The following is a 72089-nucleotide window of genomic DNA, read 5'->3' as shown; positions in this document are numbered from 1 at the left end:
ATGCCACATACACTCCACACAATACCACTCAGTGCCACATAATTATATGCTACATAATTACACAGCGCTATACACAACATACACTCCAAATACCACTCAGAGCCACATATTTACAGGCCACATAATTACACTGCAGTCAATGCAACATTTCACTCCAATTACCACTCAGTGCCACATAAGTACATGCCACATGATTACTCTGCTCTCAATGCGACATACCCTCCAAATACCACTCAGTGCCACATAGTTACACACCACATAATTACACTGCACTCAATGCAACATACACTCCAAATACCACTCAGTTCCAGATAATTACACACCACATAATTACACTCTACAGAATGCAACGCACACTCCACACAATACCACTCAGTGCAACATAATTACACACCACATAATTACGCTGCTCTCAATGCAACATACACTCCAAATACCACTGAGTTCCACATAATTACACACCACATAACTACACTCACATTCAATGCAACATACCCTCCAAATACCACTCAGTGCCACATAGTTACGCGCCATATAATTACACTGCACTCAATGCAACATACACTCCAAATACCACTGAGTTCCACATAATTACACACCACATAACTACACTCACACTCAATGCAACATACACTCCAAATACCACTCAGTGCCACATAATTATATGCTACATAATTACAATGCACTCAATGCCACATACACTCCACCCAATACCACTCAGTGCCACATAATTATATGCTACATAATTACACAGCGCTTTTCTCAACATACACTCCAAATACCACTCAGTGCTACATAATTATGCACCACATAATTACACTGCACTCAATGCAACATACACTCCAAATACCACTCAGTGCCACAAAGGTACACGCCACATAATTACACTGCACTCAAAGCAACATACACTACAAATACCTCTCAGTGCCACATAATTATGCACCACATAATTACACTGCACTCAATGCAACATACACTCCAAATACCACTCAGTGCCACATAATTATATGCTACATAATTACAAAGCACTCAATGCAACATACACTCCAAACAATACCACTCAGTGCCACATAATTACACGCCACATATTTACACTGAACTCAATGCAACATACAATCCAAATACCACTCAGTGCCACATAATTACACGCCACATAATCACACTGCACTCAATGCAACATACACTCCAAATACCACTCAGTGCCACATAGGTACATGCCAGATAATTACACTGCACTCAAAGCAACATACACTTGAAATACCTCTCAGTTCCACATAATTACGCGCCACTTGATTACACTGCACTCAATGCAAAATACACTCCAAATACTACTCAGTGCAACATATTAAAATGCGCTCAATGCAACATTCACTCCAAATACCACTCAGTGCCACATAATTACACTCCACATAATGACACTGCACTCAATGCAACATACACTCCAAATACCACTCAGTGCCACATAATTACACTGCACTTAATGCAACATACACTCCAAATACCACTCAGTGTAACATAATGTCTGATAGATACATCTGCCGTGTGGATTCCTCACCTGAAACAATCTCCACACAATACTACTCAGTGCCACATAATTATATGCTACATAATTAGACTGTACTCAATGCAACATGAACTCCAAACAATACCACTCATTGCCACATAATTACACACCACTCAATTACACTCTACTGAATACAACATACACTCCACACAATACCACTCAGTGCCACCTAATTATATGATACATAATTACACTGCGCTCAACGCAACATACACTCCAAATACCACTCAGTGCCACATAGGTACACGCCACATAATTACACTGCACTCAAAGCAACATACACTTCAAATACCTCTCAGTGCCACATATTTACACTGCACTTAATGCAACATACACTCCAAATACCACTCAGTGTAACATAATTACACGCCACATAATTACGCTCTTCTAAATGAAACACACTCCACACAATACCACTCAGTGCCACATAGATATGTGCTGCATAATTACACTGTACTCAATGCAACATAAACGCTAAACAATACCACTCACTGCCACATAATTACACGCCACACAATTACACTCTACTAAATACAACATACAATCCACACAATGCCACTCAGTGCCACATAATTATATGATACATAATTACACTGTGCTCAATGGAACATACACTCCAAATACCACTCAGTGCCACATATTTACACTGCACTCAATACAACATACACTCCAAATACCATTCAGTGGCACATAATTACACGCCACGTAATTACACTGCACTCAATGCAACATACACTCCAAATACCACTCAGTGCCACATAGTTACATGCCTCATAATTACACTGCACTCAATGCAACATACCCTCCTAATACCACTCAGTGCCACATAATTACATATCACATAATTACACTGCAGTCAATGCAACATACCCTCCAAATACCACTCAGTGCCACATAATTACAAGCCACATAATTACACTGCATACAATGCAACATACCCTCCAAATACCGCTCAGTACCACATAGTTACACACCACATAATTACCCTGCACGCAATGCAACATACCCTCCAAATACCGCTCAGTGCCACATAGTTACACACCACATAATTACACTGCACTCAATGCAACATACACTCCAAATACCACTCAGTGCCACATAGGTACACGCCACATAATTACACTGCACTCAAAGCAACATACACTTCAAATACCTCTCAGTGCCACATATTTACACTGCACTTAATGCAACATACACACCAAATACCACTCAGTATAACATAATTACACGCCACATAATTACGCTCTTCTGAATGAAACACACTCCACACAATACCACTCAGTGCCACATAAATATGTGCTGCATAATTACACTGTACTCAATGCAACATAAACTCTAAACAATACCACTCATTGCCACATAATTACACGCCACACAATTACACTCGGCTAAATACACCATACAATCCACACAATGCCACTCAGTGCCACATAGTTATATGATACATAATTACACTGCGCTCAATGGAACATACACTCCAAATACCACTCAGTGCTACATATTACACTGCACTCAATACAACATACAATCCAAATACCATTCAGTGCCACATAATTACACGCCACGTAATTACACTGCACTCAATGCAACATACACTCCAAATACCACTCAGTGCCATATAGTTACATGCCACATAATTACACTGCACTCAATGCAACATATCCTCCAAATACTACTCAGTGCCACATAATTACATATCACATAATTACACTGCACTCAATGCTACATACCCTCTATATACCACTCAGTGCCACATAGTTACACGCCACATAATTACACTGCACTCAATGCAACATACACTCCAAATACCGCTCAGTGCTGCATAATTATATGCCACATAATTACACTGCACTCAATGCAGCATACACTCCAAATACCACTCAGTGCCACATAATTACACACCACATAATTACACTCTACAGAATGCAACACACACTCCACACAATACCACTCAGTGCAACATAATTACATACCACATAATTAAGCTGCTCTCAATGCCACATACACTCCAAATACCACTCAGTGCCACATAATTATGCCACATAATTACACTTCACTCAATGCAACATACACTCCAAATACCATTCAGTGCCACATAATTACACGCCACGTAATTACACTGCACTCAATGCAACATACACTCCAAATACCACTCAGTGCCATATAGTTACATGCCACATAATTACACTACACTCATTGCAACATACACTCCAAATACTACTCAGTGCCACATAATTACACACCACATAATTACACTGCACTCAATGCAACATACACTCCAAATACCGCTCAGTGCTGCATAATTATATGCCACATAATTACACTGCACTCAATGCAGCATACACTCCAAATACCACTCAGTGCCACATAATTACACACCACATAATTACACTCTACAGAATGCAACACACACTCCACACAATACCACTCAGTGCAACATAATTACATACCACATAATTAAGCTGCTCTCAATGCCACATACACTCCAAATACCACTCAGTGCCACATAATTATGCCACATAATTACACTTCACTCAATGCAACATACACTCCAAATACCACTCAGTGCCACATAATTGCACACCACATAATTACACTGCACTCAATGCAACATACATTCCAAACAATACCACTCAGTGCCACATAATTATATGCTACATAATTACACTGTACTCAATGCAACATACACTCCAAACAATACCACTCAGTGCCACATAATTACACACCAGTTAATTTAACTCTACTGAATACAACATACACTCCACAAAATACCGCTCAGTGCCACATAATTATATGATACATAATTACACTGCGCTCAACGTAACATACACTCCAAATACCACTCAGTGCCACATAATTACATGCCACATAATCACCCTGCACTCAATGCAACATACACTCCAAATACCACTCAGTGCCAGATAGTTACACGCCACATAATCATGCTGCACTCAATGCAACCTACACTCCAAATACCACTCAGTGCCGCATAATTACATGCCACATAATTACACTGCACTCAATGCAACATACACTCCAAATACCACTCAATGCCACATAATTACACGCCACATAATTACACTCTTCTGAATGAAACACACTCCACACAATACCACTCAGTGCCACATAATTATATGCTACATAATTACACTGTACTCAATGCAACATACACTCCAAACAATACCACTCAGTGACACATAATTACATGCCACACAATTACACTCTACTAAATACAACATACACTCCACACAATACCACTCAGTGCCACATAATTATATGATACATAATTACACTGTGCTCACTGCAACATACACTCCAAATACCTCTCAGTGCCACATAATTACATGACACGTAATTACACTCTACTGAATGCAACACATAGTCAACACAATTCCACTCTGTGCCACATAATTATATGCTACATAATTACACTGCACTCAATGCAACTTACACTCCAAATGCCACTCAGTGCCACATAATTACACGCCACATAATTACACTGCACTCAATGCAACATACACTCCAAACAAAACCACTCAGTGCCACATTATTATATGCTACATAATTACACTGTACTCAATGCAACATACACTTCAAATACCACTCAGTGCCATATAGTTACATGCCACATAATTACACTGCACTCAATGCAACATACCCTCCAAATACTACTCAATGCCACATAATTACATATCACATAATTACACTGCACTCAATGCAACATACCCTCTATATACCACTCAGTGCCACATACACGCCACATAATTACACTGCACTCAATGCAACATACACTCAAAATACCACTCAGTGCCACATAATTACACTACACTCATTGCAACATACACTCCAAATACTACTCAGTGCCACATAATTACACACCACATAATTACACTGCACTCAATGCAACATACGCTCCAAATACCGCTCAGTGCTGCATAATTATATGCCACATTATTACACTGCACTCAATGCAGCATACACTCCAAATACCACTCAGTGCCACATAATTACACACCACATAATTACACTCTACAGAATGCAACACACACTCCACACAATACCACTCAGTGCAACATAATTACATACCACATAATTAAGCTGCTCTCAATGCCACATACACTCCAAATACCACTCAGTGCCACATAATTATGCCACATAATTACACTTCACTCAATGCAACATACACTCCAAATACCACTCAGTGCCACATAATTGCACACCACATAATTACACTGCACTCAATGCAACATACACTCCAAACAATACCACTCAGTGCCACATAATTATATGCTACATAATTACACCGTACTCAATGCAACATACACTCCAAACAATACCACTCAGTGCCACATAATTACACACCAGTTAATTATACTCTACTGAATACAACATACACTCCACAAAATACCGCTCAGTGCCACATAATTATATGATACATAATTACACTGCGCTCAACGTAACATACACCCCAAATACCACTCAGTGCCACATAATTACACGCCACATAATCACCCTGCACTCAATGCAACATACACTCCAAATACCACTCAGTGCCAGATAGTTACACGCCACATAATCATGCTGCACTCAATGCAACCTACACTCCAAATACCACTCAGTGCCGCATAATTACATGCCACATAATTACACTGCACTCGATGCAACATACACTCCAAATACCACTCAATGCCACATAATTACACGCCACATAATTACACTCTTCTGAATGAAACACACTCCACACAATACCACTCAGTGCCACATAATTATATGCTACATAATTACACTGTACTCAATGCAACATACACTCCAAACAATACCACTCAGTGACACATAATTACATGCCACACAATTACACTCTACTAAATACAACATACACTCCACACAATACCACTCAGTGCCACATAATTATATGATACATAATTACACTGTGCTCACTGCAACATACACTCCACATACCTCTCAGTGCCACATAATTACATGACACGTAATTACACTCTACTGAATGCAACACATAGTCAACACAATTCCACTCTGTGCCACATACTTATATGCTACATAATTACACTGCACTCAATGCAACTTACACTCCAAATGCCACTCAGTGCCACATAATTACACGCCACATAATTACACTCTACAGAATGCAACACACACTCCACACAATACCACTCAGTGCAACATAATTACATACCACATAATTAAGCTGCTCTCAATGCCACATACACTCCAAATACCACTCAGTGCCACATAATTATGCCACATAATTACACTTCACTCAATGCAACATACACTCCAAATACCACTCAGTGCCACATAATTGCACACCACATAATTACACTGCACTCAATGCAACATACACTCCAAACAATACCACTCAGTGCCACATAATTATATGCTACATAATTACACCGTACTCAATGCAACATACACTCCAAACAATACCACTCAGTGCCACATAATTACTCACCAGTTAATTATACTCTAATGAATACAACATACACTCCACAAAATACCGCTCAGTGCCACATAATTATATGATACATAATTACACTGCGCTCAACGTAACATACACCCCAAATACCACTCAGTGCCACATAATTACACGCCACATAATCACCCTGCACTCAATGCAACATACACTCCAAATACCACTCAGTGCCAGATAGTTACACGCCACATAATCATGCTGCACTCAATGCAACCTACACTCCAAATACCACTCAGTGCCGCATAATTACATGCCACATAATTACACTGCACTCGATGCAACATACACTCCAAATACCACTCAATGCCACATAATTACACGCCACATAATTACACTCTTCTGAATGAAACACACTCCACACAATACCACTCAGTGCCACATAATTATATGCTACATAATTACACTGTACTCAATGCAACATACACTCCAAACAATACCACTCAGTGACACATAATTACATGCCACACAATTACACTCTACTAAATACAACATACACTCCACACAATACCACTCAGTGCCACATAATTATATGATACATAATTACACTGTGCTCACTGCAACATACACTCCAAATACCTCTCAGTGCCACATAATTACATGACACGTAATTACACTCTACTGAATGCAACACATAGTCAACACAATTCCACTCTGTGCCACATAATTATATGCTACATAATTACACTGCACTCAATGCAACTTACACTCCAAATGCCACTCAGTGCCACATAATTACACGCCACATAATTACACTGCACTCAATGCAACATACACTCCAAACAAAACCACTCAGTGCCACATTATTATATGCTACATAATTACACTGTACTCAATGCAACATACACTCCAAACAATACCACTCAGTGCCACATATTACACTCCACATAATTACACTCATCTGAATGAAACACACTCCACACAATACCACTCAGTGCCACATAATTATATGCTACATAATTACATTGTACTCAATGCAACATACACTCCAAACAATACCAGTCATTGCCACATAATTACACGCCACACAATTACACTCTACTAAATACAACATACAATCCACACAATACCACTCAGTGCCACATAATTATATGATACATAATTACACAGCGCTCAATGGAACATACACTTCAAATACCACTCAGTGCCACATAATAACACTGCACTCAATACAACATACACTCCAAATACCATTCAGTGTCACATAATTACACGCCACGTAATTACACTGCACTCAATGCAAAATACACTCCAAATACCACTCAGTGCCACATAGATACATGTCACATAATTACACTGCACTCAATGCAACATACTCTCCAAATACCACTCAGTGCCACATAGTTACACACCACATAATTACACTGCACTCAATGCAACATACACTCCAAATACCACTAATTGCCACATATTATATGCTACATAATTACAATGCACTCAATGCCACATACACTCCACACAATACCACTCAGTGCCACATAATTATATGCTACATAATTACACAGCGCTATACACAACATACACTCCAAATACCACTCAGAGCCACATATTTACAGGCCACATAATTACACTGCAGTCAATGCAACATTTCACTCCAATTACCACTCAGTGCCACATAAGTACATGCCACATGATTACTCTGCTCTCAATGCGACATACCCTCCAAATACCACTCAGTGCCACATAGTTACACACCACATAATTACACTGCACTCAATGCAACATACACTCCAAATACCACTCAGTTCCAGATAATTACACACCACATAATTACACTCTACAGAATGCAACGCACACTCCACACAATACCACTCAGTGCAACATAATTACACACCACATAATTACGCTGCTCTCAATGCAACATACACTCCAAATACCACTGAGTTCCACATAATTACACACCACATAACTACACTCACACTCAATGCAACATACACTCCAAATACCACTCAGTGCCACATAATTATATGCTACATAATTACAATGCACTCAATGCCACATACACTCCACCCAATACCACTCAGTGCCACATAATTATATGCTACATAATTACACAGCGCTTTTCTCAACATACACTCCAAATACCACTCAGTGCTACATAATTATGCACCACATAATTACACTGCACTCAATGCAACATACACTCCAAATACCACTCAGTGCCACAAAGGTACACGCCACATAATTACACTGCACTCAAAGCAACATACACTACAAATACCTCTCAGTGCCACATAATTATGCACCACATAATTACAATGCACTCAATGCAACATACACTCCAAATACCACTCAGTGCCACATAATTATATGCTACATAATTACAAAGCACTCAATGCAACATACACTCCAAACAATACCACTCAGTGCCACATAATTACACGCCACATATTTACACTGAACTCAATGCAACATACAATCCAAATACCACTCAGTGCCACATAATTACACGCCACATAATCACACTGCACTCAATGCAACATACACTCCAAATACCACTCAGTGCCACATAGGTACATGCCAGATAATTACACTGCACTCAAAGCAACATACACTTGAAATACCTCTCAGTTCCACATAATTACGCGCCACTTGATTACACTGCACTCAATGCAAAATACACTCCAAATACTACTCAGTGCAACATATTAAAATGCGCTCAATGCAACATTCACTCCAAATACCACTCAGTGCCACATAATTACACTCCACATAATGACACTGCACTCAATGCAACATACACTCCAAATACCACTCAGTGCCACATAATTACACTGCACTTAATGCAACATACACTCCAAATACCACTCAGTGTAACATAATGTCTGATAGATACATCTGCCGTGTGGATTCCTCACCTGAAACAATCTCCACACAATACTACTCAGTGCCACATAATTATATGCTACATAATTAGACTGTACTCAATGCAACATGAACTCCAAACAATACCACTCATTGCCACATAATTACACACCACTCAATTACACTCTACTGAATACAACATACACTCCACACAATACCACTCAGTGCCACCTAATTATATGATACATAATTACACTGCGCTCAACGCAACATACACTCCAAATACCACTCAGTGCCACATAGGTACACGCCACATAATTACACTGCACTCAAAGCAACATACACTTCAAATACCTCTCAGTGCCACATATTTACACTGCACTTAATGCAACATACACTCCAAATACCACTCAGTGTAACATAATTACACGCCACATAATTACGCTCTTCTAAATGAAACACACTCCACACAATACCACTCAGTGCCACATAGATATGTGCTGCATAATTACACTGTACTCAATGCAACATAAACGCTAAACAATACCACTCACTGCCACATAATTACACGCCACACAATTACACTCTACTAAATACAACATACAATCCACACAATGCCACTCAGTGCCACATAATTATATGATACATAATTACACTGTGCTCAATGGAACATACACTCCAAATACCACTCAGTGCCACATATTTACACTGCACTCAATACAACATACACTCCAAATACCATTCAGTGGCACATAATTACACGCCACGTAATTACACTGCACTCAATGCAACATACACTCCAAATACCACTCAGTGCCACATAGTTACATGCCTCATAATTACACTGCACTCAATGCAACATACCCTCCTAATACCACTCAGTGCCACATAATTACATATCACATAATTACACTGCAGTCAATGCAACATACCCTCCAAATACCACTCAGTGCCACATAATTACAAGCCACATAATTACACTGCATACAATGCAACATACCCTCCAAATACCGCTCAGTACCACATAGTTACACACCACATAATTACCCTGCACGCAATGCAACATACCCTCCAAATACCGCTCAGTGCCACATAGTTACACACCACATAATTACACTGCACTCAATGCAACATACACTCCAAATACCACTCAGTGCCACATAGGTACACGCCACATAATTACACTGCACTCAAAGCAACATACACTTCAAATACCTCTCAGTGCCACATATTTACACTGCACTTAATGCAACATACACACCAAATACCACTCAGTATAACATAATTACACGCCACATAATTACGCTCTTCTGAATGAAACACACTCCACACAATACCACTCAGTGCCACATAAATATGTGCTGCATAATTACACTGTACTCAATGCAACATAAACTCTAAACAATACCACTCATTGCCACATAATTACACGCCACACAATTACACTCGGCTAAATACACCATACAATCCACACAATGCCACTCAGTGCCACATAGTTATATGATACATAATTACACTGCGCTCAATGGAACATACACTCCAAATACCACTCAGTGCTACATATTACACTGCACTCAATACAACATACAATCCAAATACCATTCAGTGCCACATAATTACACGCCACGTAATTACACTGCACTCAATGCAACATACACTCCAAATACCACTCAGTGCCATATAGTTACATGCCACATAATTACACTGCACTCAATGCAACATACCCTCCAAATACTACTCAGTGCCACATAATTACATATCACATAATTACACTGCACTCAATGCTACATACCCTCTATATACCACTCAGTGCCACATAGTTACACGCCACATAATTACACTGCACTCAATGCAACATACACTCCAAATACCGCTCAGTGCTGCATAATTATATGCCACATAATTACACTGCACTCAATGCAGCATACACTCCAAATACCACTCAGTGCCACATAATTACACACCACATAATTACACTCTACAGAATGCAACACACACTCCACACAATACCACTCAGTGCAACATAATTACATACCACATAATTAAGCTGCTCTCAATGCCACATACACTCCAAATACCACTCAGTGCCACATAATTATGCCACATAATTACACTTCACTCAATGCAACATACACTCCAAATACCATTCAGTGCCACATAATTACACGCCACGTAATTACACTGCACTCAATGCAACATACACTCCAAATACCACTCAGTGCCATATAGTTACATGCCACATAATTACACTACACTCATTGCAACATACACTCCAAATACTACTCAGTGCCACATAATTACACACCACATAATTACACTGCACTCAATGCAACATACACTCCAAATACCGCTCAGTGCTGCATAATTATATGCCACATAATTACACTGCACTCAATGCAGCATACACTCCAAATACCACTCAGTGCCACATAATTACACACCACATAATTACACTCTACAGAATGCAACACACACTCCACACAATACCACTCAGTGCAACATAATTACATACCACATAATTAAGCTGCTCTCAATGCCACATACACTCCAAATACCACTCAGTGCCACATAATTATGCCACATAATTACACTTCACTCAATGCAACATACACTCCAAATACCACTCAGTGCCACATAATTGCACACCACATAATTACACTGCACTCAATGCAACATACATTCCAAACAATACCACTCAGTGCCACATAATTATATGCTACATAATTACACTGTACTCAATGCAACATACACTCCAAACAATACCACTCAGTGCCACATAATTACACACCAGTTAATTTAACTCTACTGAATACAACATACACTCCACAAAATACCGCTCAGTGCCACATAATTATATGATACATAATTACACTGCGCTCAACGTAACATACACTCCAAATACCACTCAGTGCCACATAATTACATGCCACATAATCACCCTGCACTCAATGCAACATACACTCCAAATACCACTCAGTGCCAGATAGTTACACGCCACATAATCATGCTGCACTCAATGCAACCTACACTCCAAATACCACTCAGTGCCGCATAATTACATGCCACATAATTACACTGCACTCGATGCAACATACACTCCAAATACCACTCAATGCCACATAATTACACGCCACATAATTACACTCTTCTGAATGAAACACACTCCACACAATACCACTCAGTGCCACATAATTATATGCTACATAATTACACTGTACTCAATGCAACATACACTCCAAACAATACCACTCAGTGACACATAATTACATGCCACACAATTACACTCTACTAAATACAACATACACTCCACACAATACCACTCAGTGCCACATAATTATATGATACATAATTACACTGTGCTCACTGCAACATACACTCCAAATACCTCTCAGTGCCACATAATTACATGACACGTAATTACACTCTACTGAATGCAACACATAGTCAACACAATTCCACTCTGTGCCACATAATTATATGCTACATAATTACACTGCACTCAATGCAACTTACACTCCAAATGCCACTCAGTGCCACATAATTACACGCCACATAATTACACTGCACTCAATGCAACATACACTCCAAACAAAACCACTCAGTGCCACATTATTATATGCTACATAATTACACTGTACTCAATGCAACATACACTTCAAATACCACTCAGTGCCATATAGTTACATGCCACATAATTACACTGCACTCAATGCAACATACCCTCCAAATACTACTCAGTGCCACATAATTACATATCACATAATTACACTGCACTCAATGCAACATACCCTCTATATACCACTCAGTGCCACATACACGCCACATAATTACACTGCACTCAATGCAACATACACTCAAAATACCACTCAGTGCCACATAATTACACTACACTCATTGCAACATACACTCCAAATACTACTCAGTGCCACATAATTACACACCACATAATTACACTGCACTCAATGCAACATACGCTCCAAATACCGCTCAGTGCTGCATAATTATATGCCACATTATTACACTGCACTCAATGCAGCATACACTCCAAATACCACTCAGTGCCACATAATTACACACCACATAATTACACCCTACAGAATGCAACACACACTCCACACAATACCACTCAGTGCAACATAATTACATACCACATAATTAAGCTGCTCTCAATGCCACATACACTCCAAATACCACTCAGTGCCACATAATTATGCCACATAATTACACTTCACTCAATGCAACATACACTCCAAATACCACTCAGTGCCACATAATTGCACACCACATAATTACACTGCACTCAATGCAACATACACTCCAAACAATACCACTCAGTGCCACATAATTACACACCAGTTAATTATACTCTACTGAATACAACATACACTCCACAAAATACCGCTCAGTGCCACATAATTATATGATACATAATTACACTGCGCTCAACGTAACATACACCCCAAATACCACTCAGTGCCACATAATTACACGCCACATAATCACCCTGCACTCAATGCAACATACACTCCAAATACCACTCAGTGCCAGATAGTTACACGCCACATAATCATGCTGCACTCAATGCAACCTACACTCCAAATACCACTCAGTGCCGCATAATTACATGCCACATAATTACACTGCACTCGATGCAACATACACTCTAAATACCACTCAATGCCACATAATTACACGCCACATAATTACACTCTTCTGAATGAAACACACTCCACACAATACCACTCAGTGCCACATAATTATATGCTACATAATTACACTGTACTCAATGCAACATACACTCCAAACAATACCACTCAGTGACACATAATTACATGCCACACAATTACACTCTACTAAATACAACATACACTCCACACAATACCACTCAGTGCCACATAATTATATGATACATAATTACACTGTGCTCACTGCAACATACACTCCACATACCTCTCAGTGCCACATAATTACATGACACGTAATTACACTCTACTGAATGCAACACATAGTCAACACAATTCCACTCTGTGCCACATACTTATATGCTACATAATTACACTGCACTCAATGCAACTTACACTCCAAATGCCACTCAGTGCCACATAATTACACTCTACAGAATGCAACACACACTCCACACAATACCACTCAGTGCAACATAATTACATACCACATAATTAAGCTGCTCTCAATGCCACATACACTCCAAATACCACTCAGTGCCACATAATTACACGCCACGTAATTACACTGCACTCAATGCAACATACAATCCAAATACCCCTCTGTGCCACATAAGTACACGCCACATAATCACACTGCACTCAATGCAACATACACTCCAAATACCACTCAGTGCCACATAGGTACATGCCAGATAATTACACTGCACTCAAAGCAACATACACTTGAAATACCTCTCAGTTCCACATAATTACGCGCCACTTGATTACACTGCACTCAATGCAAAATACACTCCAAATACTACTCAGTGCAACATAATTACACTGCGCTCAATGCAACATTCACTCCAAATACCACTCAGTGCCACATAATTACACTCCACATAATGACACTGCACTCAATGCAACATACACTCCAAATACCACTCAGTGCCACATAATTACACTGCACTTAATGCAACATACACTCCAAATACCACTCAGTGTAACATAATGTCTGATAGATACATCTGCCGTGTGGATTCCTCACCTTAAACAATCTCCACACAATACTACTCAGTGCCACATAATTATATGCTACATAATTAGACTGTACTCAATGCAACATGAACTCCAAACAATACCACTCATTGCCACATAATTACACACCACTCAATTACACTCTACTGAATACAACATACACTCCACACAATACCACTCAGTGCCACATAATTATATGATACATAATTACACTGCGCTCAACGCAACATACACTCCAAATAGCACTCTGTGCCACATAATTACACGCCACATAATTACTTTGCACTCAATGCAACATACACTCCAAATACCTCTCAGTTCCTCATAATTACGCGCCACTTGATTACACTGCACTCAATGCAACATAGACTCCAAATACTACTCAGTGCGACATAATTACACTGCGCTCAATGCAACATTCACTCCAAATACCACTCAGTGCCTCATAATTACACTCCACATAATTACACTGCACTCAATGCAACATACACTGCAAATACCACTCAGTGCCACATAGGTACACGCCACATAATTACACTGCACTCAAAGCAACATACACTTCAAATACCTCTCAGTTCCTTATAATTACGCGCCACTTGATTACACTGCACTCAATGCAACATACACTTCAAATACTACTCAGTGCGACATAATTACACTGCGCTCAATGCAAGATTCACTCCAAATACCACTCAGTGCCACATAATTACACGCCACATAATTACACTGCACTCAATGCAACATACACTCCAAATACCACTCAGTGCCACATAATTACAAGCCACATAATTACACTGCACGCAATGCAAATTACCCTTCAAATACCGCTCAGTGCTGCATAGTACACACCACATAATTACACTGCACTCAATGCAACATACACTCCAAATACCACTCAGTGCCACATAATTACACACCACATAAGTACACTCTATGGAATGCAACACACACTCGACACAATACCACTCAGTGCAACATTATTACATGCCACATAATTACGCTGCTCTCAAAGCAACATACACTCCAAATTCCACTCAGTGCCACATAATTACGTGCCACATAATTACACTTCACTCAATGCAACATACACTCCAAATACCACTCAGTGCCACATACTTACACGCCACATAATTACACTGCACTCAATGCAACATACACTCCAAACAATACCACTCAGTGCCACATAATTATATGCTACATAATTACACTGTCCTCAATGCAACATACACTCCAAACAATACCACTCAGCGTGGAGAAGTGTGGCTCAATGGTTAGAGCAGGCAGACCTTGATGCAGAGCTCTGGCCAGGGACCAGGGTTCGATTCCTGCCCTGGCGGGTCTCGGGCTCATTAATTCCCCTGACCGGATATTCTCGCCTCAGTGCCTGTTCTGATCATGGGTCCCACGCTGCAACTCTGGGCATTAGCTTGCTTAGTCTCCACAACGGCCCCCACAACGCGAGGGATGCCTGGTCTGCACCATGGGGGTGCCCAGGAGTGGACACTTCACAGGGAAAGCCAGGAAGGGTTCCCTTGCGGTATTCGTACAAGCACCGGGAAACCCACTGCGGGTAGCTGTGCGCTATACAAGTACAAAAACATCACATCACATCACATAATTACACACCAGTTAATTATACTCTACTGAATACAACATACACTCCACAAAATACCGCTCAGTGTCACATAATTACATATCACATAATTACACTGCAGTCAATGCAACATACCCTCCAAATACCACTCAGTGCCACATAATTACACGCCACATAATTACACTGCACACAATGCAACATACCCTCCAAATACCGCTCAGTGCCACATAGTTACACACCACATAATTACCCTGCACGCAATGCAACATACCCTCCAAATACCGCTCAGTGCCACATAGTTACACACCACATATTTACACTGCACTCAATGCAACATACACTCCAAATACCACTCAGTGCCACATAGGTACACGCCACATAATTACACTGCACTCAAAGCAACATACACTTCAAATACCTCTCAGTGCCACATATTTACACTGCACTTAATGCAACATACACTCCAAATACCACTCAGTATAACATAATTACATGCCACATAATTACGCTCTTCTGAATGAAACACACTCCACACAATACCACTCAGTGCCACATAAATATGTGCTGCATAATTACACTGTACTCAATGCAACATAAACTCTAAACAATACCACTCATTGCCACATAATTACACGCCACACAATTACACTCGGCTAAATACACCATACAATCCACACAATGCCACTCAGTGCCACATAGTTATATGATACATAATTACACTGCGCTCAATGGAACATACACTCCAAATACCACTCAGTGCCACATATTACACTGCACTCAATACAACATACAATCCAAATACCATTCAGTGCCACATAATTACACGCCACGTAATCACACTGCACTCAATGCAACATACACTCAAAATACCACTCAGTGCCACATAATTACACTACACTCATTGCAACATACACTCCAAATACTACTCAGTGCCACATAATTACACACCACATAATTACACTGCACTCAATGCAACATACACTCCAAATACCACTGAGTTCCACATAATTACACACCACATAACTACACTCACACTCAATGCAACATACACTCCAAATACCACTCAGTGCCACATAATTATATGCTACATAATTACAATGCACTCAATGCCACATACACTCCACACAATACCACTCAGTGCCACATAATTATATGCTACATAATTACACAGCGCTTTTCACAACATACACTCCAAATACCACTCAGTGCCACAAAGGTACACGCCACATAATTACACTGCACTCAAAGCAACATACACTACAAATACCTCTCAGTGCCACATAATTATGCACCACATAATTACACTGCACTCAATGCAACATACACTCCAAATACCACTCAGTGCCACATAATTATATGCTACATAATTACACTGTACTCTGTGCAACGTACACTCCAAACAATACCACTCAGTGCCACATAATTACACACCACTCAATTACACTCTACTGAATACAACATACACTCCACACAATACCACTCAGTGCCACATAATTATATGCTACATAATTACACGGCGCTTTTCACAACATACACTCCAAATACCACTCAATGCTACATAATTATGCACCACATAATTACACTGCACTCAATGCAACATACACTCCAAATACCACTCAGTGCCACAAAGGTACACGCCACATAATTACACTGCACTCAAAGCAACATACACTACAAATACCTCTAAGTGCCACATAATTATGCACCACATAATTACACTGCACTCAATGCAACATACACTCCAAATACCACTCAGTGCCACATAATTATATGCTACATAATTACAAAGCAGTCAATGCAACATACACTCCAAACAATACCACTCAGTGCCACATAATTACACACCACACATATACACTCTACTGAATACAACATACACTCCACACAATACCACTCAGTGCCACATAATTACACGCCACATATTTACACTGAACTCAATGCAACATACAATCCAAATACCACTCAGTGCCACATAATTACACGCCACATAATCACACTGCACTCAATGCAACATACACTCCAAATACCACTCAGTGCCACATAGGTACATGCCACATAATTACACTGCATTCAAAGCAACATACACTTGAAATACCTCTCAGTTCCACATAATTACGCGCCACTTGATTACACTGCACTCAATGCAAAATACACTCCAAATACTATTCAGTGCAACATAATTACACTGCGCTCAATGCAACATTCACTCCAAATACCACTCAGTGCCACATAATTACACTCCACATAATGACACTGCACTCAATGCAACATACACTCCAAATACCACTCAGTGCCACATAATTACACTGCACTTAATGCAACATACACTCCAAATACCACTCAGTGTAACATAATGGCTGATAGATACATCTGCCGTGTGGATTCCTCACCTGAAACAATCTCCACACAATACTACTCAGTGCCACATAATTATATGCTACATAATTACACTGTACTCAATGCAACATGAACTCCAAACAATACCACTCATTGCCACATAATTACACACCACTCAATTACACTCTACTGAATACAACATACACTCCACACAATACCACTCAGTGCCACATAATTATATGATACATAATTACACTGCGCTCAACGCAACATACACTCCAAATAGCACTCAGTGCCACATAATTACACGCCACATAATTACTTTGCACTCAATGCAACATACACTGCAAATACCACTCAGTGCCACATAATTACACACCACATAATCACACTGAACTCAATGCAACATACACTCCAATACCACTCAATGCCACATAGGTACACGCCACATAATTACACTGCACTCAAAGCAACATACACTTCAAATACCTCTCAGTTCCTCATAATTACGCGCCACTTGATTACACTGCACTCAATGCAACATACACTCCAAATACTACTCAGTGCGACATAATTACACTGCGCTCAATGCAACATTCACTCCAAATACCACTCAGTGCCACATAATTACACGCCACATAATTACACTGCACTCAATGCAACATACACTCCAAATACCACTCAGTGCCACATAATTACACGCCACATAATGACACTGCACTCAATACAACATACACTCAAAATACCAGTCAGTGCCACATAATTACACTGCACTTAATGCAACATACACTCCAAATAGGACTCAGTGTAACATAATTACACGCCACATAATTATGCTCTTCTGAAAGAAACACACTCCACACAATACCACTCAGTGCCACATAATTATATGCTACATAATTACACTGTACTCAATGCAACATGAACTCCAAACAATACCACTCATTGCCACATAATTACACGCCACACAATTACACTCGGCTAAATACACCATACAATCCACATAATGCCACTCAGTGCCACATAGTTATATGATACATAATTACACTGCACTCAATGCAACATACACTCCAAATACCACTCAGTGCCATATAGTTACATGCCACATAATTACACTGCACTCAATTCAACATACTCTCCAAATACTACTCAGTGCCACATAATTACATATCACATAATTACACTGCACTCAATGCAACATGCCCTCTATATACCACTCAATGCCACATAGTTACACGCCACATAATTACACTGAACTCAAAGCAACATACACTCCAAATACTACTCAGTGCCACATAGTTACATGCCACATAATTACACTGCACTCAATGCAACATACACTCCAAATACCACTCAGTGCCGCATAATTACACGCCACAAAATTACACTGCACTCAATGCAACATACACTCAAAATACCACTCAGTGCCACATAATTACACTACACTCATTACAACATACACTCCAAATACTACTCAATGTCACATAATTACACACCACATAATTACACTGTACTCAATGCAACATACACTCCAAATACCGCTCAGTGTTGCATAATTATATGCCACATAATTACACTGCACTCAATGCAACATACACTCCAAATACCACTCAGTGCCACATAATTACACACCACATAATTACTCTCTACGGAATGCAACACACACTCCACACAATACCACTCAGTGCAACATAATTACATGCCACATCATTACGCTGCTCTCAATGCAACATACACTCCAAATACCACTCAGTGCCACATAATTACACTCCACATAATGACACTGCACTCAATGCAACATACACTCCAAATACCACTCAGTGCCACATCATTTCACTGCACTTAATGCAACATACACTCCAAATACCACTCAGTGTAACATAATGTCTGATAGATACATCTGCCGTGTGGATTCCTCACCTGAAACAATCTCCACACAATACTACTCAGTGCCACATAATTATATGCTACATAATTAGACTGTACTCAATGCAACATGAACTCCAAACAATACCACTCATTGCCACATAATTACACACCACTCAATTACACTCTACTGAATACAACATACACTCCACCAATACCACTCAGTGCCACATAATTATATGATACATAATTACACTGCGCTCAACGCAACATACACTCCAAATAGCACTCAGTGCCACATAATTACACGCCACATAATTACTTTGCACTCAATGCAACATACACTCCAAATACCACTCAGTGCCACATAATTACACGCCACATAATCACACTGCACTCAATGCAACATACACTCCAATACCACTCAATGCCACATAGGTACACGCCACATAATTACACTGCACTCAAAGCAACATACACTTCAAATACCTCTCAGTTCCTCATAATTACGCGCCACTTGATTACACTGCACTCAATGCAACATAGACTCCAAATACTACTCAGTGCGACATAATTACACTGCGCTCAATGCAACATTCACTCCAAATACCACTCAGTGCCTCATAATTACACTCCACATAATTACACTGCACTCAATGCAACATACACTGCAAATACCACTCAGTGCCACATAGGTACACGCCACATAATTACACTGCACTCAAAGCAACATACACTTCAAATACCTCTCAGTTCCTTATAATTACGCGCCACTTGATTACACTGCACTCAATGCAACATACACTTCAAATACTACTCAGTGCAACATAATTACACTGCGCTCAATGCAAGATTCACTCCAAATACCACTCAGTGCCACATAATTACACGCCACATAATTACACTGCACTCAATGCAACATACACTCCAAATACCACTCAGTGCCACATAATTACAAGCCACATAATTACACTGCACGCAATGCAAATTACCCTTCAAATACCGCTCAGTGCTACATAGTACACACCACATAATTACACTGCACTCAATGCAACATACACTCCAAATACCACTCAGTGCCACATGTAAATGTAAATGTAAAATGTAAATGTATTGGCATTTATATAGCGCACTACTTACCCGTAGGGTCCCAAGGCGCTTCGACCGCTGCGAAACCCTTCCTGGCTTCCCTGAGAGATGGTCCCTTAATGGGTATCTCCAGGGTGAGACCAGGCATCCCCGGCGGTCTGGTGGGGCCGTTAGTGAAGATGAGGCAAGCTAATGCCCAGAGTTGCCGAGTGTGATCGCTGATCAGAGTGGGCACCGAGGCGAGAGAATTATCGAGTCCGCTGACCCTGGTCCAGAAACCTGCCGCGCTGGGAATCGAACCCTGGTCCCGGGCCGTCCTCTGCTCTCGGGTCTGCCGCCTCTAACCAGTGAGCCACACACATAATTACACACCACATAATTACACTCTATGGAATGCAACACACACTCGACACAATACCACTCAGTGCAACATTATTACATGCCACATAATTACGCTGCTCTCAAAGCAACATACACTCCAAATTCCACTCAGTGCCACATAATTACGTGCCACATAATTACACTTCACTCAATGCAACATACACTCCAAATACCACTCAGTGGCACATACTTACACGCCACATAATTACACTGCACTCAATGCAACATACACTCCAAACAATACCACTCAGTGCCACATAATTATATGCTACATAATTACACTGTCCTCAATGCAACATACACTCCAAACAATACCACTCAGCGTGGAGAAGTGTGGCTCAATGGTTAGAGCAGGCAGACCTTGATGCAGAGCTCTGGCCAGGGACCAGGGTTCGATTCCTGCCCTGGCGGGTCTCGGGCTCATTAATTCCCCTGACCGGATATTCTCGCCTCAGTGCCTGTTCTGATCATGGGTCCCACGCTGCAACTCTGGGCATTAGCTTGCTTAGTCTCCACAACGGCCCCCACAACGCGAGGGATGCCTGGTCTGCACCATGGGGGTGCCCAGGAGTGGACACTTCACAGGGAAAGCCAGGAAGGGTTCCCTTGCGGTATTCGTACAAGCACCGGGAAACCCACTGCGGGTAGCTGTGCGCTATACAAGTACAAAAACATCACATCACATCACATAATTACACACCAGTTAATTATACTCTACTGAATACAACATACACTCCACAAAATACCGCTCAGTGTCACATAATTACATATCACATAATTACACTGCAGTCAATGCAACATACCCTCCAAATACCACTCAGTGCCACATAATTACACGCCACATAATTGCACTGCACACAATGCAACATACCCTCCAAATACCGCTCAGTGCCACATAGTTACACACCACATAATTACCCTGCACGCAATGCAACATACCCTCCAAATACCGCTCAGTGCCACATAGTTACACACCACATATTTACACTGCACTCAATGCAACATACACTCCAAATACCACTCAGTGCCACATAGGTACACGCCACATAATTACACTGCACTCAAAGCAACATACACTTCAAATACCTCTCAGTGCCACATATTTACACTGCACTTAATGCAACATACACTCCAAATACCACTCAGTATAACATAATTACATGCCACATAATTACGCTCTTCTGAATGAAACACACTCCACACAATACCACTCAGTGCCACATAAATATGTGCTGCATAATTACACTGTACTCAATGCAACATAAACTCTAAACAATACCACTCATTGCCACATAATTACACGCCACACAATTACACTCGGCTAAATACACCATACAATCCACACAATGCCACTCAGTGCCACATAGTTATATGATACATAATTACACTGCGCTCAATGGAACATACACTCCAAATACCACTCAGTGCCACATATTACACTGCACTCAATACAACATACAATCCAAATACCATTCAGTGCCACATAATTACACGCCACGTAATTACACTGCACTCAATGCAACATACACTCCAAATACCACTCAGTGCCATATAGTTACATGCCACATAATTACACTGCACTCAATGCAACATACCCTCCAAATACTACTCAGTGCCACATAATTACATATCACATAATTACACTGCACTCAATGCAACATACCCTCTATATACCACTCAGTGCCACATAGTTACACGCCACATAATTACACTGCACTCAATGCAACATACACTCAAAATACCACTCAGTGCCACATAATTACACTACACTCATTGCAACATACACTCCAAATACTACTCAGTGCCACATAATTACACACCACATAATTACACTGCACTCAATGCAACATACACTCCAAATACCGCTCAGTGCTGCATAATTATATGCCACATAATTACACTGCACTCAATGCAGCATACACTCCAAATACCACTCAGTGCCACATAATTACACACCACATATTTACACTCTACAGAATGCAACACACACTCCACACAATACCACTCAGTGCAACATAATTACATAACACATAATTAAGCTGCTCTCAATGCCACATACACTCCAAATACCACTCAGTGCCACATAATTATTTGCCACATAATTACACTTCACTCAATGCAACATACACTCCAAATACCACTCAGTGCCACATAATTGCACACCACATAATAACACTGCACTCAATGCAACATACACTCCAAACAATACCACTCAGTGCCACATAATTATATGCTACATAATTACACTGTACTCAATGCAACATACACTCCAAACAATACCACTCAGTGCCACATAATTACACACCAGTTAATTATACTCTACTGAATACAACATACACTCCACAAAATACCGCTCAGTGCCACATAATTATATGATACATAATTACACTGCGCTCAACGTAACATACACTCCAAATACCACTCAGTGCCACATAATTACACGCCACATAATCACCCTGCACTCAATGCAACATACACTCCAAATACCACTCAGTGCCAGATAGTTACACGCCACATAATCATGCTGCACTCAATGCAACCTACACTCCAAATACCACTCAGTGCCGCATAATTACATGCCACATAATTACACTGCACTCGATGCAACATACACTCCAAATACCACTCAATGCCACATAATTACACGCCACATAATTACTCTTCTGAATGAAACACACTCCACACAATACCACTCAGTGCCACATAATTATATGCTACATAATTACACTGTACTCAATGCAACATACACTCCAAACAATACCACTCAGTGACACATAATTACATGCCACTCAATTACACTCTACTAAATACAACATACACTCCACACAATACCACTCAGTGCCACATAATTATATGATACATAATTACACTGCGCTTACTGCAACATACACTCCAAATACCTCTCAGTGCCACATAATTACATGACACGTAATTACACTCTACTGAATGCAACACATAGTCAACACAATTCCACTCTGTGCCACATAATTATATGCTACATAATTACACTTCACTCAATGCAACTTACACTCCAAATGCCACTCAGTGCCACATAATTACACGCCACATAATTACACTGCACTCAATGCAACATACACTCCAAACAAAACCACTCAGTGCCACATTATTATATGCTACATAATTACACTGTACTCAATGCAACATACACTCCAAACAATACCACTCAGTGCCACATAATTATATGCTACATATTTACACATCGCTTAACACAACATACACTCCAAATACCACTCAGTGCCACATATTACACGCCACATAATTACACTCATCTGAATGAAACACACTCCACACAATACCACTCAGTGCCACATAATTATATGCTACATAATTACATTGTACTCAATGCAACATACACTCCAAACAATACCAGTCTTTGCCACATAATTACACGCCACACAATTACACTCTACTAAATACAACATACAATCCACACAATACCACTCAGTGCCACATAATTATATGATACATAATTACACAGCGCTCAATGGAGCATACACTGCAAATACCACTCAGTGCCACATAATTACACTGCACTCAATACAACATACACTCCAAATACCATTCAGTGTCACATAATTACACGCCCCGTAATTACACTGCACTCAATGCAAAATACACTCCAAATACCACTCAGTGCCACATAGATACATGTCACATAATTACACTGCACTCAATGCAACATACTCTCCAAATACCACTCAGTGCCACATAGTTACACACCACATAATTACACTGCACTCAATGCAACATACACTCCAAATACCACTGAGTGCCACATATTATATGCTACATAATTACAATGCACTCAATGCCACATACACTCCACACAATACCACTCAGTGCCACATAATTATATGCTACATAATTACACAGTGCTATACACAACATACACTCCAAATACCACTCAGTGCCACATATTTACAGGCCACATAATTACACTGCAGTCAATGCAACATTTCACTCCAATTACCACTCAGTGCCACATAAGTACATGCCACATAATTACTCTGCTCTCAATGCGACATACCCTCCAAATACCACTCAGTGCCACATAGTTACACACCATATAATTACACTGCACTCAATGCAACATACACTCCAAATACCACTCAGTTCCAGATAATTACACACCACATAATTACACTCTACAGAATGCAACGCACACTCCACACAATACCACTCAGTGCAACATAATTACAAGCCACATAATTACGCTGCTCTCAATGCAACATACACTCCAAATACCACTGAGTTCCTCATAATTACACACCGCATAACTACACTCACACTCAATGCAACATACCCTCCAAATACCACTCAGTGCCACATAGTTACACGCCATATAATTACACTGCACTCAATGCAACATACACTCCAAATACCACTGAGTTCCACATAATTACACACCACATAACTACACTCACACTCAATGCAACATACACTCCAAATACCACTCAGTGCCACATAATTATATGCTACATAATTACAATGCACTCAATGCCACATACACTCCACACAATACCACTCAGTGCCACATAATTATATGCTACATAATTACACAGCGCTTTTCACAACATACACTCCAAATACCACTCAGTGCCACAAAGGTACACGCCACATAATTACACTGCACTCAAAGCAACATACACTACAAATACCTCTCAGTGCCACATAATTATGCACCACATAATTACACTGCACTCAATGCAACATACACTCCAAATACCACTCAGTGCCACATAATTACACGCCACATAATTACACTCATCTGAATGAAAAACACTCCACACAATACCACTCAGTGCCACATAATTATATGCTACATAATTACACTGTACTCTGTGCAACGTACACTCCAAACAATACCACTCAGTGCCACATAATTACACACCACTCAATTACACTCTACTGAATACAACATACACTCCACACAATACCACTCAGTGCCACATAATTATATGCTACATAATTACACGGCGCTTTTCACAACATACACTCCAAATACCACTCAGTGCTACATAATTATGCACCACATAATTACACTGCACTCAATGCAACATACACTCCAAATACCACTCAGTGCCACAAAGGTACACGCCACATAATTACACTGCACTCAAAGCAACATACACTACAAATACTTCTAAGTGCCACATAATTATGCACCACATAATTACACTGCACTCAATGCAACATACACCCCAAATACCACTCAGTGCCACATAATTATATGCTACATAATTACAAAACAGTCAATGCAACATACACTCCAAACAATACCACTCAGTGCCACATAATTACACACCACACATATACACTCTACTGAATACAACATACACTCCACACAATACCACTCAGTGCCACATAATTACACGCCACATATTTACACTGAACTCAATGCAACATACAATCCAAATACCACTCAGTGCCACATAATTACACGCCACATAATCACACTGCACTCAATGCAACATACACTCCAAATACCACTCAGTGCCACATAGGTACATGCCACATAATTACACTGCACTCAAAGCAACATACACTTGAAATACCTCTCAGTTCCACATAATTACGCGCCACTTGATTTCACTGCACTCAATGCAAAATACACTCCAAATACTACTCAGTGCAACATAATTACACTGCGCTCAATGCAACATTCACTCCAAATACCACTCAGTGCCACATAATTACACTCCACATAATGACACTGAACTCAATGCAACATACACTCCAAATACCACTCAGTGCCACATAATTACACTGCACTTAATGCAACATACACTCCAAATACCACTCAGTGTAACATAATGGCTGATAGATACATCTGCCGTGTGGATTCCTCACCTGAAACAATCTCCACACAATACTACTCAGTGCCACATAATTATATGCTACATAATTACACTGTACTCAATGCAACATGAACTCCAAACAATACCACTCATTGCCACATAATTACACACCACTCAATTACACTTTACTGAATACAACATACACTCCACACAATACCACTCAGTGCCACATAATTATATGATACATAATTACACTGCGCTCAACGCAACATACACTCCAAATAGCACTCAGTGCCACATAATTACACGCCACATAATTACTTTGCACTCAATGCAACATACACTGCAAATACCACTCAGTGCCACATAATTACACACCACATAATCACACTGAACTCAATGCAACATACACTCCAATACCACTCAATGCCACATAGGTACACGCCACATAATTACACTGCACTCAAAGCAACATACACTTCAAATACCTCTCAGTTCCTCATAATTACGCGCCACTTGATTACACTGCACTCAATGCAACATACACTCCAAATACTACTCAGTGCGACATAATTACACTGCGCTCAATGCAACATTCACTCCAAATACCACTCAGTGCCACATAATTACACTCCACATAATTACACTGCACTCAATGCAACATACACTCCAAATACCACTCAGTGCCACATAGGTACACGCCACATAATTACACTGCACTCAAAGCAACATACACTTCAAATACCTATCAGTTCCTTATATTTACGCTCCACTTGATTACACTGCACTCAATGCAACATACACTTCAAATACTACTCAGTGCGACATAATTACACTGCGCTCAATGCAAGATTCACTCCAAATACCACTCAGTGCCACATAATTACACGCCACATAATTACACTGCACTCAATGCAACATACACTCCAAATACCACTCAGTGCCACATAATTACACGCCACATAATGACACTGCACTCAATACAACATACACTCAAAATACCAGTCAGTGCCACATAATTACACTGCACTTAATGCAACATACACTCCAAATAGGACTCAGTGTAACATAATTACACGCCACATAATTATGCTCTTCTGAAAGAAACACACTCCACACAATACCACTCAGTGCCACATAATTATATGCTACATAATTACACTGTACTCAATGCAACATGAACTCCAAACAATACCACTCATTGCCACATAATTACACGCCACACAATTACACTCGGCTAAATACACCATACAATCCACACAATGCCACTCAGTGCCACATAGTTATATGATACATAATTACACTGCACTCAATGCAACATACACTCCAAATACCACTCAGTGCCATATAGTTACATGCCACATAATTACACTGCACTCAATTCAACATACCCTCCAAATACTACTCAGTGCCACATAATTACATATCACATAATTACACTGCACTCAATGCAACATGCCCTCTATATACCACTCAATGCCACATAGTTACACGCCACATAATTACACTGAACTCAAAGCAACATACACTCCAAATACTACTCAGTGCCACATAGTTACATGCCACATAATTACACTGCACTCAATGCAACATACACTCCAAATACCACTCAGTGCCGCATAATTACACGCCACAAAATTACACTGCACTCAATGCAACATACACTCAAAATACCACTCAGTGCCACAAAATTACACTACACTCATTGCAACATACACTCCAAATACTACTCAGTGCCACATAATTACACACCACATAATTACACTGCACTCAATGCAACATACACTCCAAATTCCGCTCAGTGCTGCATAATTATATGCCACATAATTACACTGCACTCAAAGCAACATACACTCCAAATACCACTCAGTGCCACATAATTACACACCACATAATTACACTCTACAGAATGCAACACACTCCACACAATACCACTCAGTGCAACATAACTACACACCACATAATTAAGCTGCTCTCAATGCCATATACACTCCAAATACCACTCAGTGCCACATAATTATGTGCCACATAATTACACTTCACTCAATGCAACATACACTCCAAATACCACTCAGTGCCACATAATTGCACACCACATAATTACACTGCACTCAATGCAACATACACTCCAAACAATACCACTCAGTGCCACATAATTATATGCTACATAATTACACTGTACTCAATGCAACATACACTCCAAACAATACCACTCAGTGCCACATAATTACACACCAGTTAATTATACTCTACTGAATACAACATACACTCCACAAAATACCGCTCAGTGCCACATAATTATATGATACATAATTACACTGCGCTCAACGTAACATACACTCCAAATACCACTCAGTGCCACATAATTACACGCCACATAATCACCCTGCACTCAATGCAACATACACTCCAAATACCACTCAGTGCCAGATAGTTACATGCCACATAATCATGCTGCACTCAATGCAACCTACACTCCAAATACCACTCAGTGCCGCATAATTACATGCCACATAATTACACTGCACTTGATGCAACATACACTCCAAATACCACTCAATGCCACATAATTACACGCCACATAATTACACTCTTCTGAATGAAACACACTCCACACAATACCACTCAGTGCCACATAATTAAATGCTACATAATTACACTGTACTCAATGCAACATACAATCCAAACAATACTACTCAGTGACACATAAATACATTCCACACAATTACACTCTACTAAATACAACATACACTCCACACAATACCACTCAGTGCCACATAATTATATGATACATAATTGGTATGCGAAGTTTACAACGGAACCGTTACAACGCCGTACTATTATGACGCGGTCATAACAACGAAATCTGTTACAACGAATTGCGCTGGGGGGCGGTCAAGGATAATTTACCTTCCCAACACCTTCCCTACTATCCACGGGGACTGGTGTTGGAATAGTAAATTAAATTCTTTTAATTTGCGCCCACCCCAACGCAAGTCGTAACGAATTGCGTTTTTACAACCGCGTTATAATGGAACGCTTTTTAAAAGTATGCGTGGTAATGATGTACATCCTACATAATTACACTGCGCTCAATGCAACATATACTCCAAATACCTCTCAGTGCCACATAATTACATGACACATAATTAGACACTACTGAATGCAACACACACTCCAAAGAATACCACTCAGTGCCACATAATTATATGCCACATAATTACACTGTATTTTGTGCAACGTACACTCCAAACAATACCACTCAGTGCCACATAATTACACACCACGCATTTACACTCTACTGATTACAACATACACTCCACACAATACCACTCAGTGCCACATAATTATATGATACATAGTTACACTGCGCTCAACGCAACATACACTCCAAATAGCACTCAATGCAACATACACTCCAAATACCTTTCAGTGCCACATAATTACACGCCACGTAATTACACTGCACTCAATGCAACATACACTCCAAATACCACTCAGTGCCACATAGTTACATGCCACATAATTACACTGCACTCAATGCAACATACCCTCCAAATACAATTCAGTGCCTTATAGTTACATGCCACATAATTACACTGCACTCAATGCAACATGCACTCCAAATACCACTGAGTGCCACATAATTACACGCCACATAATTACACTGCACTCAATGCAAAATACACTCCAAATACCACTCAGTGCCACATAATTATATGCTACATAATTACAATGCACTCAATGCCACATACACTCCACACAATACCACTCAGTGCCACATAATTATATGCTACATAATTACACAGCGCTTAACACAACATAAACTCCAAATACCACTCAGTGCTACATAATTATGCATAACATAATTACACTGCACTCAAAGCAACATACACTCCAAATACCTCTCAGTGCCACATAATTATGTACCACATAATTACACTGCACTCAATGCAACATACATTCCAAATGCCACTCAGTGCAACATAATTATATACTACATAATTACAATGCACTCAATGCAACATACACTCCAAACTCCAAACAGCCAATCTCCCCTCTGTTTCGCAATAACCATGCCCTAGGAGCAGACTGACCCTGACCCAGCCCAGCGACCCTCTGTGTCACAAAAACCATGCCCTAGAAGCACATTGACTCTGCCCCAGCCCAGCCCCACTCTGTGTCGCAAGAACTATGCCCTAGAAGCACACTGACCCTGCCCCAGCCCAGTGCCCCTCTGTGTCGCAAGAACCATGCCCTGGGAGCACAGTGACACTGCCCCAGCCTAGCGCCCCTCTGTGGCGCCAGAACCATGCCCTAAAAGCAGACTAACCCTGTCCCAGCCCAGCGCCCCTCTGTACCATGCCCTAGAATCACACTGGCCCTGCCCCAGCCCAGTGCCCCTCTGTGTCGCAAGAACCATGCCCTATGTTAGAATTGGGGGTCTCTGGTTGGCGCAGGGCAGCACTGGCGACAAGCAGGGACCCTCTCCTCTACGTCAGGGCAAGGGATTACTCCCAGAAATCACCCCTGCTCACCCTCTAGGTAGTGTGGCGCAAGCAGTCTAGGCTAAACTCTGGAGTGCATAGGGTTAAACATTTGCAGTATCACACACAATAATAACCAACCCACCACACAATGACACCAGACTGTATTAGTGTGAAAATATAACTCTTTTATATATTTCAAGCAGGCTTATAAATACAGTCTTATCAGTTAACACAGGCTCCAGTTACTTGTAATTAGGTTGCCACAGTTCTTTGTTCAGCTTTTCAAAATAGTTCTTAAACTTCCAAAAGGGGTTAACCTCTCCCAATACTTCCAAGGTAATGCAGGCAATAAAAACAGTTTAAAGAGAGGTAGCCCGGTCCTCACCAGGCTTCTCCTATTCTTCAGATTTCTAATGCAATGTAAAACATAGTCTTATAACAAAGGCTCTTTGGTAGCCTATTCACAGATTTTAAAAAGGAGCTTAATGTTAATCAGTCAGAGTCAATCAGACAACATCGGATGCATCTAAAAAAAAATCTTTATTTTTAGGCCTCGTGGCACCAGTGGCGAAAAGATCTGATCAGCATCAAATGTCAGATTTCTTGTGTACTCGCCAACAGTGCAGAAAGGCATCACATTCTTGTCCACCGTCCAGGTCAGTTTGTCATATCCAATATTCATGTTCCCAATTGTGAAGTTTATGGTATTAACTCTTTTTTCATCTCCTCTCCAGCCTGGATGCTATCCACCGTCCTCTAGAAACGCAGGGCACGACCATCTCTATGCTTCGCTAGCCACAGAGGCAAGGCTGGCTGTGGCAGAACTTCAAGAGACCCTGTCCGGGGTACCAATAATTTTCGGTGAATACGCTGCAATTCAGCTTCAAATGCTCGCCGGTTTTCCAGCTTTAGAGAGTTATACTGCTCCTGCAAGTCCAGGAGCTGCTGCTTCACTACTTCATGCTGGTTCTTCAGGATGTTGTGGTTAGAGAGGAGGGCGAAGAAGTGGTTCATGGCTTCTTCCTTCTGTTTGCTCAGAGCTTCTTGAAATTTTGATTTAAGTACTACAAAATAGTCCTTGGTCTTTTTGTGCTCTGCACGCTCCTTCTGGAGGGACTGCTCTATCCTGGACCGCTCCTTATCTGTCCCTTCCAGCTGCGCTAAGAGCGTCTCCTGCAGCGGCTTGAACTCCTGGAGCAGGTTCACGGAGCTCTGCACTTTCTCCTGTAAGTGCTTGAACAGGTAGAAATCGGACCCCAGGCACATCAAGGTCAGCAAGCAGAGGCCTATCACCAGAATCCTCTTCCGCCTGCGAACTCCAAAGTCCCCGGGTCCCATGGCCGAGAGTTTGGTTCCTCGTCAGCGAGGGCCGGTTCCCGTAATCGTCTTGACAGTAATGTCCGACTATCAGTCTTGCCAGTCACAGGCCTGCCTATATAGCCCTGCTCAGCATCATTAATTATGACATCATGGTGAATTCACAGTGACACACTGTTAGGTGAAAGCACTTTGCTTCCCATATAAGGTATCAACCCTGATGCCTGCTGTAAATATGCCCTTACCCAGGACAGTGTAGCTTTGGCATCCTGTGTGTACATCACTGCACGTGCTGAGAGCCTTTCCTGTGCACATCTGCCCCTTCAGAGCCCCTTCCACTGCGCCGTGAGGTGCCAAAATACATCCTTGGCGCACCGTTGATGGAATGGAATTTGTCATTTCACCTCCAGTTCCAAACCTTATGGACACGGTTGTGGCTGCGTGTAGTCTACGAAGTAGAGTGACCAGGGGTTCCTCAAAACCCATGTCATTCATCATCTGCCATAGCTTGCTTCTGCAGACAGTATCAAAGGCGCTCGACAAGTCCATGAAGGCAAGGTGTATTGTAGACTTCCTAGCCTTCATGTACTTGCCAATTAATGCTAAGTTCAGACACTGCTCAACCGTGCCCTTTCCCCTCCTGAAACCGTACTGGGAGTTCACAATTAGGCCAACAGAATCTGCCCATGTCTCTAGTCTGGCCAAAACGACCCTTCCCAATATTTTACACGATGCATCTATTAGAGATATAGGGCGATAGCATCGAGGATCACACCTATTGCCCTTCTTAAAGATTGGCACCACCACTGCCTTCCTCCAAGACACAGGGATGCGACCAACAACAGCAGCCTTAAACACATTTAACAACAGAGGAGCCCATACCTCAATGTTGTGTTTAAAAAAGTCCAAAGGGACAGCATCAGGGCCTGGGGCTTTTAATAATATGCCTTTCCTTAAAGCCTCCTCAACCTCTTCCAATGTGAGCGAAGAGCTAAGGGCCACATCTGTGGATGAAATCACCAATTCCCCTGTATTATCCAATATTTCCGCAGTTAGTAGAGCCTTTGGATTAAAGATTTTACCAAAATGGGATTCCCATGATTCACTAGTGTCCTGCATCACTATGGTTTCCTTGGCATCTCTCTTAAACAAGGGACGGTTTAATACCTCCCAGAAGAGCCTACTATCCTTCAACTCAGAGGCCTTCTCTAGATCATCCCAGGCACGGTTTTTTAAATCCCGCTTCCTCTTTACAATAGCCTCTTTATAGGCCCTTCTACTTGTTCTTATCAGTACTCTGTTCCTTGGTTTTTGTTGTAGGGCCATTCTTAGGGATTTATGTGAGGCGGAGCACACGGAATCAAACCATCTAAAAACTTTTAGAGTTTCTCTCCCCGCTGGTTTTTGAAGGTGCTCAGCCACATGCCCACATAGTTTTTCGAAACTCTCAATAACCTTTTCAGGATCAGATGCTGGGAGTAGACACGATTCAATTTCAGTTTTACAGGTATTAAAGATCTCTGCCTCTGGGCCAACCGCATCTATTTTCCCCCACTTCAAAGTGACGCCCTGATTCTTGTTATATTTTATGGGGTGTTCCCAAGCCGGCAATTTTCTACTTGCAGGGATGCACAAAGACAGCATTAAAGGATTATGGTCACTTGCAGCGTTTGCTACTACCTCAAGCCTATTAACATATTGGAGAAAACCGCTAGACACAAATACAAAATCAATAGTGCTCGTCACTCCTCTTGTTCCCTGGAAGGTTGGTATTGGTAATGAAGTTGGGGCAGCCCAGGGTTCGACCATACATAAGTCATTTAAAACGATGATGTTATTTAAGGCGTCCCCCTGGGGCGTGTGCTTAAAATGCATTAAAGGCTGTTTGTTTAGATCCTCCAAACCACACACATTTGAACCACCAAATCTACACATTGAACAATTAAAATCACCAACCCAGATAACAAACAGTAGTGGTCGTTCACTACGCGCCTTAAAAATTGCTTCCTCCAAACTCTGAATTATCGATATATCATTCCCATCAAAAACATTGTGGTACCAATTGATCAACAACAAAGGCTTAGGGAACAGGTTTTCCAACAAGAGCAACTGGTACCAGGGAGTATCTACTATCTTGGAGGTTGTCAAATTCTGCAATTTAATAGATAGTGCTGTCATTATTCCACCCCTAGCCCTCCCAGCTGCTGATGGAACCGCCAAAACATTGAATGATTGAAAACCCTCAATATCCCGATCCATCCGGCTCCATGTCTCCTGTAGGCACAGAATATCCTGGCCATCCACAAAATCCAGCCAGGCTTCGTCCTCCAGTCTACTCGCAAGACCTGCGATATTCCACGAAATTAAGCATAGTCTGGGATCCCCTATATTATTCCCTACAGGTTCTGTTGGAGTTACCCAGTCTTGCCCAGGAGAAGATGATTTGATCTCACATCCTGGGTTACCATTATCCTCGATGTTCGGAGGGCTAGTAAAATGAGAATCGCGGTCAGGGACAACTACCAATGGATTATCCTTCTGCGTTTCCCCCATATTTCCCCCCGTAGCCAGATGTGACGCAAATAAAACATTTTCCTTATGCCTGGCTGGTGGTCAGTCTAAACCCTCCATTCCCACTAATGGGTCAAAACGGTTTCTCAGGGGAATATTATTCTGCATCCACCCTAAGTATTCCTCTCCCTGGAATCTTATTCTTGGTTGATTATAGGGTACTTGCATTGAATTGCTAATGCTTGGCGGCCTCATAAGGCATCCATCACCCTGGTACCACATACCAGGATGATTTCGGGGAGGTCGAGGAACAGTATTACTCTGTGTCCAACCAAAATGGCTGTTACCTTGAACTCTCGACTCAGGGTGACAGAAGTTAGGGGGAGCATGATACAAATTTGGGTAAAAGTATTCTAGGCCTATACATTGGATATCTCCCATTCTGGCTAACCTTGCTTTAGTACAAATCATATCTTTAACCCTATTATCCCTAAAATTGATAAGAATACAATCTTCCTCTAGATCCTTCTTACTTGGCCCCACCCAGGGCACCCTTCGTACACCTAGTATTTTTGTAGCAGTAGCCGGTGGAAGTGGCCTATTATTATTAAGCCAAAATTTTACCTTGTTTAATAGCTCCTTGCTTGATTCATATTTATTTGTTGCAACTTCTGGAACACCTGTCAGGATTACCATATAAGGGGCCGAGTCAGGGGGTATATTCACACAAATTGGTTTACTTAGGGGGGCTATGTTACTAGGGGCTGGTGGTCTGCTCAATGGAGTTGGATTACCTCCAGGCGCGACAGCTGGAACGGACGCAGTTGAGCTTGATGTTGATGCTATAGCTGTAACAGTCTTTGGCTGAGAGCCCACAATAGTCGCCAATGTAGGTTTGGTCGAGGCTGCTTGTGCGGGGGTTCCCTGGGAAGCCATAGATACAGTAGGTTGGGTTTGTGTGATTTGATTTAGATTTTTCTGGGCCCCCTTCTTTGTTGTATTCCGATTTCCCAAGGGCTCAGGGGGTTTACTATTTTCAGCCAAAGTCTCCAACGAGTGTGTGTTAACTGATATTAGATGCTCTAGTTGATCCAATTTTAGGTTGATAATTTGTGTTCTTTCTATGAGGGGAGTCAAGAGGCTTTTTACCAGCTTCTCTATATTTACCAAGAGCTCCTCATTTTTGTTATTTTGACAACAATGAATCCACTGTCCAAACTCCCCAGACGAAGTTCCCCTTTGTTTGGATGGTTTAGCGAAGACTCTTGAAGCGGATGTTTTTGCCAATTTAATTCTACTTCCCTTAGTATGACCCCCCCCTCTCTTACGTTTGCCAGGTTTATTAGCTACTGGATCAGGGTCCTGAACATAGGTTTGTGAGGGGACCGACCCTGATACTGATGCGGCCAAATTACAGTGCTGGGTACCATCCCCAATGGTATTCGTGGGAACATGATCTCCTAGTAGACAATCAACTACGCCATCCACAGATATTGATTGGGAGTCTGGGATTACTACTAGGTTAGGGCTGGCTTCCAGGTCAGAGATTATACTCTTTTCAGGGATGGTTGAAGAGCCAATCTTTCCCAGGGAAGAGCGTTTCCCCATAACTAGGTCTAAAGACAGACGCCTTTCTGTAAGGGCAATTTCTTTGTCCAGTATCCCCGTGGCCTGTATAATAAAGTCATCTAAAGTTCCTTTGGCTGTACCACTACTTGACCTTACTGTTACCTGCCTATTCTTCCCTGATCGTAAGGACATCATGTGGGGTTACAGTATATATACAATTTTCAAATTAAAACAGTTAAGGCACATCCAAAATACTAAACCTTATCGAAGCAAGTGGATAGAATACCTGATGAGACTGATAACTAAAATAACATACTCTCGGTCCTTGAGTCCAACACGAAAGAGAAAAGGCCCCGCCCGTCCTTATACGTCCTTGGACGGCCTTAGACGGCCCGCCCTTTGCCCGGGCTTCGCCCTGGGCGCTCCCGCGCAGCGTGTCTATCCGTCACTTATTGGTGTTTAGGACGTAAGGGTGGGAGTGGGGCGGCGCTTGCAGGGAGAGCGGGCCAGGTGATGGTGATCGGCCGGCCGGGGACTCCTGGGATCTGTAGTCCCGGTCTTCGCTCACAGCCCAGCAGCAGCCCTGAACTCCCCAGCTAGCACTTGTCCTTGAAGCAACAGTTCCCCTCAGGCTTCAGGAGCGATGCGGGACCCGCGGAGCGGGTCCGGCGAGGTGTGGGCGTCCAAAGAATGAGAGGCTCCCACACGAGTATCCCAGGGCAAAGGTCCGTGGAGCAAACAGCAGACAGGTCCCACAGAGGAGGGTAAAGGGAGAAGTTTTAACCCCACCTGTGAGCTGGGGGCGGGGCTTGCAGGGAGAGCGGGCCAGGTGATGGTGATCGGCCGACCGGGGACTCCTGGGATCTGTAGTCCCGGTCTTCGCTCGCAGCCCGGCAGCAGCCCTGAACTCCCAAGCTAGCACTTGTCCTTGAAGCAACAGTTCCCCTCAGGCTTCAGGAACGATGCGGGACCCGCGGAGCGGGTCCGGCGAGGTGTGGGCGTCCAAAGAATGAGAGGCTCCCACACGAGTATCCGAGGGCAAAGGTCCGTGGAGCAAACAGCAGACAGGTCCCACAGAGGAGGGTAAAGGGTGAAGTTTTAACCCCACCTGTGAGCTGGGGGCGGCACTTGCAGGGAGAGCGGGCCAGGTGATGGTGATCGGCCGACCGGGGACTCCTGGGATCTGTAGTCCCGGTCTTCGCTCGCAGCCCAGCAGCAGCCCTGAACTCCCCAGCTAGCACTTGTCCTTGAAGCAACAGTTCCCCTCAGGCTTCAGGAGCGATGCGGGACCCGCGGAGCGGGTCCGGCGAGGTGTGGGCGTCCAAAGAATGAGAGGCTCCCACACGAGTATCCGAGGGCAAAGGTCCGTGGAGCAAACAGCAAACAGCAGACAGATCCCCAGTTTGTCATATCCAATATTAATGTTCCCAATGGTGAAGTTTATGGTCTTTAATTCTTTTAGCATCTCGTCTCTAGCCTGGATGCTATCCACCGTCCTCTAGAAACGCAGGGCACTACCATCTCTATGCTTCGCTAGCCACAGAGGCAACGCTGGCTGTGGCAGAACTTCAAGAGACCCTGTCCGGGGTACCAATAATTTTGGCGGGATTCTGTAGTCCAGACAGCACCTTATGGGGTTTTCTTCCCAGAGTCTGCCGGCGTCTCCAGAGTATTCAGTGGTAGACCAGCCTGTTTGCGAATATGCTGCAATTCAGCTTCAGAGGCTCTGGAACGCATATTGTCTGGGGCCTGTGATTGGAATTGCTGGTTTTTCAGGGCTGTGAAAATCTTGAAGCTTGGTATCCTCTTAAGAACTTCCTTCATCTGGCGCATCGGATTCGGCTGCTCCTGCGCACTAAGCAGCTGATAGCGGAGCTCTTCGTGTGCATTGCTAAGAAAGAACAATACTTTCTTCCATTAGTTTCGATATTGTAGCCAGCAACATTCCCAGGTGTTCCTCATACCCCCGCTGCAGCTGGGCATATTTCTGGTTGTGGCTCCCCAATGCTCGCCGGTTTTCCAGCTTTAGAGAGTTATACTGCTCCTGCAAGTCCAGGAGCTGCTGCTTCACTCCTTCATGCTGGTTCTTCAGGATCTTGTGAGAGGGGAGATCGACAAAGTGGTTCATGGCTTCTTCCTTCTCTTTGCTCAGAGCTTCTTGAGCTTCCAATTTAAATACTACAAAATCGTCCTTGGTCTTTTTGTGCTCCGCATGCTCCTTCTAGAGGGACTGCTCCAGCCTGGACCGCTCCTCATACGTCCCTTCCAGCTGCGCAAAGAGCGTCTCCTGCAGCAGCTTGAACTCCAGGAGCAGGTTCACGGAGCTCTGCACTTTCTCCTGTAAGTGCTTGTAAAGGGTAGAGCATGGACCCCAGGCACATCAAGGTCAGCAAGCAGAGGCCTATCTTCTGCCTGCGAAATCCAAAGGCCCTGGGTCCCATGGCCGAGAGTTTGGTTCCTCGTCAGCGAGGGCCGATTCCCCTTATGGTCTTGACAGTAATGTCTGACTAACAGTCTTGCCGGTCACAGGCCTGACTGTATAGCCCTGCTCAGCGTCATGAATTATGACATCATGGTGAATTCACAGTGGCACACTGTTAGGTCAAAGCGCTTTGCATCTCATACAGGAATTGTTAGAACCGGCTGTCTCTAGTTGGCAGAGGTATGCACTTCTGACAAATAGGGACACACCTTTTCTAGTCAGGGCAAGGGGATCACACCCTTTGATAACCCCTGCTCACCCCCTTGGTAGCTTGGCAGAGCAGACAGGCTTATCTCAGAGGCTGTGTGTTAAGCATTTATGACCACATACAGTAATAAAGTGAATACACTACAAATGGACACGACACAGTAGTATTATAAAAATAAGTATTTTTATATAAGGCTTAGCACAAGACCAAATAACGACAAAAATATACCACAATCTCAATAAATACTCTTGGAAGGAAAAATAATAGTTCAAGTGTGTGAGAAGTTGGCCTGGTATATAATGCTCACTAATTCTTAGTGATCACTTTGTACCATGCCAAGCAACCCTTATGATGATTGGTTGTAATTTAACCTTGTAGACCAGTTATCCTAGTGGTAACGTGGACAAAGCAGTCTTAGGCTAAACTCTGAAAGGCATGTGAAGCCAGCTGTATTACCATACACAACCCCCTTGAATACCAAATGAAAGGGACACCACACAGATATATATTGAAAATATATATTGATTTATTAACTATTAAATCCCCTGGACTCTTTATGAGCACAGAAGCACAAGCGTTAAATCACAAGACAGTTTAAAATACACAAAAGTTGCACAATATGGATGAGCCCTAGGGGCCACCTAAACCATATACTAAGAAAGTGGTATAAGAGATACCAATAGGAAAGGGAACAGGCCTAGGGCCTTGGGAATCGCTGGAGCTATTCGAGACTAGCAGTGACTAAGTCGGGAAAGGCCCACGGGACTCGGGTGCAGTGTTCAAAGTGCACGCACTTTCCAATGCAAAGTCTATGGTGCGTAAAAAGTACAAAGTTAGAAAGTTAGGAACCTTCCGAGTGACCTACGGAGCTGAAACTTAAGACACAGGCCCTTGAGATGTGTACCAGTGCAGGAGCACCGGCGGAGCTGAGTCACCTCACCCACAGGAAGCGGGTGCACAGGGTCGAAGTAGTGTCGGGTTTCGTCACGCTGGTCGATGGTGCTTGGAGCTGAAGATGCTGCAGGCGGCTCGATGTGAAGAGTTCCGGTGGATCCAAGGGTGGATCTGAAGATGTGAAGACCTGAAAGCAGAGGGGACAATGTTCAAAGTCACTAGCCAGTGACTACCGTGGAACCAGATTGGAACCAGGCGATGTCGGGTGCAAACAGGCGTTGTTAGGTAGCTTCTCTCTGCAGCCACGTGGACACCGGGGGTCGAGGACGTCCAGGAGTCAGTCATGAGCTGTCCCACGCAGGCTTCTCGCTGTTGGCGGTGTTGGCAACTTGATCGGAGCAAACAGGCCTTGGCAAATGCAAGCCACGCAGAAGTTGAAAGATGCTTAACACTCGGACCAGCAAGGTCAGAGCGAGTGCTCCTTTTTACAGGAGCTTGGGTAGGTCTGGAGCAACCAGACCTGCTGTGTAAATCGTCGGTTTCGTCGCCAAGATGGCCGCTGACCACGTGGCTTGTGGCCGGGATGGCGCGTCGAGTGGCACAATGCAAAAGGGCCCCACGCAGATCGTGGAGATGCTGGAGGGCTGATCTTCGGTGCAAGAGCTGCTCGGTGGTGGGGGTTCTCAGTCCCCAAAGCACAACGTCGAGGATGCCTCAGAAGCTGCGCAGTCAGCTTTTCGAGTGTCTTCCAAGAGGTCCGGTCCCACGTCACTCGGTGCCTCCACGGGTCCCTTCTTTGCAGGGACTGTGGATCGGGCTCTGAGAGGTCTGGGAGTCTGGTTCTTGTCGGGCTCTGGGCTCCGGCTCCGGCGGGAGGCGGCGGCAAAGCAGACGTCGAGTTGCTGGTTGGTACCTGTGTTCACAGGGTGGCCACTCCTAGGCCACAAGGGAGATTCTCTTCAGTCTTCTGAGCAGCAGAATGTCGAAGTCCAGTCGTCTTCTTAGTTTTAAGTTGATTCAGGATGATCTGCTGTGCAATGGCACTGCTCCCACTCTTATTCCCAATCTGAGGGGTGGATCACCTACTAGGTCCCTCCTCTGGGAGGAACCAGGAAGGGGGGCGGTTACACCCCCTTTCCTTTGTCCAGTTCCACGCCAAGCCTGGGTCTGGAAAGTCCCAGGACCGGTTTGGACTGGCCTATGCACGGGGACACCTTGTGTGCCCCGGGCATGTCTGATTCTATTCAGCCCTGTCCTACTCAATACACAAAACCCTGTCTGGGGTGGTGCTTCCACCTCCCAAGGCAGGAAACCCTTTGTCCAGGCCACCATCTGCCGAGTTTCGGTCAGCAGCAGGAGGCCAGACTCGTGTCTGTGGTGGCAGCATCCATTTTGTGATGCTGAGGCTCTGGTTAACTTTAACCGGTGTTTAAGGTTACACACATGTCGTGTCCCTCTAGAAGGGTGGAATGCTATCCCCGTCGACAGAACTGTCGAGGGGATAGTATTCCAATTCGTATGACACCTTACTCGACATGTTTTGATAAAGCCAAACCAAAGATAGCATTTAACCGCGAGGATTATAATGCACTTAAGAGTATATGGTATGGCAATATCCCGGAACAGCTTAGGGAGTGGTTCCCGACAGCTGCAGACAGGCTCAGCTCATGCTAGAGCACCATCTCACATATTTCCAAGCACTCTGCCTCCAGGATTGATGAGGCCTTCCATAGGAGTGGCTGATAGGAACATATGTGTCCAGTTTAGGGTTATGCACAGATATACTGTACCTCAGTAAGAGGTGATTACACCAACTTACCCCAGCTGAGTGATCAGCCAGTTGTGTCAAATATGGAGGCCAGGCCAGGGGTGGCACAATGCATGCTGCAGCCCCTGGTAGGCCTTGGATACACCTATGCCCTGGGTACCTATGGTACACTTCTACAGGGGCTAATAAGGTGAACCAGTTCCAATTCGTAATGCACCTAAAGTGCATTGGCAGTAATTTAGAGAGAGAACAGCAGGCTGTGGGTCTGATTAGCAGGCCCACAGCCACATTAAGTCAGAAACCAGTGAAGCAAAAAGCAAAAATTTGGGGTGACCATAGGATAGCAGACCCTACTCTCCTACATAACCCCCCCCCCCCCAAACGCAGGGACATTAGACTAACCTTGACCAGTTGTGTCTTCATGTTCTAAGTGGAAGTACCTAGAGAGACCATCTGCGTTGCCATGGTCAGTCCCTGGGCGGTGCTCCACTGTAAAGTCCATCCCCTGTAGGGAAATGGACCACCTGAGTCGTTTGGGGTTTTCACCCTTCATCTGATTAAGCCATAAGAGGGGCTTATGGTCGGTCTGAATCTTGAAGTGAGTGCCAAACAAGTATGGTCTCAACTTCTTCAGGGCCCACACCACAGCAAAGGCCTCCCTCTCTATAGCTGACCAACGTTTCTCTCTGGGGGTCAGCCTTCTGCTAATGAAAGCAATGTGCTGGTCCTGGCCATCTACATTAAGCTGTGAAAGCACTGCTCCCACTCCTAACTCAGAAGCATCTGTTTGGACAATGAACTCTCTTGAGTAGTCAGGACTCTTCAGGATAGGTGCAGAGCACATGGCCTTCTTCAGGTCATCAAATGCCTTTTGACAGATTTCTGTCCACTGAACCTTTTTGGGCATCTTCTTAGATGTCAGATCATTAAGAGGAGTCACAATGGACCCATAGTTCTTAACAAACTTCCTGTAGTACCCAGTCAGGCCCAAGAAAGCTCTGACCTGAGTCTGGGTGGTTGGAGGGGACCAGTCCTTGATGGTCTGGATCTTACTCTCCAGTGGTTGAACTTTGCCTCCACCTACAAGGTGGCCCAGGTATACAACCTTACTCTGCCCTATCTGGCACTTTGTTGCCTTGATAGTGAGGCCTGCCTTCTGCAGAGCCTCAAGCACTTCCTTCAGGTGGACCAGGTGATCCTCCCAGGTGGAGCTAAAGACAGCAATATCATCCAGATAAGCTGCACAAAAGTCATCCAACCCAGTAAGGACTTGATTCACCAACCTTTGGAAGGTGGCAGGTGCATTTTTCAAACCAAAGGGCATCACCACAAACTGATAATGCCTACTAGGGGTCGAAAATGCTGTTTTGGCTTTAGACTCCTCAGCTAACCTGATTTGCCAGTAGCCAGCTGTCAAGTCAAATGTGCTCAAATATTTGGCAGACGCCAACTTGTCAATGAGCTCATCTGCCCTTGGAATAGGGTGTGCATCTGTCCTGGTGACAGCATTGAGTCCTCTGTAATCCACACAGAACCTCATCTCTCTCTTGCCATCTTTGGTGTGAGGTTTGGGGACCAGAACCACTGGGCTAGCCCAGGGGCTCTCTGAAGGCTCAATAACACCTAATTCCAGCATCTTTTGCACCTCAGTCTTTATACAGTCCCTGACGTGGTCAGGTTGCCTGTAAATCTTGCTCTTTACAGGAAGACTGTCACCAGTGTCCACCACATGGGTACACCAGTTAGTCTGACTGGGTGTCAAGGAGAACATATGTCTGTATGCCTGTAGAACTTGTCTGCAGTCATGTTGCTGATGCTCAGTGAGGCTGCCACCTAAGGCCACACCATCAACTGAACCATCCTCAGGGTTCTGAGTGAGCAGGTCTGGGAGAGGGTCACTCTCTTCCTCCTGTCCCTCATCTGTAGCCATGAGCAAGCCCATGTCTTCCCTGCTGACATATGCCTTCAATCTGTTTACATGGAGCACCCTGTGGGGGCTCCTGGGAGTTCCTAGGTCCACCAAGTAGGTAACCTCTCCCTTCTTTTCCAGAATTGTATGGGGTCTAGACCATTTGTCTTGGAGTGCTGCTGGGGCCTCTGGCTCCAACACCCATACCTTCTGTCCAGGCTGAAATTCAACAAGGACAGCCTTTTGGTCATGCCAAGCTTTCTGTAATTCTTGGCTAGCCTCAAGGTTTTTGGATGCCTTTTCCATGTACTCTGCCATCCTGGAGCGGAGACCAAGTACATAGTCCACTATGTCTTGCTTAGGCTTTTTGAGAGGTAACTCCCATCCTTCCTTCACTAGACACAGGGGTCCTCTTACAGGGTGCCCAAACAACAATTCAAAGGGGCTGAAGCCAACCCCCTTTTGAGGGACCTCTCTGTAAGCAAACAAAAGGCAGGGCAGTAGGATGTCCCATCTTCGCCTGAGCTTTTCAGGTAATCCTTTAATCATGCCCTTTAGGGTCTTGTTAAATCTCTCAACAAGCCCATTGCATTGTGGGTGATAAGGAGTGGTGAACTTGTAGTTGACACCACATTCCTTCCACATAGCTGTCAAATAACCTGACATGAAGTTGGCACCTCTATCAGATATTACCTCCTTAGGAAACCCCACTCAGGAGAAAACTCCAAGTAAGGCCCTGGCCACAACAGGAGCTGTTGTGGTCCTAAGTGGAATTGCCTCTGGGTACCTGGTGGCATGATCCACTACCACCAGTATGAATCTGTGCCCAGATGCTGTAGGGGGATCCATTGGACCAACAATATCAATCCCCACTCTTTCAAAGGGAACCCCCACCACAAGTAGTGGTATCAGGGGGGCCTTTGTTGTTCCACCTGCTTTACCACTGGCTTGGCAGGTTTCACAGGAGCGACAAAACTCCTTGGTGTCTTCAGACATGTGAGGCCAGTGAAAGTGAGGGACAAGCCTGTCCCAGGTCTTGTTCTGGCCTAAGTGTCCTGCTAAAGGAATATCATGGGCCAAGGTGAGAAGGAAACCCCTAAATTGCAGAGGTATAACCAACCTCCTGGTTGCACCAGGCTTGGGGTCTCTACCCTCTGTGTAAAGGAGTCCTTCATCCCAATAAACTTTATGGGCACCTTGAGCATTCCCAGCAGCCTCAGCAGCAGCCTGCTGTCTGAGGGGTTCAAGACAAGGACAGGTTAACTGAGCCTGCCCCAAGTCTGCCCTAGAAGGTCCCCCTGTCCCCAGAAACTCAACCTGATCAGGTTCAAGTTCTTCAGAGACAGTTCCTTCAGGGGTCTCAAGATCAGTTTCCTGTGAAGCCTGATCCTCACTTGCAGGCAGTTGGGAAGGCACAGCCTTTACCCTCCTGTTCTTCTTCTTGGAAGGTGCTTGGTCCATTGTTCCAGGATCCAAGACCTGAGGTTCAGAGAGGCACTTTTTGGCCTGTGACCTGGTCACAGCAAGGACATGTGATGATATCCCTAACATCTCTGCATGAGTACTGTACTCAACTTCTGACCATAGAGAGTTCTCCAGGTCATTGCCCAACAAACATTCTACTGGGAGATCAGCACTAACCACAACTCTTTTTAGGCCAGTTACCCCTCCCCAGGAAAAGTTAACAAGTGCCACACTATGTGTAGTAGTGACATTGCTGGCATTGGTCACCAGGTAATTATCACCTGGCATGTATTGTCCAGGGTCCACAAAGTTAGGTGTCACCATAGTGACACTGGCGCATGTGTCCCTGTAAGCTTGAGCCACTTTATTGTTGATCAAAGGCGTCTGTCTGTATTTGCCCAGATTACTGGGATTTATGTCAGGGGTCAAATCTATGTCCCCTTCACAAATCAGAACAGCCTGTGTAAGGGTTCTGACTAGGTCAGAATCTCCTTCAGTTCCCAAAGTGATACCCACTACCCCCTTGGTTTGAGGACCAGCACTGCTAGCTGTACTAGTGGGTGCAGTTGCCTTAGGGGCTGCAGTGCTGGGGGCTCCACCCTTTTTACACTCACTTGTCCAGTGAGAGGTGTTCTTACAAGTTTTACACCAGGGTTTCTTCTGACCTTCTCTCTTCTTCTTCTTGGAAGTTTGGGACCCACCCTCTGTCTCAGTTTGGGGCCCTGTTGAAGACTTCTGGTCTTTAGATTTCTGCTCCCCACCCTTCTGGTCTGTTTTCTTCTGGTCACCACCCTGGTTCTGGTTCTGGTTCTTTTGCTTAACTCTGGTTCTTACCCATTTATCTGCCTTCTTTCCCAATTCTTGGGGAGAGGTCAAATCTGAGTCAACCAAATGTTGATGCAACTGCTGGTTCTGACAATTATTTAAAATTTGTTCTCTCATCAGCAAATTATACAATCCTTCATAGTCTGTAACCTTGCTTCCCAGCAACCATCCCTCCAGAGCCTTAGTGGCACACTCAACAAATTCAGACCAGTCCTGAGTCTGTGTCTTCTGGGTATCTCTGAACATTAACCTGTACTGTTCAGTGGTTAAGCCTAACCCATCAATCAGAGCACTCTTCAGGACCAGGTAGTTTCTAGAATCCCCATCACTAACTGTGAGGAGTCTATCTCGGCCTCTACCTTCAAAGGAGAGCCACAAGATTGCTGCCCACTGCTCCTGAGGGATCTGCTGTACTCTGCAGGCTCTCTCCATTGCAGTAATCCATTTATGGATATCATCCCCAGCTTTGTAGGGGGGCACAATCCTACTCAGGTTTCTGTTATCAAAAGACCTGTCTTTATCCTTGTGGATATTGCTGCCACCAGTGGGTTCTATTACCCCACTCTCTCTAGGCTGTCTTGCTCTAGCAAGTTTCTCTTGGGCCAGGGCAACCTCTAATTCTTGCCTCTGAATCCTAAGCTCAGCCTCTCTCATCTTGGCCTCATGTTCCCTTCTCTGAGGGCTAGTCATCTCCTTCCTGGAGTGGCCATGCGAGCCTCTAGAAGCATGGGAGTTGTTAGAGTCACCTGAGTGATTCCTTCTACTCCTAGGCTTCTGGTTAAGTCCACCTGGGGGTCTGAATGGGTTGTTACCTGATTCAGTCCCAAATAGGCTTAAGTTAGCCTGGTTCAGTCTACTGACCAGCACCTGACTATTTCTGTCATCACCTGACTCACTGCTTTCCACCTCCTGCTCTTCTTCCTCTTCCTCTTCCTCCTCATCTACCTGAGGAGCTCCAGTGGTGGAGGCTTCCTCATCTACCAGGATGATAGGGGCAGGGGTGTCTACAGTGTCATCCTCTGAGGGATGGCCTCCTTCAGCATTCCCTGTGGGGTTTGCCTTAGAGGGCTTTAGAGTCTCAGACTGGTCTAAGAGCTCTCTTAGGTGGTCTGTAGTAGGGGATGGCCCTGTCTTCAGACCCCTTAAGACACAAAGCTGTCTTAATTCCTTAAAGGAAAAAATTGCAAATTTGGATGGTGCCCTTGGAGGGTCACTCTCAACAGGGATGTTCCCAGTGGAACCCTCTGCTCCAGACATTGCTCTAGTGTGGGTGGATATGTTGCAATCTACCTACACTGGTGTTTACCTACTAAACCTATCTAGTAGTTGTAGCTAGGGTGTGCTACTCCCTTTGCTCTACAACAACTAAGTTCAGTAGAACTTAAGTATACTAGTCTTGTTTTATATGTACCTAGCAGGTACCTGTATGATCTTTCAAATGATAATCTCAAAGATTGTAATGGTAAAACAACAGCAAGCTCAGATCCCAATCCGCTGCTCACCAATGTGAGAAGTTGGCCTGGTATATAATGCTCACTAATTCTTAGTGATCACTTTGTACCATGCCAAGCAACCCTTATGATGATTGGTTGTAATTCAACCTTGTAGACCAGTTATCCTAGTGGTAACGTGGACAAAGCAGTCTTAGGCTAAACTCTGAAAGGCTTGTGAAGCCAGCTGTATTACCATACACAACCCCCCTGAATACCAAATGAAAGGGACACCACACAGATATATATTGAAAATATATATTGGTTTATTAACTATAAAATCCCCTGGACTCTTTATGAGCACAGAAGCACAAGCTTTAAATCACAAGACAGTTTAAAATACACAAAAGTTGCACAATATGGATGAGCCCTAGGGGCCACCTAAACCATATACTAAGAAAGTGGTATAAGAGATACCAATAGGAAAGGGAACAGGCCTAGGGCCTTGGGAATCGCTGGAGCTATTCGAGACTAGCAGTGACTAAGTCGGGAAAGGCCAGCGGGACTTGGGTGCAGTGTTCAAAGTGAACGCACTTTCCAATGCAAAGTCTATGGTGCGTAAAAAGTACAAAGTTAGAAAGTTAGGAACCTTCCGAGTGACCTACGGCGCTGAAACTTAAGACACAGGCCCTTGAGATGTGTACCAGTGCAGGAGCACCGGCGGAGCTGAGTTACCTCACCCACAGGAAGCGGGTGCACAGGGTCGAAGTAGTGTCGGGTTTCGTCACGCTGGTCGATGGTGCTTGGAGCTGAAGATGCTGCAGGCGGCTCGATGTGAAGAGTTCCGGTGGATCCAAGGGTGGATCTGAAGATGTGAAGACCTGAAAGCAGAGGGGACAATGTTCATAGTCACTAGCCAGTGACTACCGTGGAACCAGATTGGAACCAGGCGATGTCGGGTGCAAACAGGCGTTGTTGGGTAGCTTCTCTCTGCAGCCACGTGGACACCGGGGGTCGAGGACGTCCAGGAGTCGGTCACGAGCTGTCCCACGCAGGCTTCTCGCTGTTGGCGGTGTTGGCAACTTGATCGGAGCAAACAGGCCTTGGCAAATGCAAGCCACGCAGAAGTTGAAAGATGCTTAACACTCAGGCCAGCAAGGTCAGAGCGAGTGCTCCTTTTTACAGGAGCTTGGGTAGGTCTGGAGCAACCAGACCTGCTGTGTAAATCGTCGGTTTCGTCGCCAAGATGGCCGCTGACCACGTGGCTAGTGGCCGGGCTGGCGCGTCGAGTGGCACAATGCAAAAGGGCCCCACGCAGATCGTGGAGATGCTGGAGGGCTGATCTTCGGAGCAAGGGCTGCTCGGTGGTGGGGGTTCTCAGTCCCCAAAGCACAACGTCGAGGATGCATCAGAAGCTGCACAGTCAGCTTTCCGAGTGTCTTCCAAGAGGTCCGGTCCCACGTCACTCGGTGCCTCCACGGGTCCCTTCTTTGCAGGGACTGTGGAACGGGCTCTGAGAGGTCTGGGAGTCTGGTTCTTGTCGGGCTCTGGGCTCGGGCTCCGGCGGGAGGCGGCGGCAAAGCACACATAATTAAACTGCACTTTATGCAACATACACTCCAAATACCACTCAGTGCCGCATAATTAAATGCCACATAATTACACTGCACTCAATGCAACATACACTCCAAATACCACTCAGTGCCACATAGTTACACGTCACATAATTACACTGCACTGAATGCAACATACACTCCAAATACCACTCAGTGCCACATATTTACATACCACATAATTATACTGCACTCAATGCAACATACACTCCAAATACCACTCAGTGCCACATAAATATATGCTACATAATTACACTGCGCTCAATGCAACATTCCCTCCAAATACCACTCAGTGCCACATTATTACACGCCACATAATTACACTGCACTCAATGCAACATACACTCCAAATACCACTCAGTGCCACATAATTACACGCCACATAATTATACTGCACTCAATGCAACACACACTCCAAACAATACCACTCAGTGCCACATAATTACACACCACGCAATTACACTCTACTAAATATAACATACACTCCACACAATTGCACTCCGTGCCAAATAATTATATGCTACATAATTACACTGCGCTCAACGCAACATACTCTCCAAATACTACTCAGTGCAACATAATTATACGCCACATTATTACGCTGGTCTCAATGCAACATACACTCCAAATACCACTCAGTGCCACATAATTACACGCCACATAATCACACTTCACTCAATGCAACATACACTCCAAATACCACTCAGTGCCACATAGTTACACGCCATATAATCATGCTGCACTCAATGCAACAATCACTCCAAATACCACTCAGTGCCGCATAATTACACACCACATAATTACACTGCACTCAATGCAACATACACTCCAAATACCACTCCGTGCCACTTAATTACACACCACATAATTGCACTGCAATCAATACAGCATATACTCAAAATACCATTCAGTGCCACATAATTACAAGCCACATAATTATACTGCACTCAATGCAACATACACTCCAAATACCACTCAGTGCCGCATAATTACACGCCACATAATTACACTGCACTCAATGCAACATACACTCCAAATACCACTCAGTGCCACTTAATTACACACCACATAATTGCACTGCAATCAATACAGCATATACTCAAAATACCATTCAGTGCCACATAATTACAAGCCACATAATTATACTGCACTCAATGCAGCATACACTCCAAATACCACTGAGCGCCACATAATTACACGCCACATAATTAAACTGCACTTTATGCAACATACTCGCCAAATACCACTCAGTGCCACATAATTAAATGCCAAATAATTACACTGCACTCAATGCAACATACACTCCAAATACCACTCAGTGCCACATAGTTACTCTCCACATAATTACATTGCACTGAATGCAACATACACTCCAACTACCACTCAGTGCCACTTAATTACACACCACATAAATATACTGCACTCAATGAAACATACACTCCAAACACCACACAGTGCCACATAATTACACGCGAAAAAAATTACACTCTACTGAATACAACATGCACTCCACACAATACCACTCAGTGCCACATAATTATATACTACATAATTACACAGCGCTCAAGTCAACACACACTCCAAAAACCACTCAGTGCCGCAAAATTACACCCCACATAATTACACTGCACTCAATGCCACATACAATCAAAATACCACTCAGTGCCACATAATTACGCACCACATAATTAAACTGCACTCAATGCAACATATACTCCAAATACCAGTCAGTGTCACATAATCACACGCCACATAATTACACTGTACTCAATGCAACATACATTCCCAAAGCCGCTCAGTACCACATAATTACACGCCACATAATTACACTGCACTCAATGCAACATACACTCCAAATACCACTCAGTGTCGCATAATTACACGCCACATAATTACACTGCACTCAATGCAACAAACACTCCAAATACCACTCAGTGTCGCATAATTACACGCTACATAATTGCACTGCACTCAATACAGCATACACTCCAAATACCATTCAGTGCCACATAATTACATGCCACATAATTACACTGCACTCAATGCAACATACACTCCAACTACTACTCAGTGCCGCATAGTTACATGCCACATAATTACACTGCACTCAATGCAACATACACTCCAAATACCACTAAGTGTCGCTTAATTACACGCCACATATTTACACTGCACTCAATGCAACATACCCTCCAAATACCACTCAGTGTCACATACATGCCACATAATTACACTGCACTCACTGCAACATACACTCTAAATGCCACTGAGTGCCACATAATTACACGCCACATAATTACACTGCACTCAATGCAACATACACTCCAAACAAAACTTCTCAGTGCCACATAATTACATGTCACATCATTACACTGCACTCAATGCAACATACCCTCCAAATACCACTCAGTTCCACATAGTTACATGCCACATATTTACACTGCACTCATTGCAACATACACTCCAAATACCACTAAGCGCCACATAATTACACGCCACATAATTAAACTGCACTTTATGCAACATACACTCCAAATACCACTCAGTGCCGCATAAATAAACGCCACATAATTACACTGCACTGAATGCAACATACACTCCAAAAACCACTCAGTGCCACGTAATTGCATGCCACATAATTACACTGCCCTCAATGCAACATACACTCCAAATACCACTCAGTGCCACATAATTGCTTGCCACTTAATTACACTGCACTCAACGCAACATTCACTCCAAATACCACTCTGTGCCACATAATTACACGCCACATAATGACACTGCACACAATGCAACATACACTCAAAAAATCACTCAGTGCCACATAATTGCACGGCACTCAATGCAACATAACCCCAAATACCACTCAGTGCCCAATAGTTACATGCCACATAATTACACTGCACTCAATGCAACATACACTCCAAATACCACTCAGTGCCACATAATTACACTGCACTGATTGCAACATACACTCCAAATACCACTCAGTGCCGCATAATTACATGCCGCATAATTACACTGCACTCAATGCAACATACACTCCAAATACCACTCAGTGCCACATAATTGCATGCCACATAATGACACTGCACTCAATGCAACATACACTCCAAATACCACTCATTGCCACATAATTACACACCACATATTTACACCGCACTCAATGCAACACACACTCCAAAGAATACCACTCAGTGCCACATAATTGTATGCTACATAATTACACTGTACTCTGTGCAACGTCCACTCCAAACAATACCACTCAGTGCCACATAATTACACACCACACAATTACACTCTACTGAATACAACATACACTCCACACAATAGCACTCAATGCCACATAATTATATGCTACATAATTACACTGCGCGCAACGCAACATACTCTCTAAATACCACTCAGTGCAACATAATTACACGCCACATAATTACACTGGTCTCAATGCAACATACACTCCAAATGCCACTCAGTGCCACATAATTACAGGCCACATGATTACACTGTACTCAATGCAACATACACTCCAAACAATACCACTCAGTGCCACATAATTATATGCTACATAATTACATTGTACTCAATGCAACATACACTCCAAACAATACCACTCAGTGCCACATTATTACACACCAGTTAATTATACTCTACTGAATACAACATACACTCCATAAAATACCGCTCAGTGCCACATAATTATATGATACATAATTACACTGTGCTCAATACAACATACACTCCAAATACCACTCAGTGCCACATAGTTACACGCCACATAATCATGCTGCACTCAATGCAACATACATTCCAAATACCACTCATTGCCGCATATTTCAAGCCACATAATTACACTGCACTCAATGCAACATACACTCCAAACAATACCACTCAGTGACACATAATTACATGCCACACAATTACACTCTACTAAATACAACATACACTCCACACAATACCACTCAGTGCCACATAATTATATGATACATAATTACACTGCGCTCAATGCAACATACACTCCAAATACCACTCAGTGCACATAATTACACGCCACATAATTGCACTGCACTCAATACAGCATACACTCCAAATACCATTTAGTGCCACATAATTACACGCCACATAATTACACTGCACTCAATGCAACATACACTCCAACTACTACTCAGTGCCGCATAGTTACATGCCACATAATTACACTGCACTCAATGCAACATACACTCCAAATACCACTAATCGCAACATAATTACGTGCCACATAATTAAACTGCACTCAATGCAACATACACTCCAAATACCACTCAGTGCCACATAGTCACACGCCACATAATTACACTGCACTGAATGCAACATACACTCCAAATACCACTCAGTGCCACATAATTACACACCACATAATTATACTGCACTCAATGCAACGTACACTCCAAATACCTTTCAGTGCCACATAATTATATGCTATATAATTACACTGCGCTCAATGCAACATTCACTCCAAATAACACTCAGTGCCACATAATTACATGCCACATAATTACACTGCACTCAATGCAACATACACTCCAAATAGCACTCAGTGCCACATAATTACACACCACATAATTATACTGCACTCAATGCAACACACACTCCAAACAATACCACTCAGTGCCACATAATTACACACCACGCAATTACACTCTACTAAATACAACATACACTCCACACAATTGCACTCAGTACCAAATAATTATATGCTACATAATTACACTGCGCTCAACGCAACATACTCTCCAAATACCACTCAGTGCAACATAATTACACGCCTCCTTATTACGCTTTTCTCAATGCAACATACACTCCAAATACTACTCAGTGCCACATAATTACACGCCACATAATCACACTGCACTCAATGCAACATACACTCCAAATACCACTCAGTGCCACATAGTTACACGCCACATAATCATGCTGCACTCAATGCAACAATCACTCCAATTACCACTCAGTGCCGCATAATTACACACCACATAATTACACTGCACTCAATGCAACATACACTCCGAATACCACTCAGTGCCACATAATTACACGCCACATAATTACACTCCTCTGAATGAAACACACTCCACACAATACCACTCAGTGCCACATAATTATATGCTGCATAATTACACTGTACTCAATGCAACATACACTCCAAACAATACCACTCAGTGACACATAATTACATGCCACACAATTACACTGCGCTCAATGCAACATACACTCCAAATACCACTCAGTGCCACATAATTACACACCACATAATTGCACTGCAATCAATACAGCATATACTCAAAATACCATTCAGTGCCACATAATTACAAGCCACATAATTATACTGCACTCAATGCAACATACACTCCAAATACCACTAAGCGCCACATAATTACACGCCACATAATTAAACGCCACATAATTAAACTGCACTTTATTCAACATACACTCCAAATACCACTCAGTGCCGCATAATTAAATGCCACATAATTACACTGCACTGAATGCAACATACACTCCAAATACCACTCAGTGCCACGTAATTACACACCACATAATTATACTGCACTCAATGCAACATACACTCCAAACACCACCCAGTGCCACATAATTACACGCGAAAAAAATTACACTCTACTGAATACAACATACACTCCACACAATACAACTCAGCGCCACATAATTATATGCTACATAATTACACAGCGCTCAACTCAACACACACTCCAAAAACCACTCAGTGCCGCATAATTACACCCCACATAATTACACGGCACTCAATGCCACATACAATCAAAATACCACTCAGTGCCACATATTTACGCACCACATAATTACACTGCACTCAATGCAACATATACTCAAAATACCAGTCAGTGTCACATAATCACACGCCACATAATTACACTGTACTCAATGCAACATACATTCCAAAAACCGCTCAGTACCACATAGTTACACGCCACATAATTACACTGCGCTCAATGCAACATACTCTCCAAATACCACTCAGTGCAACATAATTACGCATCATATGAGTACACTGCACTCAATGCAACATACACTCCAAATACCACTCATTGCCACATAATTACACGCCACATAATTACACTGCACTCAATGCGACATACACTCCAAATACCACTCAGTGCCACATAAAAAAAAGCCACATAATTACACTGCACTTAATGCGACATACACTCCAAATACCATTCAGTGCCTCATAATTACACTTCACTCAATGGAACATACACTCCAAATACCACTCAGTGCCACATAGTTACATGCCACATAATTACTCTGCACTCAATGCAACACACATTCCACACAATACCACTCAGTGCCACATAATTATATGCTACATAATTACACTGCGCTCAACGCAACATTCACTCCAAATACACTCAGTGCCACATAATTACACGCAACATAATTACACTGCACTCAATGCAACCCACACTGCAAATAATACCACTCAGTGCCACATAATTGTATGTTACATAATTACACTGTACTCTGTGCAACGTCCACTCCAAACAATACCACTCAGTGCCACATAATTACAAACCACGCAATTACACTCTACTGAATACAACATACACTCCACACAATAGCACTCAATGCCACATAATTATATGCTACATAATTACTCTGCGCTCAACGCAACATACTCTCTAAATACCACTCAGTGCAACATAATTACACGCCACATAATTACACTGATCTCAATGCAACATACACTCCAAATACCACTCAGTGCAACATAATTACACGCCACATAACTACACTGCACTCAATGCAACATACACTCCAAACAATACCACTCACTGCCACATAATTATATGCTACATAATTACATTGTACTCAATGCAACATACACTTCAAACAATACCACTCAGTGCCACATATTACACACCAGTTAATTATACTCTACAGAATGCAACACACACTCCACACAATACCACTCAGTGCAACATAATTACATACCACATAATTAAGCTGCTCTGAATGCCACATACACTCCAAATACCACTCAGTGCCACATAATTATGCCACATAATTACACTTCACTCAATGCAACATACACTCCAAATACCACTCAGTGCCACATAATTGCACACCACATAATTACACTGCACTCAATGCAACATACACTCCAAACAATACCACTCAGTGCCCCATAATTATATGCTACATAATTACACTGTACTCAATGCAACATACACTCCAAACAATACCACTCAGTGCCACATAATTACACACCAGTTAATTATACTCTACTGAATACAACATACACTCCACAAAATACCGCTCAGTGCCACATAATTATATGATACATAATTACACTGCGCTCAACGTAACATACACTCCAAATACCACTCAGTGCCACATAATTACACGCCACATAATCACCCTGCACTCAATGCAACATACACTCCAAATACCACTCAGTGCCAGATAGTTACACGCCACATAATCATGCTGCACTCAATGCAACCTTTACTCCAAATACCACTCAGTGCCGCATAATTACATGCCACATAATTACACTGCACTCGATGCAACATACACTCCAAATACCACTCAATGCCACATAATTACACGCCACATAATTACACTCTTCTGAATGAAACACACTCCACACAATACCACTCAGTGCCACATACTTATATGCTACATAATTACACTGTACTCAATGCAACATACACTCCAAACAATACCACTCAGTGACACATAATTACATGCCACACAATTACACTCTACTAAATACAACATACACTCCACACAATACCACTCAGTGCCACATAATTATATGATACATAATTACACTGTGCTCACTGCAACATACACTCCAAATACCTCTCAGTGCCACATAATTACATGACACGTAATTACACTCTACTGAATGCAACACATAGTCAACACAATTCCACTCTGTGCCACATAATTATATGCTACATAATTACACTGCACTCAATGCAACTTACACTCCAAATGCCACTCAGTGCCACATAATTACACGCCACATAATTACACTGCACTCAATGCAACATACACTCCAAACAAAACCACTCAGTGCCACATTATTATATGCTACATAATTACACTGTACTCAATGCAACATACACTCCAAATACCACTCAGTGCCAAATAGTTACATGCCACATAATTACACTGCACTCAATGCAACATACCCTCCAAATACTACTCAGTGCCACATAATTACATATCACATAATTACACTGCACTCAATGCAACATACCCTCTATATACCACTCAGTGCCACATAGTTACACGCCACATAATTACACTGCACTCAATGCAACATACACTCAAAATACCACTCAGTGCCACATAATTACACTACACTCATTGCAACATACACTCCAAATACTACTCAGTGCCACATAATTACACACCACATATTTACACTGTACTCAATGCAACATACACTCCAAATACCGCTCAGTGCTGCATAATTATATGCCACATAATTACACTGCACTCAATGCAGCATACACTCCAAATACCACTCAGTGCCACATAATTACACACCACATAATTACACTCTACAGAATGCAACACACACTCCACACAATACCACTCAGTGCAACATAATTACATACCACATAATTAAGCTGCTCTCAATGCCACATACACTCCAAATACCACTCAGTGCCACATAATTATGCCACATAATTACACTTCACTCAATGCAACATACACTCCAAATACCACTCAGTGCCACATAATTGCACACCACATAATTACACTGCACTCAATGCAACATACACTCCAAACAATACCACTCAGTGCCACATAATTATATGCTACATAATTACACTGTACTCAATGCAACATACACTCCAAACAATACCACTCAGTGCCACATAATTACACACCAGTTAATTATACTCTACTGAATACAACATACACTCCACAAAATACCGCTCAGTGCCACATAATTATATGATACATAATTACACTGCGCTCAACGTAACATACACCCCAAATATCACTCAGTGCCACATAATTACACGCCACATAATCACCCTGCACTCAATGCAACATACACTCCAAATACCACTCAGTGCCAGATAGTTACACGCCACATAATCATGCTGCACTCAATGCAACCTACACTCCAAATACCACTCAGTGCCGCATAATTACACGCCACATAATTACACTCTTCTGAATGAAACACACTCCACACAATACCACTCAGTGCCACATAATTATATGCTACATAATTACACTGTACTCAATGCAACATACACTCCAAACAATACCACTCAGTGACACATAATTACATGCCACACAATTACACTCTACTAAATACAACATACACTCCACACAATACCACTCAGTGCCACATAATTATATGATACATAATTACACTGTGCTCACTGCAACATACACTCCAAATACCTCTCAGTGCCACATAATTACATGACACGTAATTACACTCTACTGAATGCAACACATAGTCAACACAATTCCACTCTGTGCCACATAATTATATGCTACATAATTACACTGCACTCAATGCAACTTACACTCCAAATGCCACTCAGTGCCACATAATTACACGCCACATAATTACACTGCACTCAATGCAACATACACTCCAAACAAAACCACTCAGTGCCACATTATTATATGCTACATAATTACACTGTACTCAATGCAACATACACTCCAAACAATACCACTCAGTGCCACATATTACACGCCACATAATTACACTCATCTGAATGAAACACACTCCACACAATACCACTCAGTGCCACATAATTATATGCTACATAATTACATTGTACTCAATGCAACATACACTCCAAACAATACCAGTCATTGCCACATAATTACACGCCACACAATTACACTCTACTAAATACAACATACAATCCACACAATACCACTCAGTGCCACATAATTATATGATACATATTTACACAGCGCTCAATGGAACATACACTTCAAATACCACTCAGTGCCACATAATTACACTGCACTCAATACAACATACACTCCAAATACCATTCAGTGTCACATAATTACACGCCACGTAATTACACTGCACTCAATGCAAAATACACTCCAAATACCACTCAGTGCCACATAGATACATGTCACATAATTACACTGCACTCAATGCAACATACTCTCCAAATACCACTCAGTGCCACATAGTTACACACCACATAATTACACTGCACTCAATGCAACATACACTCCAAATACCACTGAGTGCAACATATTATATGCTACATAATTACAATGCACTCAATGCCACATACACTCCACACAATACCACTCAGTGCCACATAATTATTTGCTACATAATTACACAGCGCTATACACAACATACACTCCAAATACCACTCAGTGCCACATATTTACAGGCCACATAATTACACTGCATTCAATGCAACATTTCACTCCAATTACCACTCAGTGCCACATAAGTACATGCCACATAATTACTCTGCTCTCAATGCGACATACCCTCCAAATACCACTCAGTGCCACATAGTTACACACCACATAATTACACTGCACTCAATGCAACATACACTCCAAATACCACTCAGTGCCACATAATTACACACCACATAATTATACTGCACTCAATGCAACACACACTCCAAACAATACCACTCAGTGCCACATAATTACACACCACGCAATTACACTCTACTAAATACAACATACACTCCACACAATTGCACTCAGTACCAAATAATTATATGCTACATAATTACACTGCGCTCAACGCAACATACTCTCCAAATACCACTCAGTGCAACATAATTACACGCCTCCTTATTACGCTTTTCTCAATGCAACATACACTCCAAATACTACTCAGTGCCACATAATTACACGCCACATAATCACACTGCACTCAATGCAACATACACTCCAAATACCACTCAGTGCCACATAGTTACACGCCACATAATCATGCTGCACTCAATGCAACAATCACTCCAATTACCACTCAGTGCCGCATAATTACACACCACATAATTACACTGCACTCAATGCAACATACACTCCGAATACCACTCAGTGCCACATAATTACACGCCACATAATTACACTCCTCTGAATGAAACACACTCCACACAATACCACTCAGTGCCACATAATTATATGCTGCATAATTACACTGTACTCAATGCAACATACACTCCAAACAATACCACTCAGTGACACATAATTACATGCCACACAATTACACTGCGCTCAATGCAACATACACTCCAAATACCACTCAGTGCCACATAATTACACACCACATAATTGCACTGCAATCAATACAGCATATACTCAAAATACCATTCAGTGCCACATAATTACAAGCCACATAATTATACTGCACTCAATGCAACATACACTCCAAATACCACTAAGCGCCACATAATTACACGCCACATAATTAAACTGCACTTTATTCAACATACACTCCAAATACCACTCAGTGCCGCATAATTAAATGCCACATAATTACACTGCACTGAATGCAACATACACTCCAAATACCACTCAGTGCCACATAATTACACACCACATAATTATACTGCACTCAATGCAACATACACTCCAAACACCACCCAGTGCCACATAATTACACGCGAAAAAAATTACACTCTACTGAATACAACATACACTCCACACAATACAACTCAGCGCCACATAATTATATGCTACATAATTACACAGCGCTCAACTCAACACACACTCCAAAAACCACTCAGTGCCGCATAATTACACCCCACATAATTACACGGCACTCAATGCCACATACAATCAAAATACCACTCAGTGCCACATATTTACGCACCACATAATTACACTGCACTCAATGCAACATATACTCAAAATACCAGTCAGTGTCACATAATCACACGCCACATAATTACACTGTACTGAATGCAACATACATTCCAAAAACCGCTCAGTACCACATAGTTACACGCCACATAATTACACTGCGCTCAATGCAACATACTCTCCAAATACCACTCAGTGCAACATAATTACGCATCATATGAGTACACTGCACTCAATGCAACATACACTCCAAATACCACTCATTGCCACATAATTACACGCCACATAATTACACTGCACTCAATGCGACATACACTCCAAATACCACTCAGTGCCACATAAAAAAAAGCCACATAATTACACTGCACTTAATGCGACATACACTCCAAATACCATTCAGTGCCTCATAATTACACTTCACTCAATGGAACATACACTCCAAATACCACTCAGTGCCACATAGTTACATGCCACATAATTACTCTGCACTCAATGCAACACACATTCCACACAATACCACTCAGTGCCACATAATTATATGCTACATAATTACACTGCGCTCAACGCAACATTCACTCCAAATACACTCAGTGCCACATAATTACACGCCACATAATTACACTGCACATCATTGCAACCCACACTGCAAATAATACCACTCAGTGCCACATAATTGTATGTTACATAATTACACTGTACTCTGTGCAACGTCCACTCCAAACAATACCACTCAGTGCCACATAATTACAAACCACGCAATTACACTCTACTGAATACAACATACACTCCACACAATAGCACTCAATGCCACATAATTATATGCTACATAATTACTCTGCGCTCAACGCAACATACTCTCTAAATACCACTCAGTGCAACATAATTACACGCCACATAATTACACTGATCTCAATGCAACATACACTCCAAATACCACTCAGTGCCACATAATTACACGCCACATAACTACACTGCACTCAATGCAACATACACTCCAAACAATACCACTCACTGCCACATAATTATATGCTACATAATTACATTGTACTCAATGCAACATACACTTCAAACAATACCACTCAGTGCCACATATTACACACCAGTTAATTATACTCTACAGAATGCAACACACACTCCACACAATACCACTCAGTGCAACATAATTACATACCACATAATTAAGCTGCTCTGAATGCCACATACACTCCAAATACCACTCAGTGCCACATAATTATGCCACATAATTACACTTCACTCAATGCAACATACACTCCAAATACCACTCAGTGCCACATAATTGCACACCACATAATTACACTGCACTCAATGCAACATACACTCCAAACAATACCACTCAGTGCCCCATAATTATATGCTACATAATTACACTGTACTCAATGCAACATACACTCCAAACAATACCACTCAGTGCCACATAATTACACACCAGTTAATTATACTCTACTGAATACAACATACACTCCACAAAATACCGCTCAGTGCCACATAATTATATGATACATAATTACACTGCGCTCAACGTAACATACACTCCAAATACCACTCAGTGCCACATAATTACACGCCACGTAATCACCCTGCACTCAATGCAACATACACTCCAAATACCACTCAGTGCCAGATAGTTACACGCCACATAATCATGCTGCACTCAATGCAACCTACACTCCAAATACCACTCAGTGCCGCATAATTACATGCCACATAATTACACTGCACTCGATGCAACATACACTCCAAATACCACTCAATGCCACATAATTACACGCCACATAATTACACTCTTCTGAATGAAACACACTCCACACAATACCACTCAGTGCCACATAATTATATGCTACATAATTACACTGTACTCAATGCAACATACACTCCAAACAATACCACTCAGTGACACATAATTACATGCCACACAATTACACTCTACCATATACAACATACACTCCACACAATACCAATCAGTGCCACATAATTATATGATACATAATTACACTGTGCTCACTGCAACATACACTCCAAATACCTCTCAGTGCCACATAATTACATGACACGTAATTACACTCTACTGAATGCAACACATAGTCAACACAATTCCACTCTGTGCCACATAATTATATGCTACATAATTACACTGCACTCAATGCAACTTACACTCCAAATGCCACTCAGTGCCACAGAATTACACGCCACATAATTACACTGCACTCAATGCAACATACACTCCAAACAAAACCACTCAGTGCCACATTATTATATGTTACATAATTACACTGTACTCAATGCAACATACACTCCAAATACCACTCAGTGCCATATAGTTACATGCCACATAATTACACTGCACTCAATGCAACATACCTTCCAAATACTACTCAGTGCCACATAATTACATATCACATAATTACACTGCACTCAATGCAACATACCCTCTATATACCACTCAGTGCCACATAGTTACACGCCACATAATTACACTGCACTCAATGCAACATACACTCAAAATACCACTCAGTGCCACATAATTACACTACACTCATTGCAACATACACTCCAAATACTACTCAGTGCCACATAATTACACACCACATAATTACACTGCACTCAATGCAACATACACTCCAAATACTGCTCAGTGCTGCATAATTATATGCCACATAATTACACTGCACTCAATGCAGCATACACTCCAAATACCACTCAGTGCCACATAATTACACACCACATAATTGCACTCTACAGAATGCAACACACACTCCACACAATACCACTCAGTGCAACATAATTACATACCACATAATTAAGCTGCTCTCAATGCCACATACACTCCAAATACCACTCAGTACCACATAATTATGCCACATAATTACACTTCACTCAATGCAACATACACTCCAAACAATACCACTCAGTGCCACATAATTATATGCTACATAATTACACTGTACTCAATGCAACATACACTCCAAACAATACCACTCAGTGCCACATAATTACACACCAGTTAATTATACTCTACTGAATACAACATACACTCCACAAAATACCGCTCAGTGCCACATAATTATATGATACATAATTACACTGCGCTCAACGTAACATACACCCCAAATACCACTCAGTGCCACATAATTACACGCCACATAATCACCCTGCACTCAATGCAACATACACTCCAAATACCACTCAGTGCCAGATAGTTACACGCCACATAATCATGCTGCACTCAATGCAACCTACACTCCAAATACCACTCAGTGCCGCATAATTACATGCCACATAATTACACTGCACTCGATGCAACATACACTCCAAACAATACCACTCAGTGCCACATAATTATATGCTACATAATTACACTGTACTCAATGCAACATACACTCCAAACAATACCACTCAGTGCCACATAATTACACGCCACATAATCACCCTGCACTCAATGCAACATACACTCCAAATACCACTCAGTGCCAGATAGTTACACGCCACATAATCATGCTGCACTCAATGCAACCTACACTCCAAATACCACTCAGAGCCGCATAATTACATGCCACATAATTACACTGCACTCGATGCAACATACACTCCAAACAATACCACTCAGTGCCACATAATTATATGCTACATAATTACACTGTACTCAATGCAACATACACTCCACACAATACCACTCAGTGCCACATAATTATATGATACATAATTACACTGTGCTCACTGCAACAAACACTCCAAATACCTCTCAGTGCCACATAATTACATGACACGTAATTACACTCTACTGAATGCAACACATAGTCAACACAATTCCACTCTGTGCCACATAATTATATGCTACATAATTACACTGCACTCAATGCAACTTACACTCCAAATGCCACTCAGTGCCACATAATTACACGCCACATAATTACACTGCACTCAATGCAACATACACTCCAAACAAAACCACTCAGTGCCACATTATTATATGCTACATAATTACACTGTACTCAATGCAACATACACTCCAAACAATACCACTCAGTGCCACATATTACACGCCACATAATTACACTCATCTGAATGAAACACACTCCACACAATACCACTCAGTGCCACATAATTATATGCTACATAATTACATTGTACTCAATGCAACATACACTCCAAACAATACCAGTCATTGCCACATAATTACACGCCACACAATTACACTCTACTAAATACAACATACAATCCACACAATACCACTCAGTGCCACATAATTATATGATACATAATTACACAGCGCTCAATGGAACATACACTTCAAATACCACTCAGTGCCACATAATTACACTGCACTCAATACAACATACACTCCAAATACCATTCAGTGTCACATAATTACACGCCACGTAATTTCACTGCACTCAATGCAAAATACACTCCAAATACCACTCAGTGCCACATAGATACATGTCACATAATTACACTGCACTCAATGCAACATACTTTCCAAATACCACTCAGTGCCACATAGTTACACACCACATAATTACACTGCACTCAATGCAACATACACTCCAAATACCACTGAGTGCCACATATTATATGCTACATAATTACAATGTACTCAATGCCACATACACTCCACACAATACCACTCAGTGCCACATAATTATATGCTACATAATTACACAGCGCTATACACAACATACACTCCAAATACCACTCAGTGCCACATAAGTACATGCCACATAATTACTCTGCTCTCAATGCGACATACCCTCCAAATACCACTCAGTGCCACAAAGTTACACACCACATAATTACACTGCACTCAATGCAACATACACTCCAAATACCACTCAGTTCCAGATAATTACACACCACATAATTACACTCTACAGAATGCAACGCACACTCCACACAATACCACTCAGTGCAACATAATTACACGCCACATAATTACGCTGCTCTCAATGCAACATACACTCCAAATATCACTGAGTTCCACATAATTACACACCACATAACTACACTCAACCTCAATGCAACATACCCTCCAAATACCACTCAGTGCCACATAGTTACACGCCATATAATTACACTGCACTCAACGCAACATACACTCCAAATACCACTGAGTTCCACATAATTACACACCACATAACTACACTCACACTCAATGCAACATACACTCCAAATACCACTCAGTGCCACATAATTATATGCTACATAATTACAATGCACTCAATGCCACATACACTCCACCCAATACCACTCAGTGCCACATAATTATATGCTACATAATTACACAGCGCTTTTCACAACATACACTCCAAATACCACTCAGTGCTACATAATTATGCACCACATAATTACACTGCACTCAATGCAACATACACTCCAAATACCACTCAGTGCCACAAAGGTACACGCCACATAATTACACTGCACTGTAATCATACTGCACGCAATGCAACATACCCTCCAAATACCGCTCAGTGCCACAGAGTTACACACCATATATTTACACTGCACTCAATGCAACATACACTCCAAATACCACTCAGTGCCACATAATTTCTCTCTACTGAATGCAACACACACTCCACACAATACCACTCAGTGCCACATAATTATATGCTACATAATTACACTGCACTCAATGCAACATACACTCCAAATACCACTCAGTGCCATATAACTACAGGCCACATAATTACACTGCACGCAATGCAACATACCCTCCAAATACCGCTCAGTGCCACATAGTTACACACCACATTATTACACTGCACTCAATGCAACATTCACTCCAAATACCACTCAGTGCCACATAATTACACGCCACATATTTACACTAAACTCAATGCAACACACACTCGAAAATCCACTCAGTGCGACGTAATTACATGCCACATAAATACCCTGCACTCAATGCAACATATACTCCAAATACAACTCAGTTCCACATAATTACAGGCCGCATAATTACACTGCACTCAATGCAACATACACTCCAAATACCACTCAGTGCCACATAATTACGCACAACATAATTACACAGCACTCAATGCAACATACACTCCAAATACCAGTCAGTGTCACATAATTACACGCCACATAATTACACTGTACTCAATGCAACATACATTACAAAAACCACTCAGTGCGATGTAATTACAAACCACATAATTACACTGCACTCAATGCAACATACACTCCAAATACCACTCAGTGCCACATAGGTACACGCCACATAATTACACTGCACTCAAAGCAACATACACTTCAAATACCTCTCAGTGCCACATATTTACACTCCAAATACCACTCAGTGTAACATAATTACACGCCACATAATTACGCTCTTCTAAATGAAACACACTCCACACAATACCACTCAGTGCCACATAGATATGTGCTGCATAATTACACTGTACTCAATGCAACATAAACTCTAAACAATACCACTCACTGCCACATAATTACACGCCACACAATTACACTCTACTAAATACAACATACAATCTACACAATGCCACTCAGTGCCACATAATTATATGATACATAATTACACTGTGCTCAATGGAACATACACTCCAAATACCACTCAGTGCCACATATTTACACTGCACTCAATACAACATGCACTCCAAATACCATTCAGTGGCACATAATTACACGCCACATAATTACACTGCACTCAATGCAACATACACTCCAAATACCACTCAGTGCCACATAGTTACACTCCACATAATTACACTGCACTGAATGCAACATACACTCCAAATACCACTCAGTGCCACATAATTACACACCACATAATTATACTGCACTCAATGCAACATACACTCCAAACACCACCCAGTGCCACATAATTACACGTGAAAAAAATTACACTCTACTGAATACAACATACACTCCACACAATACAACTCAGCGCCACATAATTATATGCTACATAATTACACAGCGCTCAACTCAACACACACTCCAAAAACCACTCAGTGCCGCATAATTACACCCCACATAATTACACTGCACTCAATGCCACATACAATCAAAATACCACTCAGTGCCACATATTTACGCACCACATAATTACACTGCACTCAATGCAACATATACTCCAAATACCAGTCAGTGTCACATAATCACACGCCACATAATTACACTGTACTCAATGCAACATACATTCCAAAAACCGCTCAGTACCACATAGTTACACGCCACATAATTACACTGCGCTCAATGCAACATACTCTCCAAATACCACTCAGTGCAACATAATTACGCATCATATGAGTACACTGCACTCAATGCAACATACACTCCAAATACCACTCATTGCCACATAATTACACGCCACATAATTACACTGCACTCAATGCGACATACACTCCAAATACCACTCAGTGCCACATAAATAAAAGCCACATAATTACACTGCACTTAATGCGACATACACTCCAAATACCATTCAGTGCCTCATAATTACACTGCACTCAATGGAACATACACTCCAAATACCACTCAGTGCCACATAGTTACATGCCACATAATTACTCTGCACTCAATGCAACACACATTCCACACAATACCACTCAGTGCCACATAATTATATGCTACATAATTACACTGCGCTCAACGCAACATTCACTCCAAATACACTCAGTGCCACATAATTACACGCCACATAATTACACTGCACTCAATGCAACCCACACTCCAAAGAATACCACTCAGTGCCACATAATTGTATGTTACATAATTACACTGTACTCTGTGCAACGTCCACTCCAAACAATACCACTCAGTGCCACATAATTACAAACCACGCAATTACACTCTACTGAATACAACATACACTCCACACAATAGCACTCAATGCCACATAATTATATGCTACATAATTACTCTGCGCTCAACGCAACATACTCTCTAAATACCACTCAGTGCAACATAATTACACGCCACATAATTACACTGGTCTCAATGCAACATACACTCCAAATACCACTCAGTGCCACATAATTACACGCCACATAACTACACTGCACTCAATGCAACATACACTCCAAACAATACCACTCAGTGCCACATAATTATATGCTACATAATTACATTGTACTCAATGCAACATACACTTCAAACAATACCACTCAGTGCCACATAATTACACACCAGTTAATTATACTCTACAGAATGCAACACACACTCCACACAATACCACTCAGTGCAACATAATTACATACCACATAATTAAGCTGCTCTCAATGCCACATACACTCCAAATACCACTCAGTGCCACATAATTATGCCACATAATTACACTTCACTCAATGCAACATACACTCCAAATACCACTCAGTGCCACATAATTGCACACCACATAATTACACTGCACTCAATGCAACATACACTCCAAACAATACCACTCAGTGCCACATAATTATATGCTACATAATTACACTGTACTCAATGCAACATACACTCCAAACAATACCACTCAGTGCCACATAATTACACACCAGTTAATTATACTCTACTGAATACAACATACACTCCACAAAATACCGCTCAGTGCCACATAATTATATGATACATAATTACACTGCGCTCAACGTAACATACACTCCAAATACCACTCAGTGCCACATAATTACACGCCACATAATCACCCTGCACTCAATGCAACATACACTCCAAATACCACTCAGTGCCAGATAGTTACACGCCACATAATCATGCTGCACTCAATGCAACCTTTACTCCAAATACCACTCAGTGCCGCATAATTACATGCCACATAATTACACTGCACTCGATGCAACATACACTCCAAATACCACTCAATGCCACATAATTACACGCCACATAATTACACTCTTCTGAATGAAACACACTCCACACAATACCACTCAGTGCCACATACTTATATGCTACATAATTACACTGTACTCAATGCAACATACACTCCAAACAATACCACTCAGTGACACATAATTACATGCCACACAATTACACTCTACTAAATACAACATACACTCCACACAATACCACTCAGTGCCACATAATTATATGATACATAATTACACTGTGCTC

General features: G+C 42.2%; 1 pseudogene; it reads right to left on the bottom strand.

The window, feature by feature from the left end:
• Positions 1 to 39766: 39766 nt before the first annotated feature.
• On the bottom strand, positions 39767 to 40973 carry LOC147711273 (uncharacterized; annotated as a pseudogene).
• Positions 40974 to 72089: the final 31116 nt, after the last annotated feature.

The sequence above is a fragment of the Lissotriton vulgaris genome, chromosome 5 (genome assembly GCF_964263255.1).
Source record: "Lissotriton vulgaris chromosome 5, aLisVul1.2, whole genome shotgun sequence".
Classification (NCBI taxonomy): Eukaryota; Metazoa; Chordata; class Amphibia; order Caudata; family Salamandridae; genus Lissotriton; species Lissotriton vulgaris.
Note: the sequence above shows the minus strand (reverse complement) of the source record. Positions and strands in the feature narration are given on the sequence as shown.